The following is a 72,089-nucleotide window of genomic DNA, read 5'->3' as shown; positions in this document are numbered from 1 at the left end:
ATCACAGTACTATAATAAACAATAATCAGCAATGTGTTGATATGATACATACTTTTCATACGGGTAGGGTCCAAGGAACCTGTCTAGGTCTTGCATGTTGGATGAGAATCGCTCCATGTCATCTGCAGTCACTCCTTCGCTGGTCATGTCTGGAATAAGTTGTAGGTAAATAGCATTAGTTTTGAGACAAGTTGTAAGTAAATAGCAGTTACCTGAAGGTCTAGTGAGTGAGTGAGTGAATATGGTTTTACGCCACTTTGAGCAATATTCCAGCACTATCATGGCGGGGGACACCAGAAATGGGCTTCACACTTTGTACCCATGTGGGGAATCGAACCTGGGTCTTCGGGCTGACGAGCGAACGCTTTAACCACTAGGCTACCCCACCGCCCCCTGAAGGTCTAGTGATTACAATGGGAGAGATGACCCTTATTTACCAGAATTTGACGGTATACATCATAGTGTGGAATTCACAGACACCTGAACATGACTTCAAGACAACCTGAAATTTGACACATCCATTTTCAACACAGCAAGGTTTGAGTGTCTATCACTGTAAGCAGGGTATGAAACTCCCAACAATTTCAGCCAGGCCACAGGGCTGGTTAGATGGAAAACTTGCCAGCCAGAACAAAACTTACCTGCCCACAAACATTTTTTCATATACATGTCTAAATTTTAACCCGGCCGTTGGGCAGGTGAATTTGAGAATTTGGCAGTCTGTGTTGAAAATAACCCGTCCCGGGCGGTCAGGCCGGCCTGTATTTGCGACTGTCAGTGTTAACCTTGTTAAGGCTTGCTAAATACAATGTTTATTCCTAATGCAGGATATTAACCATCCCAAAACACACTCACATAATCACCTATATTTCTCACCAAGACCTAGTTCTAAGCATAGCAGAGTTATTCCATTCGGTGTCAAGGGAAAATGTCTCTGTTTTGAATACACAACGCCATTTAGAAAGTGGTCAGATGTAACAGACTTTATATGTGGGATTACACTTCCATAGCTGTGTTCTGTAGTCTTGTCATCACATCAATGGAAAACAAATACAGTACAGTACAGTATTTGTATATAATAACATGTAATGTAATGTCATACATCACCACACAAATCCCTATGCTACATCATTATATTGTTGAAATATACAGCAATATCTGTTTCACTCAGAGGTTATGTAAGACCTTTAAATGATTAAACATTGTTTCTCGCACAGACTACGTTAGGCTGTCAAATGTATCATTTCTATACAGGGCTCCAGATAAGGGTTGTATCGGCGTATGTACGGATAAAAAATATGCAAGATACGGTAGGAAATAGTTTAGAAAGCGTAGCAGATACGCACCACAGCAATGGTGTACGGTCTTAGAATCATTTACAGACGTATCTATCTGAAAAAGTATTGTTGTGGTGCATATATGAAACAAAACACAAGATTACAAATACGCCATTATTTTCCATTCAGTACTCTAAATTTACTCTTAATAGGGTTTTCCAGTACTCCTATATTGAATAAATAAGGAGTACGTACTCCTGATCAAGAAAAATTATCTGGAGCGCTGCTATAGCACCGCGCTTTTATTGATGTACATATAAAAATGACACAAAACGGCAGTTTTTGTTAATCATGACACAAGGCACGGTTTGCTATTCCAACAAGTTTAAGTAAACTTAGACTCAAAATTATTGGTTACACTGGTATACTGGCTCTAACAAACCCTAGTAGAAGGTTGCATCAGCTAACCTTTTGGATTGGCCAATCAGAACACAGCTTACCAAATCGCAAAAGTTCACATTTGCACATACCGTTTGAACCTTTACCTAAAAAAACTCAAACGATTCCGAATGCTATTTTCCACACGATCACTCCGGAGGATACACATGTAGGACGCAATGAGTAAACAATCACTGAAAAATAGCGTTTTTGTCAATATTCAAGGATGTCATCTTGCGGAAATATAAGCTAATAGTAACCATGTCATTAGAAACCACTAAGCGTATATATACTGCAGGTCAAATATCTGTGTTTCGTGCGGATTTTCGTTTGTTGATAGATCAGTGTCAGCAACCAGGGAAGAGAAAATCCAAAAACCGTTTTGTAAGTCCCGCCGAACCCTAACAAGTAGTCGTTGTCTGATTGGTTAAATCCATTCTCCCGTCTTGTGTTTGATTGGACGGTCATAGGTCATCAAAGGTTAGCTGACGCGATCTTCTACTAGGGTTTGTTAGACTCAGTATAGCAGTGTAACGAATAATACTGAGCCGAAGTTTCCTTAGACTGGTGTTCCAACCCGTCATGTGCAACTAATTCCACACAAGACAGGAAAAGAATATTTTCTGTGTAATTTTACATGACTGCAGTTCTTGCTTAAAGCTTTAAAAGATGTGTGTGAGTACTGAATAGTATATCCTGTATGGAGTTCAGCCATAAACACAACAAAATGAATTGAACCTACCTTCTGTCAACTTGTCCCATTTTCTGACAACAATCTCCCTTGGTTGAAAGTTATGGAAGAATCCACTTCGGGGAGCAGTCTGTCCCTCCTTGTTGCATGCACTGAAACAGCAGTGGAATCTTCCATTTATTACAGGGGGGAGACAGGATAGTAAAAATCGCAGTGAGCAAAAATGTATTTTCTGAATTGCCAAAACAACGAATGGGGTAACCTAACAATCCTGTGATAAACATCATGACTGTCGATCTACATAACTGAGTGAGTTTAGTTTTACGCCGCTTTTAGCAATATTCCAGCAATATCACGGCGAGGGACACCAGAAATGGGCTTCACACATTGTACCCATGTGGGAATAGAACCTGGGCCTTCAGCGTGACGAGCGAACGCTTTAACCACTAGGCTACCCCACCGTCCCCCTACATAACTGAGAAATGATGACATGCATCAAGCAAGTCACTACATCGTATCCTATCAGTGACCTCTTAAGACAAGCAATGGTTGCTGCAGATGACTTCTCACATGTATCTTCACAGGTTACTACTAGGATCAGTGAGTGAGGTTAGTTTTACGCCGCACTCAGCAATATTCCAGCTATATGGCGGCGGTCTGTAAATAATCGAGTCTGGACCAGACAATCCAGTGATCAACAGCCAAGCATCGATCTGCGCAATTGGGAACCGATGACATGTGTCAACCAAGTCAGCGAGCCTGACCACCCGATCCCGTTAGTCACCTCTTATGACAAGCATGGGTAACTGAAGATCAATTCTAACCCAGATCTTCACGCTGTTAAAAACGGTGTTAAACAACAAACAAATCAAGCGATTTTACAGTGCACTTTAACCAAATTTCGGACTCTAATAGATCAGTCAATAAAACAACAGTTCAATGCACCGAACATTTCACTGATATGCAACTAGTTGCTTGTAAACGTAAATGTGTCGGGCACAGACTGTACTTTGCCCTTTGAATTGAAACAAGCTGCTTTTTTTTCTCAATTGACTTTCAAATCTGCAATATTGCAACTTTACTGCAATGAGAGATATATATGGCATACTGACACCTTTCTGTTTCGACCAAAGATGTACATAGATTTACATCTTTTACAGATTGATGGAAGGGACATAACTCTAACATTGAGAACAGGAATGAAATGTTTCATTAAGTAGGCCCTTTGTTTATTTTCTACCACATATGTTTGTTATATTTGTGATACTGTTATACTGACTGACTGAGTATGGTTTTACGCCGCTTTTAGCAATATTCCAGCAACATCACGGCAGGGGACACCAGAAATGGGCTTCACACATTGTACCCATGTGGGGATTCGAACCCGGGTCTTCGGCGTGACGAGCCAACGCTTTAACCATTAGGCTACCCCACCACCCTGATACTGTTATATAATTGTGTTACTTTTTTTATAAATGTTTTTATACCCTTTTTGTACCACGTTCATTTTTGGATGGCATTGTTTACATTTATGTGGTTTTGTTTGTTTCACGCCACACTCAACAACATTCAATATGGCATGGTCTGTAAATAATATAGACTGGACTAGTTAATCCAGTGATCAACATCATGAGCATCGCTTTACGCATTTGGTTGATCACGTGTCAACAAAGTCAGTGAGCCTGACCACCATATCCCATTCATCACCTTTTACAACAAGCACGGGCGACTGACGACCATATCCCATTCATCACCTTTTACAACAAGCACGGGCGACTGACCACTCAATCCCATTCATCACCTTTTACAACAAGCACGGGCGACTGACCACTCAATGCCATTCATCACCTTTCACAACAAGCACGGGCGACTGACCACTAATCCCATTCATCACCTTTTACAACAAGCACGGGCGACTGGCGACCATATCCCATTCATCACCTTTTCACAACAAGCACAGGCGACTGACCACTCAATCCCATTCATCACCTTTCACAACAAGCGCGGGCGACTGGCCACTCAATCCCATTCATCACCTTTTACAACAAGCGCCAGGCGACTGACCACTCAATCCCATTCATCACCTTTCACAACAAGCACGCGGCTGACTGACCACTCAATCCCATTCATCACCTTTTCACAACAAGCACGGGCGACTGACCACTCAATCCCATTCATCACCTTTCACAACAAGCACGGGCGACTGACCACTCAATCCCATTCATCACCTTTCACAACAAGCACGGGCGACTGACCACCATATCCCATTCATCACCTTTCACAACAAGCACGGGCGACTGACCACTCAATCCCATTCATCACCTTTTCACAACAAGCACGGGCGACTGACCACCATATCCCATTCATCACCTTTTCACAACAAGCACAGGCTGACTGGCCACTCAATCCCATTCATCACCTTTCACAACAAGCACGGGCGACTGACGACTCGATCCCATTCATCACCTTTCACAACAAGCCACGCGGGTGACTGACCACTCAATCCCATTCATCACCTTTCACAACAAGCACGGGCGACTGACCACTCAATCCCATTCATCACCTTTCACAACAAGCACGGGCGACTGACGACTCAATCCCATTCATCACCTTTTACAACAAGCACGGGCGACTGACCACCAGATCCCATTCATCACCTTTTACAACAAGCACGGGCGACTGACCACCAGATCCCATTCATCACCTTTCACAACAAGCACGGGCGACTGACCACCCGATCCCATTCATCACCTTTTACAACAAGCACGGGCGACTGACGACAAGATCCCATTCATCACCTTTTACAACAAGCACGGGCGACTGACGACCAGGTCGAACACAAATCTTCACTGTACTCGCTATAACAAGGTTGGTTGCATGACATAGACATTGTAAATACTCAGATGAATCATGTGTAATTAGTTTGTTACACATTTTATAGTTTTTCATCCGATAATAAAGAAAACAATGGATATTCATAAGTGTCTGAAACCCATCAAACAAGGATATTTCTATTCCTGGTTTTACACCACTTGTAAAACATGGTGTTAGGGTTCAGTTTCTGGTAGTACCCAATGCTTGTCATAAAAGGCGACTAACAGGATCAGGTGGTCAGACTTGCCGACTTGCTTGACATGTCATCGTTTCCCAGTCACGTAGAACGATGCTCATGATGTTGATCACTGGATTGTCTGGTCCAGACTCATTTATTTACAATCACCACCATATTGCTGGAATATTGCTGAGTGTAGCATAAAACTAAACTCACTCTGTAGGAAGTACACGCACCTAAAGTACACAAAGTGTATTCCTGGAGGTATCATCTTGACCCCTCGGAAGTTCGGTCCCACTTGCCAAGAATTGTAGTCAATGCCGAACTCTGTATTGACCGAGACATCCAGGAAGATGAATGTGGCACCCTCCTTGAACAAAACTTGAGCTGTTTGCTGGTCCATTGGCAAATCTAGAAATTATATCATCAGATTATAGGTTTTCTAAAGTCGTAGTTTTCGGACAGCAGTGCATACTCAGGCTGTAATGAGGTGAAATTGGGTTGAACATCATGCTTGAGAATATTTCGCTCATATGACGACGTGCATGCGTGTGTATGTGTATGTGCGGCTGCTTGTACTAGCCCAGACTTAAGTTGGTTTTATAGTGCTAGCCCACTGAGATACCATGCCGCAGTGAAGCATTCGGGTTGTAATGAGGGGTGTTGTGTAACACAGAATGATGGCTTGTGTTTAGGATAAATTTATGTTTAATAAATTATAGTTAGTTATAAAATTGTTCATACAATAATGGTGACAACAATGAGAAAGACTTCCGCCCATATCCCCCCTTAAATTTCATTCTAGTCAAATCACCAGAAAATACATTCCTCATCTTATAAGGATAAGTTTTAACCTGTTTCTTTAATTGTATGTGAACAAATGAATGACATACCCAACTTCTTTTAAATTAGTAATAATGCCACCCAAAGAAATTGTTCCTCATCATCAAAATTTGGGGGGGGGAGGGTCCTTACCCAATTAATTTTCAGTTGCTTGTGAACAAACCTTATGGTAAATTCGACGACGAGAGAGCACACACTATATTCGTATCTAGGGAGAGTCCTCACTGTGCCCCTGCCTTTGTTTCAAGGTGTGAAGCACTCGCGGTTAACTAGCTAACAATCTAAACCGGATGCATTTTAATATTGTCTACGAAACTGTAATTAGAACAAGCAGTTAGATGTCACATTTGACATTCATAAGAATATGATGAAATGAAGCCGACTGGATTGTGTCTATTTTCAACATTTCCGTTAAAATTATAACATTGTCTGTGACCACGTTTTACCTTACAACACCACCAAAGGTCCTTAGATCATGTCAATCTGAGTGGAGCTTCCACGTGCTGTATGTAACACCTCTGTTTTGTACGTTTTCCAAACGATGCCAACTTCCCCAAGGGACGTTACTCTAAACCACCACACTTCGCTCATCCGTTCAAGCTTGTTTTGACAGCTCGTGTTCAAATCTCTCCAATCGAGATCGTGCGAAATGTGTAAAAAGGATTTACAAACGATCTGCCAAAATGAAAGTATATCATAAAGATTTGAGCAAGGATGAAAAGAAACTATTTAAGCATGACCATATTAATAATACTTTTTACTTCGAAAGGAATTATTTTTGCAGCAATACAGCGCTCTTGTACAAAACAAATAAAGGAGGTGCAACACACCCAGCAACCAGTGTTTGCCCTTAACCCTGAACAGCTGCATGCCCTAAGGGCATAGAACCATAAAAGTTGTGTGTCCTGATCAGAATGTGTAGGCCCTATATTTTAGCTACAATATATGTAATTCCCAGCAAACAAAAAATGTGAAAAATGTAAAATCCTCGAAAATGATAGTCGTTTCACTTACAGACAACAGCTGTTGATCGAGACAAAACTATAAATTACTGAATGGTATTTTCTGAAAAATAATACTCTTACTTATTGGGGATGAAAAAGCTGTCGGCCATGAGGACCTGCAGAAAAAAAAAGATGTGAGTTCGAGTGGTTTTTAGTCGGCTACGGGTATGAGGACCGAGGTTAATTTCGAACCCTGCCAGTAACAAGTGATGCATACAACATACCTGTATGTTTAACTGTCAGTTTAAAGACGAATGCTGAAAGGAATGAATGTATTTTGACCTCAGTTGGTTTTAGAACGCGGGAAATATCTTATTCCAGAAGGAAGTTTGACAAATTCACTATTACTTTGACTAATTGGGACTAATCTCGGTTGTATAATGCTGGCATACTTACATACAATGCGACAGTTTCACATGCATCCCTCTCACACTACCCGTGAAGATCCAGGTTAGAAATGATCTTCACCAACCCATGCTTGTCGTAAGAGACGACTAACGAGATCGGGTGGTCAGACTCGCTGATATGGTTGACTCATGTCATCGTCTGCTAACTGCGTCGGTCAATACTCGTGATGTTAATCACTGGATTGCCTGGTCGAAGCTCGGTTGCTTACAAACCACCATCAAACCGCAGGAATATTGCGTTTGCGGCATAAAACAACAAACTAACAAGGCCTCACCCACAGTACTATCTCCAAGCCGACCAGTCCTTGTTTATCCCAATAATGAGGTGCGCCAGGCAGGGTAACAAAAAATAACCTATTTTACAAGTCAAAACATTGATTACACAACAGTCTCGTTCCCTGCTGACTGGGTTCCGTCCTAGTGCGCACATTAGTACAATAACTAGTCCAGAATTATTTTGATACCAATTTCATTCAACTGGATACATAAATATTAATCAGTATTATTTGATACATCTAACCACTTGTATATTGCAACACTACGCTCCTTCTAATCCTTGCAAACACGTCGTGCAGCGGGCTCTGACAAACGGAAATCTGGAAATCGTGGAAATCTCAAAACGGGGCTCTGCCGCAAGAAAAGTGTGTCGGTCTAGTACGGACTTGATATTATATCAATCACATTGTACGTTACAGAACTACACTGAATAAGCGCAAAAACCACATAACAGGTGTAACCAGTGAGCCAGATGAGCCAGATGAATTGTGAATCATTTTACGACCTCATCAAACAGGGGCAGTCTGTGACGTTTTAGTTAAGGCCATGCGGCCTACACCTCGCCATAAAATAACAAAATACGATGTTATTAAAGTTTGAAATTAAAATAAACTTGTAAATAACATTTTCTTAGGAAACAAGGAATTGGAATTCAGTGTAACCATAGTTGTTTGCGGTGTCTCTTTTCAATTTCACACGAGAAAATTCGGATCGGCTGAAGTCAACGTCTGAATAGGTTAACGAGACTCATGTTTCGGTTTGTACCTTCGAGGGCGAACATATCGGGGTTCATATTTTTCATACGATGCCCTAGGGCAAAATATCACTTTGTCATGGTGACGTGACGTCATGAACAATGCTATGACGTCACGTTTCTTCTGTGACGTTGCGTTCTACATGCGGCGACGGCGGGTAGCCAGCCTATGTTTGAAAGTAGATTTGGGTTATTTTCCTCAATTTGACGACTTCGGTAATAAACAGAATATTATATTCGTGCCCATATCATACTATGTTTACGACACTCGTGCCTAAATATCGGTATATCCCTTGCTCTCGCTCGAGAAATACCGACATTTAGGCACTCGTGTCGTAAACATAGTATGACATGGGCACTCGTATAATATCCTCTATTTAGCGTCTCTTGGTAAGAATGCAATGTATAGTTCCAGAATGGTTTAGGTCAACATGATATCGACAAACATCATTGATGAATGCGTGTAGGAATCTGTAGGAAGTTTATATAGTTTGTCTGTCATATTTCTACTAAATGGTTTACAAAGTAATAAGGAAGTTTGTATGCAAAGATCTTTATGCACGCACAGTAAAACACAAATAAACTGTCTCTCAAAATATCAATCCCTGGCTTTTCTGACCCAGTCTGGATAACTCACACAGCTGAAATATTGCTGAGATGGGGCGTTAATCAAACAATGAAGGCAGAAGTGGATTTCGGTCAGAAAACCGCTGCCTCCTGCACCAGAATGGTGCTGTTGACTGCTACGTCGAGATCTGTTCAGCGCACGAGGGCAGGTCCGGTATAGTCTGGTGGTTAAAGCGTTCGCTCGTCACGCCGAAGACGTGGGTTCCATTGGCGGATCCAGAGGGTGGGGGTGGGGTTAGGGGTGTTCAACCCCCATCCCCTTTGAAAATGACGTAAGACCACATTGAAGATTCTCTTTGCGGAGCCAATGGCGGGTTTGAATCCCCTGACCACCACCCCCACCCACCCCTTCAAAATACCTGATCCGCCCATGGGTTCGATTCCCCACATGGTTACAGTGTGTGAAGTTTATTTCTGGTCCCCTGCGGATATATTGCTGGAATGTTGCTAAAAAACATCGTGAAACCATACTCACTCCAAAAATAAAGTTTATCTGTCAACTGGATAATGATCCCCTGGTTTCCTTTAAGGTCACATGCAACGTATAACACATTGCAGATGATACCTTTCGGTATGTTACCGAAAAAAGCATCGTTGAAATGAAAAAAAACGCATAAACTCACTAATTTTCCCCAAAAATAAATACTAGTAGGCCTATCTGTCAATACTCGGTGAAGGCTTCGGTGAATTTTCATAGTTTTGTTGATATGGTTTTTTATATGTTATGACAGTAAATAAACATATAATCTGAAAGCTTGATGCTTGTGTACTGGAGACATATAATGTCATTGACACCTAATGACAATATTCAATACACAACTGGATCACTGCTGTATAATCCGGCACAAAACTCACTGGGACCAGGAAAAATGTTGGACAGACATACAGCGTGTCGGATAATTCAATGTCTCCTTGCTTGAATACTTTTCAAGCAGTACCATACATTGTAACTGGAATATTTTCGAGGGAGGTAAACCCTAGTAGTGGTAAATATATATCTCATCATCTTTACGGGAAGTAAGTGCAAACTTCGCAGCGGATGCAGTTGCACATATATGTGTCATCCATATACAGTGGAAGCTGTATAATCCGGCACTCACTGGGACCAGGAAAAAATGTCAGATTATACAGCGTGTCGGATAATCTCAATGTCTCCTTGCTTGATTATCAAGTTTCTAATCTCAAAACCGGAATATGTGATGATGTCTTCGTAATCGATGGTGGCAAAGTCGTGAGATTGCAGTAGAATCGTGACTTCAGTTTCTTCTTTGAATTGTAAATATAACCTGTTGCGTACTTCCAGAACTGGTGAAACATGTTCAGTGCACTGAACGTGAGTGACGACCTAGGTCTGTGATCTTTGCAGTGTTGACGGTTGTGAGGCACGCCGCACTCAGCAATATTCCAGTTATATGGGTGTGATTTGAAATAATCGAGTCTGGACCAGACAATCCAGTGATCAACAGCATGAGCATCGATCTACGCTGGGATACGATGGCATGTGTCAACGAAGTCAGCGAGCCTGACCACCCTATCTCGTTAGTCGCCTCTTACAAGCATGGGCTTCTGAAGATCAAAACCCGGATCTTCAGGGTCGTTCAGTATCTAATAGGAGATGGGGTAGCCCAGTGGTTAAAGCGTTGCTCGTCACGCTGGAGATCCGGGTTCGATTCCCCACAATGTGTGAACCCCAGCCGTGATGTTGCTGTAATCCTACTAAAGCGGCGTGAAGACCTTTCACTCAGTCTTTAGTTTAAACGTTTGATGGGAAATGTGTGTATTTCTCTGTTTTTAAAGCAACACTCAGCCATTTTGTTAAAATCTTATTTCAGCGGCCTGTTAATAATGCGCATTGCAATGACTGACATTGTGAGCACCGATGCACACTGTCGGTACTACCACCCAATCAACAAGAGCACCAGGCCTGACCATCCAATACCCTTCGCTCGGCACTTGCGACCAGCACAGGTTCACGGCCTATTCTGACCCGGAATTCGCACGAGGGTCGTGTTAAGACGATTTAGTGTGACGTGTGCACATCAGAATATAGGAAGTGCATTATTTGTCGTCTGGTTCCTGCCTAACGTCTGAAGTCGACGATATTTTTCGAGGCCATTGCTGAAATCTCTTGGCTGAATACAGATCAACTGAGAGCAGGTTTGGTTAGTGGGAGCGGTGTGTATTTACATTTATGTACTCAAACCTGTACACATTTGAAGTTGATGCAACAGATAGGCACACTCGCGTTATAACGGGGTTGATTTTGTTGTTGCTTAACGCCGCATTCAGAATGTTCCAGCTATATGGTGCCGGTCTGTATATAATCGAGTCTGGACCAGACAATCCAGTGATCAACAATATGAGCATCGATCTGCGCAATTAGGATACGATGGCATGTGTAAACAAATTCAGCAAGACTGACCACCCTATCTCGTTAGTCGCCTCTTACGACAAGCATGGGTTGTTGAAAACAAATTCTAACCCGGATCTTCACAGTCGCGTAATAACGGGGAGTTGCCTCTCAGTTCCGACTACCGGGGCCCAAGGGCAATCGAAAATGTAAACCTAATAAAATAAGGTGAGTCGATTAGTGAAACCACAGGCAACCGCGCCGGGTTGAATGTTTTTCTGTCACGCTTGTATCTTAGACACACCCGCGAGACTTCCGGGTTAGAAAAGTCCCCAGGCAACACTGGTCCAAGGACCTAAATATTTAGGTTCGTTACATCTTGAGGACCTAATATTTAGGTCCGAGGCTGGTCGTGATTGGACACCAATTGGATCGTCGTCAGGTTTAGTGACTTTGTTGACAATGCGTGAAGACCCACGGGTCGGATCTGTGCTCATTATATCGATCACTGGAAATTCTGGCTTAGACCGATCATTTACAGACAGCTAACTCATAGCTAGAATACTGTGGGGAACAAAACTACTTGGAGTCATTTCAAAATGGCATCATGTACGGCTGGCTGAACCCCACACTCCGGCACAGCGATGACTTAACATAACATCACTGCCACAGGCTAATTTGCATATCACGTGACCGGACTTTTCTCTTGTTTGTAATCAAACGCGCATATTCATAATAAGAAGAGACTGGACTCACGAAAGGTTTTCGGCGCTCTCTTCATAATGTTTTACATTGTTACATATATATTCTTCCACAACTGCGACAGTAAGGTCTATGACAGTACATATTTAGATATCAAACTGGCTGCATCGTTTGCTCTCCATCAGCTTCGATGACAGCACGTGGAGCCGTACAACCTATGTAAACAAAGGATCGCTACGCAAATCGAAATAGTGTAACATGTTTTAGGATATTTTCTCAATGAAACTAAACCATTCTATCAAAGATGTTTAATTAGTTGAGTAGACTCGTCAAAAATAAAAGAGTTGAGAAATATGTAAATTATATTGAATGGGCGGTGCAAGATGTGACGAATCGTCACATTTTTCTGGCCTGTGGCAGAGATACTATGCTGGCTTGCCGCATGGAACTCTGGGTAGGAGAGTGGCTGAACCCCCGGATTGTACCCGTCACGGGTTCGAGAGTTTAGGTGATTTCGTATTCTGACAATAACGAATTTAAACCTACAAGAACATTTTTCAAATCGTGTGCGTGTTACATTCACGGTCGAAATTGTTCACAGAGGCTATTGAGTTATCATTCTGTAAAGACCGCCTCCTTGGTGTAGTGGTTAGAGCGTCCGCCCGGAGAGCGGAAGGTCGCGGGTTCGATCCCCGACCACGTCATACCAAAAGACAATATGGTACTTGTTGGTCCCTGCCTGGCGCTCGGCATTAATGGGTACAACAAGGACTGGTCGGCTCGGAGTCAGTATAATGTGTCTGAGTGGGGTATTCATGCTTCACTGTGCATGGTATCTCAGTGGGCTAGCACTATAAAACCAGCTTCAGTCTGGGCTAGTACAAGCAGCCGCACATACACATACACACGCATGCACGTCGTCATATGAGCGAAATATTCTGAAGCACGACGTTAAACCCAATTTCACCTCATTCTGTACAACATTTTTGATCAACCATGTAAAAGTGCAAATGACATGAAATATTTTCTTAAAGGTTTACTTTATTAGAGTGAGTTTAGTTTTACACCGCTTTTAGCAATATTCCAGCGATATTACGGCGGGGGACACCAGAAATGGGCTTCACACATTGTACCGGGACCCTGTAAACAGTCGAATGTTAACGAGACAGTTTAACAATAACATGGGCAAATCCTGACACCCGAATCACTGCAGTAACCGTGTGGTCATTATACGACCTTGAGAATTTCTACTAGAAATGCCATGTAAGGAAACAGTTTGTGCGACTGCAAGACGAATGAGTGAGTGAGTTTGGATCTACGCCTCGTTATAAGCAATATTCCAGTCATCATGGCGGGTACACCAGAAATGGGCCCACAAATTGTACCCATGTGGGGAATCAAACTCGGGTTCTCGGCGTGCCGAGCGAACGCTTTAACCACTAGACTACCCCACCGACAGGGCTGCAAGTCGAACAAAACAGGCATATATGCGATTATTCAACTAATGACAATTTCATTTTTTCATTTACGCTGAAGGGGGCGTTGTCGGCACAGGTACGACAGATATGTACACCAGGTACGCTTCTGTATATAGAAATGAATCCTAATTAGAGTACAGAAACGTACCCGGTAACTTAAACGGCGAACGAGTCCATATTCCGCAACCGACCGAATGTTGTTGTTCCCGTTCAACTGATTGCGAGCGGTGTTGTGCATCGCGAAATATTTGTTACTGTATATGCGCTCGTTTCTTACATAGCGCAGTCTACTGCATCTCATTCAGCACTTTAACAGTTCCGATCAAGAAAACGGCACAATGCGGAATGGATTCGTCCTAGGGTACGTCTCTGTATTCTGAATTTTGCAAGGGTATTGTGTACAGAAACGTATCTTGGGTACATATCGATCTGTAGTACCCGTACCGACAACGACCCCGATATTCGTGATCCACAGCCAAACCAAATATTTTAATAGTTATTCATGAATATCAGCTGAAAGCCTGACGATAGATTTTAAATGCAAATTTCCAAATTAGAATCTTAAATGAACTCCAGTACTAGTGTCAATATACATCTCTCTAGATCTACATGTGTCACACTCGTTTTTACCTAACAAATATCTGTCAACTATCTTGAATGTAAACGAGTATATCTCCAGGCTCAAAAGTCGTCAAGATATTATCGCCGGAATCAAATTTAATCAGAATCTGACACGAAAGTAGCTTGTTTCAATTGCATCAGCCTCAATATATCCAGTAGATCTTTATATCCAATTATCTCCGCTTGATTGAACACACCGGAAGTGTACGTGTGGTTACCCAAACCGGTTCCGGAAGTAATAATTCCACCAATCAGAAATCGCCACATTCGCAACTCCTGACAGCCCGATCAGCCGGCTGACTGTGAGAGTTAGTAAAGAGACTTAAATTTCCCGAAAACAGCTTGTATGAGGGAAGTATAAACAATAACGCTCGAGAGAACCGGTAAGTCATTTCTTTCATCCCCATACGTACATGAACCATTTTGATTCCACGTGTATATCGGCAATACCAGACTCCACGTGGGTACAACGTGTTTCGTTTGACGTTCTCGAAATATCTGTATGAATACAGACATCTGTTAATATCGATTGATTTTGAAATGTTTTTCACTCTTGTTCCAACGAAATCTATTACACTGTACCTATCGAATATTTTCTTATGTTGCGAAAAAATAACCGAACGTGCGAAATGTATTGATAGATTGGAACTAAGCTTATGGATGTACAACATAGACTGTTATCATAATTCATATTTTCAAAGTATATAACATGTGAATTATTGGTTCATTTGTATAGTTATCATTCGTCATATTACAGACTTCAGATGAAGTGATCAATTTCAAGTTGTGAATTACGTACTGATGTAATCAGACAATGTTGAAATACACAGAATTCACTGCATACAGTATAATTGATGACTAGTAATTTATTTTATATTTATGATATAAATATTTCAAATTCATTTTGATATAATTTCAGTTTCATGATGTAATGCTCATTAATGACGAGAGCAAACTCTTTGATAATAGTGATTGTTTCTGTTCCAGAACATGATGATGAGTTATACAGTACTTGGTGCTGTGCTGTGCAGCTTTCTCGGACTTACAGGTAATATTCCACCCCCACAGCAGAAAAAAAGGTTTTAACATATTGATAATGATAGTATTTATGCTTATTATGATAGTATTTATGCTTATGTAAGGGACGATCAGCTCTTCCCAAACAAGCTGAATCCGACTTCCTTTGTGTTTAGCAACAGGTTGGTTGTAAACATTCCACATCATGGCTGCCCCAAATCAATATGGGTAGCCAGATTAGTTTTCTTTGTTTGTGGTTCAACTCTGAATTCAGCAATATTCCAGCTGTAAGATGGTGGTCCTTACGTATTCAAATCATGGGCAGACAATATAGTGATGATAAGCGTGGATCTTTGCAATTAGGATAGATAGAATGTCTCACTGTCCCTGAACTACATTCATTGGTTTCAAATTACTTTTCAACTCACTGTCGCGCATGTGCAGAGCATATGAAAAATATCCACTGACATGCTTCCAGACCGCCTCCGTGGTGTAGTGGTTAGAGCGTCCGCCCATAGAGTGGAAGGTTGCGTGGTTCGATCCCTGATCGCGTCATACCAAAAGACGTTAAAATATGGTACTTGGTCCCTGCCTGTCGCTCGGCATTAATGGGTACAACAAGGACTGGTCGGCTCGGAGTCAGTATAATGTGTCTGAGTGGGGTATTCATGCTTCACTGAGGCATGGTATCTCAGTGAGCTAGCACTATGAACCAGCTTAAGTCTGGGCTAGTACAAGCAGCCACACATACACATCCACACGCTTGCACGTCGTCATATGAGCGAAATATTCTCAAGTACGACGTTAAACCCAATTTCACCTCACCTCACCTGACATGCTTTCGGTTTGATCGTTTGTTTATCGATAGTGTAAACGCTCAAAATCAAAACAAATATATAGTTTTATGTCGAATACAACTGATCCCAATTGATTTATGAAACAGAGGCACCCGATCACTGCCCGTAACTCCATTTCCGTGCAGTTCCCAGGCACCGCCAGGCGCCACATGTACAATCATCTCACAATTCTACGGGTGCTGTAGCCTCTACGATTTTGTCAAACAGCAAAGTTTGACAATTTGAAAAACTCCTGTTGTCCATAGGTGTGTGGTGTTGATACGAATGTCATGCGGTAAACACACGATTTCTTAGCTCCAAACAATCATACGGTGATCATGGGATATCCGCATGGCCATCGCACGGTGTCCACGAAATGGAACGGACATTGTGCGGTCATCCCATGGCAGCCACATGATGTCCGTGCGACAGCCTTGCGATGGACCAACCATTTTTACCCTGGGTTATACAGTAGCAATCCCTAGCAGTTCCATCATTTGTCTCAGTTCATGAAGGAGGTCCAAGTACATGGTAAACCGATCTCCGCTCAGCCTCCACACGGACGTCGCACAGGCTCTGTACGATTTTTGTGCAGCCTCCATGCAGGTTTGCCTCAGCCTGTCCCCAAGGAAATCACACTATGTCTATAGCCCCCGTCACCCATGATGCCTAAATATCGTACCGAAAATTGTAGACTACTTTTCATACAACGCCCATGGCAAATGTGATCCAGGTGTCAGTGCTTACCTGTAATTCGTGTTATTCCACATGCGTTTATTTTGTCTGGTGACGTTGCCCGTATTTTGCCTAGTGATATTTACATGTATTTTGTCAGACTTTTACCTGGAATTTCTCTGGTGACATTTCACCATATTCTGTCTGGTACCATGTACCTGTATTTCTCTGTGTTATATTTTCAGCGGGTGTGGCTGTTATGTCCATTGATCTTGGTGCTGAGTTCATGAAGATAGCCATTGTAAAGGTGAGTTGACAATCCAGTGATGAAGAGCATGAACATCGATCTACACATCAGGGATACAATGACATGTGTCAACCAAGTCTGCCATACTCAAGCCCAGTTTTTTAAGAGACAGCACATAAGTCGAGACTCCCATTGTCAGCATTTGGCCTGTCATTACTGTCACTGGAGCAATGGCTGTCGGGTTGTATAAAACACCAGGCATTCTTTAATTCTTTAACCATGTAAGCAAATATATCTCATACTGTACAGTTTTGGCGATTTATGTTTTAACCAAGTTTTCTAAATCATCTGTGTAGCAATTCTACAATACATTTCAGAAATATACATGAAGCATGAATTATCAAACTTTTCATCACAACTTAAATGCTTAAATTTCCGTCAGGTCAATTAAAATCCAAATCACGTTAGCTGCCATCATATTTTCTAGCCTGGTGTTCCCATGGAGATCGTCACAAACAGGGAATCTAGTCGCAAAACTCGTACAATGGTGGCATTCCGGGACGGAGAGAGACAGTTTGCCAACCAGGCATACACTACGGTGAGACGTTGTCACAAATCATGTCTCACATTTATGTATCAGTGCTCAGTTCAGGTCACATAGGATTTAGTTATGCAGCGTTGGTCGCTAAGTCATTGGATCCTCGTCAATTTGACTCCTGAGAATTTCGTCTGTGGCTACTTTTTTCTTGATCTTTTGAAATATTTTTTATTCCATGAACAAATAGAAAACTCAAGTTTCGGAGAGTAGTCACTGCTCCAAGTCATCATGAATAGGGGCGGTGGGGTATCCTATTGGTTGAAGCATTTGCTTGTCACGCTAAAGCCCTGGGTTCGAATTCCCACATGGGTACGATGTAGGAAGCCCATTTCTGGTGTCCCCAGTCGTGATATTGCTGGAGTATTGCTAAAAGCAGCATAAAACTAACCTCACTCACTCACCGTTTACTTTGAGAAGTTATATGTGTACATGTTGATGATGTTTCAGTCTGTCCGATTTCCCCTCAAAGCTTTCTGGTATTTGACACACGTCATTGGTCGACATTTTGACGACCCCCAGGTTCAGCTGTACAGGGAACGCTTCCCATTCTATGATTTGGTGAAAGACGAGGAGAGGGGAACAGTTCTGTTCAGAACAGAAGAGTGAGTTGAAGCCTCTTACTGATTATCTTTGGCGTAATAACGTCCTGGCTTCCGTATCCAAGATTCATTTGATCTCCCGTTCCCCAATGTTGTCTTAGTATGACTATAGTGAGATTAAATTAAAGTATGGAAATTACAATCATCTTACCGCTAAGATGGCTAAGAGAGAAAAGATACTCTCCAAGTTCCTCAAAGTTCTCTTAGGTAAGACTATCCTCAGCTTTTGTTATATTATGTATTTTGCTTTGTGGAACAAGTTCTGGGATTCAGATTTTCATATAATAGGAGAACCATGGTTGCTGTTAATATCTGACATCTGTCTACTGACCATTTTAGTTCAACTTTCATATTTAAAAGCTCAATTACTCTAACGTGATAGAAAATGAAGTTAGGTTACCTATGTTTCATTTACACAAGCCAGAAAGATATTAGAGTAGTTGAGGTCATGGTATGCTGTGTTCGTATGCTATATGCTGTGTGGTACGCTGTTTGTATGCTATATGCTGTGTGGTATGGTATGCAGTAGTGTTGGGAATTGGTTAAAATCTCATAATTGATGATTGGTTCATTACTACCGATCAATCATCGAAAATAATTGGTTAGCATCATTTATGAAATTTGTTAATGCACATAAAAATAAGGAAAAAAACCCATGTACTTCTTTTGGGTTTTTTGGGCAAAATTCATATCTTTAAAGGATGACTAGTATGTTAGGAACATAAATTTCTTGGAATCTTTAAGATAAATTCAATCGTGACTTGAAACGAGCTTGTAGTGCTTCAAAAATATAACAGACAAAACCAACCATGTGAAAAATATTGTTAATGAAAACAAGTGTTCCAGAATTGTTTGTGTTCGATTATGAGAAATTATGATCGATTTGCTTGGTCGCTTAGTGTTATTTCAATTAATCGGACCACCACTAGTATGCAGAGGTATGCTATGGTATGTCTCTAGACCCCAGCATGGCAATGGCAGTGTATTTCTTTCAGTGGTATGCTGTATGCTATGGTATGTAGACCCAGCACCATACCATGGCTGTGTATTTCAGTGGTATGAAGTGTGATATGCTATGGTATGTAGACCCAGCACTAATACCATGGCTGTGTATTTCAGTGGTATGAAGTGTGGTATGCTATGGTATGTAGACCCAGCACTAATACCATGGCTGTGTATTTCAGTGGTATGAAGTGTGGTATACTATGGTATGTAGACCCAGCACTAATACCATGGCATGTGTATTTGGTATGTGTGGTATGAATGGCTGTGTATTTCAGTGGTATGAAGTGTGGTATGCTATGGTATGTAGACCCAGCACTAATGCCATGGCTGTGTATTTCAGTGGTATGAAGTGTGGTATGCTATGGTATGTAGACCCAGCACTAATACCATGGCTGTGTATTTCAGTGGGGAGACGACATATACTCCAGAAGAGCTGCTAGCTATGATCCTGGAATCTGCTCGGGAATATGCTGAGGAGTTCGGAGGTAAGTGGGGGTGGGGTCAGGATATCTATTGCAGCAGTATTCATTTGTTTTTAAATATTTGGACAACCACACCCTGCTAAGTTCAGGTACACCACCGACTGACTGAGCTTTATTGGTCAGATAGCTACGGATGTTGCTCACTACTCAGATTTGATGTTACACAAACATTTTCCCCCCATATATATCAACAAGCAGCTAATTTAGATTCTGAAGTGGTGATCATTTGTGTGCATTTTGTGCACATTCACAGCCAATCTGGTAGCCATGTTTTGAAATTGAACATTTTTCTCCCAAATTTGTACATGAGCAACTCAGTACAAATTAGAAGTGGTGATCAATTTTGTGCATATTCGCAGCCGATCTGGGAGTCATGTTTCTAATTAATTTCTCCCCTGCAGACCACCCTATCAAGGATGCCGTCATCACCGTGCCGGCATACTTCAACCAGGCCGAGAGACGCGCCATCAAGAGCTCGGCTGAGATGATCGGACTCAACGTTCTGCAGTTGATGAGTGACAATGCAGCTGGTATGTTGGTGCTTCTTTCTAGCTTTCCCTTAATTGACCGCCCCCGTGGTGTAGTGGTTAGAGCGTCCGCCCGGAGAGCGGAAGGTCGCGGGTTCGATCCCCGACCGCGTCATACCAAAAGACATTAAAATATGGTACTTGTTGGTCCCTGCCTGGCGCTTGGCATTAATGGGTACATCAAGGACTGGTCGGCTTGGAGTCAGTATAATGTGTCTGAGTGGGGTATTCATGCTTCACTGCGGCATGGTATCTCAGTGGGCTAGCACTATAAAACCAGCTTAAGTCTGGGCTAGTACAAGCAGCCGCACATACACATACACACGCATGCACATCGTCATATGAGCGAAATATTCTCAAGCACGATGTTAAACCCAGTTTCACCTCACCTTTCCCTTAATTTGATCTGTCTATTGATTCCAGTGAAATGTCCTGGGTTTGAATGCCACATCCGACCTGATTTCTCCCTTGTCCAACAAGATAAAACTAAAATGCTGTCCAATGCAGCGTTAAGCCTTGGAAGCCTCTATTATGTTTGTCAACATCATGAAACGTAACCTAAACATCAATGTTTGTCTCCACAGTGGCTTTGAACTACGGTGTGTTCAGGAGGAAGAACTTCAACTCCACCATGCAGTACTACATCTTCTACGACATGGGCGCCACCAGTACCGTTGCCACCGTTGTAGGTGAGTCACTCTACACTGTAGACAAAACCAAAGATTGTGTGTACCGCCTCCGTGGTCCGGAGAGCGGAAGGTCCCGGGTTCGATCCCCGACCGCATCATACCAAAAGACGTTAAAATATGGTACTTGTTGGTCCCTGCCTGGCGCTCGGCATTAATGGGTACAAGAAGGACTGGTCGGCACGGAGTCAGTAAAATGTGTCTGAGTGGGGTATTCATGCTTCACTGCGGCATGGTATCTCAGTGGGCTAGCACTATAAAACCAGCTTAAGTCTGGGCTAGTACAAGCAGCCGCACATACACATCCACACGCATGCACGTCGTCATATGAGCGAAATATTCTCACGCACGACTTTAAACCCAATTTCACCTCACCTCACCTCACCAAAGATTGTAACCATATATACCACTCACACTTTGCTAAGGATCACGAAAAATCACAACTTTACTTAAATGTAGATATATAATTTGAATTGTATCCATTTATAACTGGATAGATAATAATATGGAAACCCTCTTTAGACAAACAGTCACTTTAATCTAACCACTTGATACATGAGTAGCCATAAAAATGGTTTTCATGGCACCAATGAACCATTTTGCAAATCATTGAACAAGTCATTGACAAGTACACAACACCTGTCAATAGCAGGTATGGGATCCACAAGATGAAATGACATACTGAAACCTAGGATCCATTCTTACAATAAGCTTAGATATTTAAACCAAATTTGACCCCACATCATAGGTTTCTGTTGAATCCATGATTTGACCCTTAGCAAAGTGTGAATAGTATAGTTGGAATATTGCTAAGTGCAGCATTAAACAACGACAAAGAAAGACTTGTTCTTGAAGGACCTATTGTTGATGTCTCCAGGCTACCAAGTTGTCAAGAAGAAGGAAGGTACCAGAGTGGAGACGAACCCTCAAGTTGTCATCAAGGGTGTTGGGTAAGAAATACTTTCAGATAATTACAGCATCGAGGCAGTGTATGAAATAAGCCAAAAATCCAGCCAGACATCAGGGCTGGTAACTTCAAAATGTTACCAGCCCAAAAATGGATTTTACCAGACCAAATATGGTGAATTTACTCAGATGTATGGAACATCTAAAAAAAATTACCAGACAATTGGGCTGGCTAGCTGTAAATTTAGACCGTCCGTCAGAAATCTGGACCATTTCCAGGCGTCGGATGGGCCTTATTTCATACACTGATTAAGGTGTGGTCGGGTAGGCAAGTGGTTTAATCATTGCTCATCACGCTGAAGACCTAGGTTTGATTCCCCACATGCTTGCAATGTGTGAAGCACATTTCTAATGTCCCCCACTGGGATATAAGTGAAATATTGATGAAGGTGATGTAAAACGGTATCCACTTATTAGCTTTGTCACAAGGCCGGCTCTTCCCTAATGAGTGTTAGGGTAGAAGAGGTCCCAACACTCTGGTTCTTGTCACGTAATGTGACTCTGAGTAAGTCTCTCTACTGGTTGTCAGATAAATGAAGTCACATTGGAGGAGGTCCAACCACTCCACTGATTGTCACCCATTGGGACTTGAATCAGAAAAGTCCCCCAAACTTCATTGTTAGACTTTTATTGGGACTGGGGTTAGAACTGGTCCAAACATTCTATTGTTAGACACATTCATTGAGACTGGGGTTAGAATTGGTCCAAACATTCTATTGTTAGACACATTAATTGAGACTGGGGTTAGAATTGGTCCAAACATTCTATTGTTAGACACATTAATTGGGTGGGACTGGGGTTAGAACTGGTCCAAACATTCTATTGTTAGACACATTAATTGGGTGGGACTGGGGTTAGACCTGGTCCAAACATTCTATTGTTAGACACATTAATTGGGTGGGACTGGGGTTAGACCTGGTCCAAACATTCTATTGTTAGACACATTAATTGGGTGGGACTGGGGTTAGAAACCTGAGACTCACTGGGGGTGTAGAACCAAACATTCTATTGTTAGACACATTAATTGGGTGGGACTGGGGTTAGAACTGGTCCAAACATTCTATTGTTAAACACATTAATTGGGACTGGGGTTAGAACTGGTCCAAACATTCTATTGTTAGACACATTAATTGGGACTGGGGTTAGAACTGGTCCAAACATTCTATTGTTAGACACATTAATTGAGACTGGGGTTAGACCTGGTCCAAACATTCTATTGTTAGACACATTAATTGGGACTGGGGTTAGAACTGGTCCAAACATTCTATTGTTAGACACATTAATTGAGACTGGGGTTAGAATTGGTCCAAACATTCTATTGTTAGACAGATTCATTGAGACTGGGGTTAGAATAGTTCCCATCAGCTGTTTTCAGGGTATCAATTACACCATTTCTTCAGGTTTGACCGGACTCTGGGTGGCCTGGATGTGACACTGAGACTGCGGAACCATCTCGCCAAGTTGTTCAATGAGCAGAAGAAGACAAAGAATGATGTCTTCAAGAACGAAAGATCCATGGCCAAACTGCTGAAAGAAGCTGATCGTGTGAAGCAAGTCCTGAGTGCTAACCAAGATCACTTTTGCCCAGGTTGGTTGACATTGTTGTCACAGTCTACTGACATTGTTTTTCATCATCTACTGACACTGTTTACATGGTCTACTGACACTGTTTACATCGTCAACTGACATTGTTTACATCATCTACTGACAATGTTTACATGGTCTACTGACACTGTTTACATCATCTACCGACACTGTTTACTTCATCTACTGACACTGTTTACATGGTCTACTGACACTGTTTACTTTGTCTACTGACACTGTTTACATCATCTACTGACAGTGTTTACATCATCTACTGAAACTGTTTACATCATCTACTGACACTGTTTACATCATCTACCGACACTGTTTACATCATCTACCGACACTGTTTACATCATCTACCGACACTGTTTACATCATCTACTGACACTGTTTACTTCATCTACTGACACTGTTTACATCGTCTACTGACACTGTTTACATCATCTACTGACACTGTTTACTTCATCTACTGAGACTGTTTACTTCATCTACTGACAGTTTACATCGTCTACTGACACTGTTTACATCATCTACTGACACTGTTTACTTCATCTACCGACACTGTTTACTTCATCTACTGACACTGTTTACATCGTCTGCTGACACTGTTTACATCGTCTACTGACACTGTTTACATCATCACTGACACTGTTTTACACATCATCTACTGAGACTGTTTACTTCATCTACTGACACCGTTTACATCGTCTTTACTGACACTGTTTACATCATCTACCGACACTGTTTTACATCATCTACCGACACTGTTTACATCATCTACTGACACTGTTTACATCATCTCCACCGACACTGTTTACATCGTCTACTGACACTGTTTACATCGTCTACGGACACTGTTTACATCATCTACCGACACTGTTTACATCATCTACCGACACTGTTTACTTCATCTACTGACACTGTTTACATCATCTACCGACACTGTTTACATCGTCTACTGACACTGTTTACATCGTCTACTGACACTGTTTACATCATCTACTGACACTGTTTACTTCATCTACTGACACTGTTTACTTCATCTACTGACAGGTTACATCGTCTACTGACACTGTTTACATCATCTACTGACACTGTTTACTTCATCTACTGACACTGTTTACTTCATCTACTGAGACTGTTTACATCGTCTGCTGACACTGTTTACATCGTCTACTGACACTGTTTACATCATCTACTGACACTGTTTACTTCATCTACAGAGACTGTTTACTTCATCTACTGACAGTTTACATCGTCTACGGACACTGTTTACATCATCTACCGACACTGTTTACATCATCTACCGACACTGTTTACTTCATCTACTGACACTGTTTACTTCATCTACCGACACTGTTTACACCGTCTACTGACACTGTTTACATTGTCTACAGACACTGTTTACATCATCTACCGACACTGTTTACATCATCTACCGACACTGTTTACTTCATCTACTGACACTGTTTACTTCATCTACCGACACTGTTTACATCGTCTGCTGACACTGTTTACATCGTCTGCTGAGACTGTTTACATCATCTACTGACACTGTTTACTTCATCTACTGACACTGTTTACATCATCTACTGACACTGTATACATCGTCTACTGACACTGTTTACTTCATCTCCTGACACTGTTTACTTCATCTACTGAGACTGTTTACTTCATCTACTGACAGTTTACATCGTCTACTGACACTGTTTACATCATCTACTGACACTGTTTACATCATCTACTGACACTGTTTACATTGATCTACTGACACTGTTTACTTCATCTACTGACACTGTTTACATCATCTACTGACACTGTTTACATCATCTACTGACACTGTTTACATCATCTACTGACACTGTTTACATCGATCTACTGACACTGTTTACATCATCTACTGACACTGTTTACATCATCTACTGACACTGTTTACATCATCTACTGACACCATGTTTACTCGACACTGACTGTTTACTCGACACTGTTTACTTGGTCTACCACACACTGCTTTACTTCGCCTACTGACACTGTTTACATCATCTACTGACACTGTTTACATCGTCTACTGACACTGGTTACATCGTCTACTGACACTGTTTACATCGTCTACTGACACTGTTTACATCGTCTACTGACACTGTTTACATCGTCTACTGACACTGTTTACATAGTCTACTGACACTGTTTACATCGTCTACTGACACTGTTACATCGTCTACTGACACTGTTTACATCGTCTACTGACACTGTTTACATCGTCTACTGACACTGTTTACATCGTCTACTGACACTGTTTACATCGTCTACTGACACTGTTTACATCGTCTACTGACACTGTTAACATCGTCTTCCAATGTTTCCAGATCGAGGGTCTGCTGGATGAGCAAGACTTCAGGGCCAAGGTGACGAGAGAAGAACTGGAGGAGCTGTGTAAGGATGTCTTCCCTCGAGTCATCAAACCAATAGAGGACGCCCTCCATGCCTCTGAGATAACTCTGGTATGTCAAAAGTTTTTTCATGCCGTACTTAGTCACACAACTGATGGTCGCATGTTATCATTACCACAGGTTCCAGTGGTTGTGAGTGTAGGAATTGAATGTTATGATTACACAATGCCATTCGAACCCACACCCTCAGAGTCGGGCACCTAATCGCCAGCACACAAAGTCAGCTGTCTAACCCACTCAGCCACCACAACTTCCACAAGAATAAAGTCGGACAACTGGTAGTCTAGACTGCGGACTTTGTGTACCCCTCTGATAAGTGTAAATTGGCACTCTGAAAGTGTGGGTTCGAATCCCAAGTGGGACTCAACCCAACAAAAGTACTAGAATCTTTACTTTACTAAGAAAGTGTAATCCCAAATATAACATATGTTAGAATTGAATGTTCCAGCACATTTGGGTCCTTGTGTTAAAAATTTAGGAGACATCAAAACTCTGGGAAACAACAAATGCTTGTTTTTATTTATGAAATTCTTTCTAGCCTGGCCGTAAGAATAGTGAGGAAGAAACAAATGGCTGTAACACCAACACTGACATATTAGGGAAAAACAAAAATAATCTTAGAGAATATTAAAGAACAAATAGATGCGGCAGTGAAAGGCTGAATTCTTCAACACTGAAATGTTGCACAATTCGTCACACTTAGAGATCAGTTGTTGCATTTTGAAGGCTGTTGTCAATGAGGGAAAGTTTTGCAAACAGAAAAGTTAGATTCCCCACATGGGAACAATATGTGAAGCCCATATCTGGTGTCCCTTGCCATGATATTGCTGACCGCCTCCGTGGTGTAGTGGTTAGAAGCGTCCGCCTGGAGTGCGGAAGGTCGCGGGTTCGATCCCTGACCGCGTCATACCAAAAGACGTTAAAATATGGTACTTGTTGGTCCCTGTCTGGCGCTCGGCATTAATGGGTACAACAAGGACTGGTCAGCTCGGAGTCAGTATAATGTGTCTGAGTGGGGAATTCATGCTTCACTGCGGCATGGTATCTCAGTGGGCTAGCACTATAAAACCAGCTTAAGTCTGGGCTAGTACAAGCAGCCGCACATACACATACACACGCATGCACGTCGTCATATGAGCGAAATATTCTCAAGCACGACGTTAAACCCAATTCCACCACCACCATGATATTGCTGGAATATAGCTAAAAGCGGCATAACACTAAACTCACTCACTCACTCCAAATTGCTCACTTTAGAGCAAAATACAACACTATGATCCTTGTTGCAGGGTGAGATCAGCGAGGTTATCCTCATGGGAGCAGCGACCAGGATGCCGAAGGTGCAGGAGGGGCTGATGACGTTCCTGAAGAGGTGCGTCCTTTTTCTACATGGCTTAGAGCTGGTCTCCTGTCCTGGTTGTAACAAGTTCAGTCATCCTGCCGAAGATCTGGGCTCTATTCTCTATATGTGTATATTGTGTCCCCTGTCGTGATATAGCTAGGATATTGCCAAAAGCAGCGTAAAACCTCACTTACTCACTAGCTGACTCACCCAATCACTGTAGTAGTTAAGTGGTTTAAGCATTCGTTCTTGCCTTGCCGAGGACCCTGGATAGAATCCCCACATGGGCACAGTGTGTGAAGCCGATTTCTGGTGTCACCCTGCCATGATGTTAATGATAGGGAAAAAGTGGCATAAAATCACTCTCACTCACTCATTCGGTACATGTTCCAGTTCGGAGCTAGGAAAAGAGCATCAACACTGACGAGTCTGCAGCCATGGGAGCTGTATACCAAGCTGCCTACCTTGGCAAGGGCTTCAAGGTCAAGACCTTCACCGTAAAGGAGGGCAACATCTACCCAATTGTGGTGAGTGTCGTCAGACGGAACAACAGGCTGTCAGTATCTCACTTTCTGTAATATCCTGGTAAGGCCAGACCAATTTTATTTCTTGTTTTACAGATTTTTGTCCTCAGAAAACCTGAAGGCAGGAGGGAAAGAAAATAAAAATAAAATCACCAGTCAAAGTAATATTCCTTCTAAATACTCAAAGTATTTTACTTTTGGCAATTTATGAAGTGTATATGGGGCAAAAAACATTTAAAAACATTTATCTTGTAAGTTTACATTTTTGGCCTATAAAACCATTAGGATTTTATTTTTTGAGCGGGGAAAATTAATTTTATTTTTTTTTTAATCTTGAAAAAAATACAACAGGCGGATCCGTGAAACAAGAAATAAAATTGGTTGGCCTAAAGAGGGTTGACATGTGACCATTGTGAATGTCATTCTATCCAAACTGTGTAGATCGATGTTCATGATGTCGATCATTGGTTGGTCTTGTCAAGACACCACATTAATTAGGGTCACCTGTGGTCAATCTGGAATATTCTTGAGTGCTTTCCTACCAAGTAAAGCCTTTTCATAAGACCTAACACTCACTCACGCAGTCAACCCGTGAAGATCCGGGTTAGAATTGATCTCCAGTAACCCTTGCTTGTCGTAAGAGGCGACTAACGGTATCGGGTGGTCAGGCTCGCCGATTTAGTTGACACATGTCATCGGTTCCAATTACGCAGATTGATGCTCATGCTGTTGATCACTGGATTGTCTGGTCCAGACTCGATTATTTGCAGACCGCCGCCATTTAGCTGGAATATTGCTGAGTGCGGCATAAAACTAAACTCACTCACTCACTCACTCACGCAGTCACTCATGCACTCAACAAGTCATCGTATCCCGACTGCGTAGATCAGTGCTCATGATCTTGATCACTGGATTGTCTGGCCCAGACTCGATTATTTACAGATCTGCCTATAGCTTGAATATTGGTGAGTGTAGCATTAAACAAGTCACTCACTCACTGCATATATTTACTGCAATTATGTTACGGACAAAATGGACAATTAATTTTGAAATTGTACATTCAGTGTTGAATTTCAATTAATTGCTTCAGGTTGAATTCGAAAAGCATCAAACTTCTGAAGATGGGAGTGAGACATCCAAGACTGTCAAGCGTACTCTCTTTGGCCGGATGAATCCCTACCCCCAGAAGAAGGTGATGACTTTCAACAAGCACTTCTCCGACTTCTCCTTCAGTGTGGGATATGGAGATATGAGCTTCCTGTCAGACTTGGACAAAAAGTGAGGTTTTGACCACATTTCACCATATTTTAGGCTGTCAACTTTCTCTGTAATTGTAGTCAGGGGTTTTATGTTGGAATTGCTTTGCTATAAGGAATAATGAATGAAACAATTAGAAAGAGAATTTGGACCAAACAAATCAAAAAGGGTCTTAATATTTAAACTTTTAGACCACTGCCATAGGTGTTCAGTAATATAATGTTGTGTAGGCCATTACTAGAATATGTTCCTGTTGTGTAGGCCAGTACTAGAATATGTTCCTGTTGTGTAGGCCGCTACAGAAATATTTCCTGCATTGCCAGCTACAGAATATGTTCCTGTTGTGTAGGCAGCTACTAGAATATGTTCCTGTTATGTAGGCACTAAAAAGAATATGTTCCTGTTGTGTAGGCTAAAGAAATATGTTCCTGTTGTGTAGGCACCAAAAAATATGTTCCTGTATGTGGTGGTGCTAAAGAAATATGTTCCTGTTGTGTAGGCACTAAAAGAAATATGTTCCTGTTGTGTAGGCACTAAAGAAATATGTTCCTGTTATTGCAGGCCAGTACTAGAAATATGTTCCTGTTGTGTAGGCCAGCACTAGAATATGTTCCTGTTTTGTAGGCCAGTACTAGAAATATGTTCCTGTTTGTTTGTAGGCCAGTACTAAAGAAATATGTTCCTGTTTTGTGTAGGCCAGCACTAGAATATGTTCCTGTTTGTGCAGGCCAGAAATAAAATCCTGTTGTGTAGGCCCTGAAATCTGTAGGGCCACTACATAAATATGTTCCTGTTATTGTAGGCCACTACAGAAATATGTTCCTGTTTGTAGGCACTAAAAGAAATATGTTCCTGTTGTGTAGGCACTGTTGAAATATGTTCCTGTTGTGTAGGCACTAAAGAATATGTTTTTGTTGTGTAGGCTTTAAAGAAATATGTTCCTGTTGTAGGCACTAAAGAAATATGTTCCTGTTGTGTAGGCACTAAAGAAATATGTTCCTGTTGTGTAGGCACTAAAGAAATATGTTCCTGTTGTGTAGGCTGCTACAGAAATATGTTCCTGTTGTGTAGGCACTAAAGAAATATGTTCCTGTTGTGTAGGCACTAAAGAAATATGTTCCTGTTGTGTAGGCACTAAAGAAATATGTTCCTGTTGTGTAGGCACTAAAGAAATATGTTCCTGTTGTGTAGGCACTAAAGAAATATGTTCCTGTTGTGCAGGCACTAAAGAAATATGTTCCTGTTGTGTAGGCACTAAAGAAATATGTTCCTGTTGTGTAGGCACTAAAGAGAATATGTTCCTGTTATGTAGGCTAAAGAAATATGTTCCTGTTGTGTAGGCTTCTAAAGAAATATGTTCCTATTTGTTGTAGGCACTAAAGAAATATGTTCCTGTTGTGTAGGCGCTAAAGAAATATGTTCCTGTTGTGCAGGCGCTAAAGAAATATGTTCATAGTGGAGGGCGCTACAGAAATATGTTCATAGTGGAGGGCGCTACAGAAATATGTTCCTGACGTGTAGGCCGCTACAGAAATCTGTTCCTGTTTTGTAGGCGCTACATAAATATGTTCCTGTTATGTAGGCGCTACATAAATATGTTCCTGTTGTGTAGGTCGTTCCCCCAGCTGCTGCTGTCTAACGTGTCACTCCTCGGGATTGAGGAGGCATATCAGAAACACAAGGAGGGGGCAGAGAGCAAGGGCATCAAAGCTCACTTCAGAATGGATGAAAGTGGCATTCTCCACTTAGATAAGGTGAGGCAAAGCAGCATTGTCCCCATCCTCGATAATCTCCAGCGTATATGTTATGACAAATCTCCACATGTACCCTGGATGCATCCATGGTTCCGCCCGATAATTATATTACCTCCCTTTGCTGGCTCCGCATTCTCACAGTAGCCAATCAGCTAAGCCGCCGTTACAACCGAGCTTGCCAGTGTCAACAAACATAGCGGTCGCAGCCACGAAGGTTTGTTAGCAGTCCCACTCAGATTTTGGGGGAAATCATACAGACAAATTGACAGGTCTGAAACTTGGTCTGAAATATGCAAGAACTCCTTCTACCTCTTTCAGAGTACCTCTGCATAAATAGTGTTGCCAAGTTTAATCATTTAGATAATTTAAGAAGCGAAAGTGAGTTGTGATTGGTACGCTCATCTTCCCAGCGTAGACACCTGATTGGATATAAAGCCCTCCAAGGATGCATCCAGGGTATAGTGGAGATTTATCAGAACATATACCCTGGAGATTATTGAGGATGCATTGTCCCTATCACAATGCACATCTATACTTTCTCCAAAAAATCTCTTAAAAAGGATCATCAGATTTATCATATTGACATTTGCTCTTGACATAATATGAGGATCGGTTCTGTGTGTCATGGATAGGTTAACATATCCCTTTTAACATGGAGTAGAAAATATTTCTGGACAATGACTTTCAAAGGGGAGGCAATCCTGACTTCAGAACTTCTGGTAATGTTTTAATCAAACAAATGTACAGACATTAAATAAAGTGGCTTCATATGAGTTGGTCTGGAAGCCATTTTGCTTCATTTTAAAGCTCTATGGACACCGAAGTCTGTTGTATTTACAAGGAGAAGGAATGTTGAGTTTGGTCCCGGTTTTGATCAGGATGTACTTCTTGGCTTCAGGTCGAGTCCGTGTTTGAGACAGTTGGTGAAGTTGCTGAGGAGAAAGACGAGTCTGCCTGGTCCAGTAAGTTACTTGTCCTACATGGACCAAACACTCCATGCTGTTGTACACCAATATACTCCACAACACTTAGCACCGTTATACGCCAGGCCACACCGCGCCATGCTGGTACTCCACCCAATATTCTCCACAACACTTAGCACCGTTATACTCCACTCCACGCCATGCCACGCCACGCCGGTCTTTCACGGACCAAACACTCCTAGCACTCTACACCAATATATTCCACAACACATAGCACTGTTATACGCCACGCCATGCCACGCCACGCCAGGCCACACATCGCACAACAGTGCTGAACAGCACATGCACTATTTTCTGGTCCACACGATACCCGTGAAGGTCCGGGTTAGAATATTGACCTTCAGTAACCCATGCTTGTCGTAAGAGGCGACTAATGGGATCGGGTGGTCAGGCTTGCTGACTTGGTTGACACATATCATCGGTTCCCAATTGCGCAACTCGATGCTCATCCTGTTGATCACTGGATTGCCTGACCCAGACTCGATTATTTACAGACCGCCGTCATATAGATGGAATATTGCTGAGTGCGGCATAAAATTAAACTCACTCACTCCACACGTGATTTACAGATCAAACAACCCGAAACACCCATCACAACGAAACCCATAACAACCACCACGCCTAAAGACTACACGGCACCACAACACCCAGAATTCACTGCACACCCAACACAATTTACCCAGTATCTTGGTATCTCGGCACTTTTCCCTGCTCGTAATGCACAATGACAACCCGTGAAGATCCAGGTTAGAATGAACCTTCAGTAACCCATGCTTGTCGTAAGTGGCGACTAACGGGATCAGGTGGTCAGGCTCACTGACTTGTTTGACGCATGTCATTGTATCCCAATTGCGTAGATCGATGCTCATGATATAAATCACATGATTGTCTGGTCCAGAGTCAATTAATTACGGACCGCCGCCATATACAGTGGAAACCTGATAAGTAAAATTTCAAGGGACTTGCCAAAATTGTTTACTTATCAGGTATTTTACTTATCCAAACTAATAAAAACCTGCAATGACAACCATATGCATGTATATGTATACAGCAGAATAACAGACAACATTTGTAAGTAATATGGCCTCCAGTTGTCAGTGTCTTGTCAACTGCATGATGCCAGTAAGTAGGATGTTTGTTTAGCTGGAGAGTGACACGTGCCCCTCATGTCGGATCATGTGGTGATCGCTAATTTAGTTATCCGGTCTCTTTTGTTAAGTAATTTCCTTCCAGGGACCGTGAGAGACGTTTTGTTAAGCGGTATTGTTTACTTATCTGAGTTTCGTTAACCAGACTCTAATAGTGATAATTAATGAAGAAATTTGCCGGGACCAAAGAAAAGTGTTTACTTATCAGGTCTATTTAGTTAAGCGGTCTTTACTTAGGCGGTTTCCACTGTAGCTGGACTATTGCTAAGTGCGGCATGAAACTAAACTCACTCACTCTGACAAACAAAGAGTCAAGTCAGATGTGGCATTCGAACCCAGGACCAGCATTTCATTGGTATCGATGGACAGAGCAGCATTAAACAACATTCCAACAAAACACAAACTACATTACTATAACATAATCACCGTGCTTCTTGCAGAAATAGGGAGCGCCATTGGAGGTCTATTTGGGGGATCTGATAGCAAGGACAAGGAAGCTAAAGTAGAGGATTCCAATGAGGTACGTTACCATGGTTTTCAAGCAATACCATATTCTCAAAATGCATGTGTTGTCATGCACTTAGTTCTGTTTGTGGCAATATTGTAGTCTAGCTCAGTGTTGTGATGTTATTTAAACACGAGCCTCATCATGAAGGCTTTGTTTGACCATTTGTGTTCTGACAAGACTAAACCTCGTCATTTTTCTAAAGCCATCAGTTTAAACTGATTATTTCAGATATTAAGGAACACCCCATTTTTCATGTTTTTATAGTTATGTCAAGGCCACAGTTCTTTCGTATTAGTTAATTGGATTGATCACTGGATATTCTGGTCCAGGCTCCATTATTTACAGACCACCGCCATATAGCTGGAATATTGCTGAGTGCGGGGTCACACAACAAACCTACCAACCAACCAACCAACCAACCAACCAGAGTTCTTTCATATTAGTAGAGGTGCGGTGGATAGCCTAGTGGTTAAAGCGTTCGCCCGTCACGCTGAAGACCCGGGTTTGATTCCCCACATGGGTACAATGTGTGAAGCCCAATTGTGGGGCCCCGTGCTGTGATATTGCTGGAATATTGCAAAAAAAAAATGGTGTAAAACTAAACTCACTCAATTCATATTTGTATAGTTATTGAATGCCATGAGAGATGAATTATGGCAATACCAAAGAAACGGGTAGCTTCACCTTTTCTTGTAGTATATATTTCGTGTCACAGTGATAATGAAGAGATTGCTTGAGTTTCATCATTTTTTCTTTGCATCTCAACAGCCGTGAAAATTGGTCCTTGAATGTGTTATACACCCGCTGACAAACTCACTTTTCTGTTATCTTGTTGAAACTGCACTGCACAAAACAAATTTCTTGCAGCTTGAATGAATGGCTTTGGATATTTTCGACATTTGCTCTAAGTTGTCACCTTACTATATAATTATCTGATATCCTCAGCACTGTTTTCTTGATGACTAGCTCCAATGCTTATCAATTTGTCCGTCCAAATTTTAAACACTGCCTGTGTCATACTTGTCAGGTGCCAAATGGGATCCTTTATTCTTAATAATAATTCTTCTTACTAACACAACTAATATTAATAAAAAAAAATGCGGACATTTAAATGTGGAATTTGGTTTGAATTTTGAATATTTTTGTGATATGCTCTCCCAATGAAAACAGCAAAATGTTTCAAATCAAATTCAATTCATCACTATTGTGACTGTTTTTACGTTTGGGTTTTAAGGCAAAATTACCTGGTCAAAAACTATAAAAATTTCAATTTATGGTTGAATTAAATTGTCCCACCCACAAAAAACCTGTTTTGTTGAATTTTTTAAAAGCATAAGTAGGTAGTCATCAGGAAAATACTATCAAAGTTGTACTGACTGGTGTCTGGTGACTGTCACGGATGTTGTTGTGGTCTAGGATCCATCGTCAGCAGCAGCGGGGGATGCTAGCAAGGGTGACCAGGATTCCGCTAAGGGGCAGAGTACTAACAAAAGCGAGTCGCCAAAGTCTGATTCCGAGACTGAACCCAAGAAAACCGAGGAGAAATCCTCCGGAAAACAGGAAGATAAAAAGGTTTTGAAATTTCTAGATATGATAAATGTAGACAAAATATGAAGCCTGGCTAACCCCTCGATCTCATTAGTCGCCTCTTACAACAAGCATGGGTTGCTGAAGACCAATTTTAACCCAGATGTTCACAGCTCTGGACTTAGAGACAACTTTACAAGTGCGGTCATCTTGGGATACATCAGCATATCATCCCTCAGCAGGGGCCTAGCGGCTAAATCGTTTGCGCGTTACGCCAAAGACCAGGGTTTCCATTGCCCATTTTTGGTGTCCCCGCTGTGATATTGCTGGAATATTGCTAAAAGCGGCGTAAAACTAAATTCACTCGCTCGTTCCTCAGCAACCTGTCCTTGAAGTAGGAGACAACTAAATGCGTTTGGGTTTGGGAGTCAGGCCTTAAAACTTGGTTGATGGTTTGCTTGAACAGATCAATTTCTGAGAGCATGTACATATCATTTTTGGTGATGAACATGTGTCAAAGATATTCTTGGATATATAGAGGGGTGAGAATTGCTCTACGGATCCACGGATTACGTTGAAATTGATTGTGCTGGGGTCATTCTTGTGAATCGTCGAAACCTGCTGCCACGAAGACCCCCCAGCTCATTTTCCTCTTTTTTTTCACTCGTACCGATTCTCACTCCTGTATATATCTTTATTTCTTTTACACATGAAGTTGATATCCAAAAAATCTTTGACATATATGTCCTAGTGTATTTTAGTGTAGTGTTTGGTGGTGGCTAGTTCCGTATATTATTATTTATTTTGAATGTTTGTAAGTTCTGCTTATGTGTCACTTTTTGCAAGCTTTGAAATGTCATTGTGTCGCATGATTTAACTCCTTTGGGCTATTATTATAAGCTTTTTGTAATTTTCCTGCTCTGATGTATCAATACATTTTCATTTTCTGCACTCCATGTGAAAATATTCATTTCTTGATGAAGTTGTCCACACTACATCAACATAACATTTTCTAGGTTTAGCTCTGGATTCTGACCTGTGTGTATGTTTAAAGTTTAGCTGACATGGGTGTACTGGCAAACAGGGATAAGTTGATAAGTTGAGCACCGACCTGACAATTGACCCATATGAGTGCTTGCCATTGTTAGCGAAGGGGCTCGAGGTTGTCCGCGATCAAGTGTAGTGCAATGGGTGAAGCGTGTGGCCTGTCTCAGCAAACACCAAGTTCGACAGCTACGCGCGTAATCAATTTCATTGCCATGCAATGCATGTGCACTAGGCTAAATCTGCTCTATCTTTCACAAACCAATTGGGTTTGTTCATTGCCGTCAATCGCCTACTTCTCATAAACATTTGTTGTTTTTTTCATCGCCTACTTCTCGTAAACATGTTCTCTGCGCCGGTCCAACTTATCCTTGTTTGCCAGTAGTTGTCTAAGCTGCCGTGATTTGCTCTGCAGAGTTGCATTCTGCCCGTGAAGATCGGGTTGGAACTGGTCTTCAGTAAACCATGCTTGTCGTAAGGGACGACTAACGGGATTGGGTCAAGCTCGCTGACTTGGTTCACACATGTCATCGTATCCCAATTGCGTAGATCGATGCTCATGCTGTTGATCACTGGATTGTTTGGTCCAGACTCGATTATTTACACACCACCACCATATAGCTGGAATATTGCTGAATGCGGCGTTAAACTGAACTCACTCACCAGAGTTGCATCCCTTGAGCGTGCCTCAATCCTGTGATTCTGGGTTTGAATCCCAGTTTACCCAAATATCGTTTCTGGGTTTGTCGGCACCATAATTGTGCTCATGTGTTTCACAAAAGTGGGAACTTCTCACTTCAGACCTTCCTCCTAAATAAACCTAATATGCTGGGATATAACTGGAATTCCTTTAAACCAAACCATCTTAGATTAATTATCTTATTTTTGTTGTTGACATGTTTGGTCATTCCCAAAAAAATATATCACATTTTGAATTGTCTTACTTTCTATCAGGTGGTAGGGTAGCCTAGTGGTTAAAGTATTCTCTCATCACGCTGAAGACCCGGGTTCCATTCCCCACACGGCTACAATGTGTGAAGCCCATTCTTTGTGTCCACTGCCATATCTTTGCTGGAATATTGCTAAAAGCAGTGTCAAACTGGACTAACTCACTTACTGACGATTCACTGTTCAGAGTTACCTCCCTTAGATGTCCAAAATTTGAAGTCTTCATCTGTTGGGGTTTTCCAACCACATCACTATGTTGAGCTAACATGCTGTGATATGAGTCCATGTTGTTTACAATTATTATTTGGTCCTCCAGCCATCAGAGTCGACAGAAGAGGGAACCGAAGCGTCATCGGAACAGGAACCAAAACAAGAGGAGAAGACAGATGACAAAACCGAAGAGAAAACAGAAAAGAAAACAAAAGACAAGAAAGAAAAAGAAAGTGACAAGAAGGAGAAGAAGGAAGACAAGAAAAGCAAGGATGGAGAGAAGGACAAAGAGGAGAAGAAGAAGGAAGAAGAGCCAAAGAAGCCAAAAATTACAACCATTAAGGAGGTAATCAACTCGACCTTGGGCTCTCTGGACCTCCCCAATTTCACCAAGGAACGAATGAAGGAGGCCAAGAAGGTGTACGTGAGATTTGGACTTAGATTATATTTCAGTTTGTAATACGTTTTGAGATATATAGCTGATTACTCTGGCCATAGATCTTATTGATCTCGATTGTCAGCTGAATGATTGCAGTGTTCAACAAAATCCTTACCCTTGCTCACTCTTAACAACTCGTTCTCTCAACAACTCGTCCCCTTCACTCAACAACTCAATCAACAACTCATTCTCTCAACAACTCAATCTCTCAACAACTCATTCTCTCAACAACTCGTTCTCTCACTCAACAACTCAATCTCTCAACAACTCGTTCTCTCACTCAACAACTCAATCTCTCAACAACTCAATCTCTCAACAACTCGTTCTCTCACTCTCAACAACTCAATCTCTCAACAACTCGTTCTCTCACTCAACAACTCAATCTCTCAACAACTCGTTCTCTCACTCTCAACAACTCAATCTCTCAACAACTCGTTCTCTCACTCAACAACTCAATTTCTTAACTCGTTCTCTCACTCTCAACAACTCAGTTTCTTAACAACTGCTTACTCACTCACTCCAACTTACTGCCAAGTCATTCTCTCACTTTCTCTCACTATCACCAGTTAATCTCTCTCTCTCTCTCTCTCTCACTCACTCACCGACCAACTGACTGTTGCAGCCTGGCGGCACTGAAGGCCAAGGACAAGGAGAAGATGGAGCTGGAGAAGGCCAAGAACGAGCTTGAGGCGTACATCTTCGACTCCCAGGACAAGCTCTCCCAGGACTCCTACGTCAAGTGCTCCACTGAAGCAGAGAGAGAGGAGCTCAACAAAGTCATGTCCGAGGCTTCTGATTGGCTGTACGAACAACCGGACGATGCCAAGAAAGACGTGAGTCATTAGCAGACATTCAAATTTTCATAATTCAGATGAATGAAAATACACAACGCCATTTTAGAAAGTGGTCAGATGTAACACATGTTATATTTGGGATTACACTGTCTTATTAAAGTACAAATTCTAGTACTTTTTGGGGTTGATTCGAACCCACTCCCTCAGAGTCAGGCACCTTACCAGCTCAGCCACCGCGTTTTCCAACGAACCCATAGTTTACATCGTTGAAGCATGTTGTGTGGCTGGCATGATATTCAGATCAATATTGATCCCCACATCACTCCCTTCGTCAATGAAAATCTGAGTTCTGATTGGTCTTCCACAAACCCATCCTTGTTGTAAGGGCGACTAACGAGATCAGGTGTTTAAACTCTCATATCTTGCTGGAATGTTGCTGACTGTGGCAAGACTTCACCTCCAGGGGAGAAATGCTCCTATTTTCCCCAATTATAATCTTTACAGTATTTCATGACAGCCAGATTGTTTGGTTTTTTTATGGAAATAGTACACTCATACTAATCACGTCGTGAAATAGCTGTGTTCTTGCAGGTGTTTGTCTTATAGTATGCTGGGCATCTAGTATAAGAACTTTGTTTTTTAGGCGCTCGTCAAAAAGTATATTCAAACCGAGCGTCTTATATAACAAGCCATGCTCTCCCAGTTGTTCATCAAATAGAAGGGGTGACTATTGAGGGGGAAACAACTATTGCGATAGTCTATGGCAACCAACTATTGCAACAGGTTTTTTTTCAATCCTTGAATTGTGTCGTTTGAAGTCATTTCCCAAATGAATGTATAGTTTATAAAATAAAAACAAATTGAAGTAGTTTCAGTCTCTTTTAATAACTGACAAGAAACTTGAAACCCAGATCAAGTAAACAGTTAAAACATAAACTCAGTGAAGCTGCAAGTCTGCACCCAAACAATTAAAAATACAAAACAACATAAATATTTAGTAAAAATACATATAGCAAGCTATCAACAAACTTGGCATCATGTATAACAAACTCTGTTCTTCCAGGTGTTTGTCAAGAAGCTGAAGTCCCTCAAGGACGGCCTGAAGGATGTAGCACGTCGTGTGTTTGAGCTGGAGGAAAGACCAAGGGCTCTAGATGCTCTCAAGTCCATGTTGAACCACTCTGTGCACTTCCTCAAGTCCGTGAAGAACCTGTCGAACACTGACGACCCCATCTTCACCGAGGTGGAGGTCACTACACTGGACACCCTCATCAATGAAACCTTGGTAGGTTGTCCTCAAGTCCTTCATAGCAGTAGCTTGGGTAGTAGGGTAGCCTAGTGGTTTAAGTGTTCGCTCATCAAGCCAAAGACCTGGTTTCAATTCTCCACATGGATATCATTGTGAAGCATAACTAAAAAATCACTCAATATCTATCAATAAAACCTGGCAGATATATGAGGCAGATCCCAAAAGGTGCATATTGCTATTTGCAGAGTTTGGGCATTTCTTTTTTCTCGTTATCCATGGAAACGATTTGGACTTAGTCTCACAAGAGAGGGGTCGGCTTCATTTCTGGAAAACTGTTCGATATCTTTCTACAAGACTTGGCAGATATATCAAACAGATTTTGAAGTATTGCCTTTTGCTATTTGCATATTTTTGGCATTTTCATTTTTCATGATTTACCATCTGGGCTTAGTCTGAGAAATCAAGTTGGACTTTAAGTACCTGTCAGATGATTTGTTCTTTCAAATATGTGGGGTGCGGGAGGATTTGTCGTCTTCTTCTTGGTTTCTAAAGCAGACAAATAATCAGTTGTGTATTTGTTTTCTGCATGTACGATAAGACAGTGTCACATGACGGATAATCCCTGATGCAGTAAGTTTTCGAAAAATGTGCAAATTGTTTTGATATGAGTCATAAGCAACAGTCAGTTTGCTAAGGAAGTCTAAATTCAGACAATGTATTTAGAAAATGTTAAATCATTTGATTATGTCATTTTGTGGTATGTAGAATAACATTTAATGTGACTTCCAGGAATGGCGCAACACCAACGTGAAAGAGCAGAAAAAGTTGAAGGATCACGAGAACCCAAAGATGCTCGTGGAGGACGTAGCTCTGAAGATACAGGCCCTGGACCGCGAGGTCAAGTACCTCATCAACAAGGCCAAGTACTGGAAGCCCAAGACTAAGCCCAAGACAGACGACAAGAAGAAGACAAACAGCACAGAAAAACCCAGCAATGAGACTAAGACAGAAGAGGCGGAGTCTAAAACTGAGGAGGCGGAGTCTAAACCCGAGCAGGCAGAGCCTAAGGTTGATGACGCAACAACCCAGTCTCCAGAATCTCAAGGTATTGTTATGTGGTCCAAGTAATTAAGGGTAAGGTAGTCTAGTGGTTAAAGTGTTTGCTTGTGACACCAAATACTGGGTTCGATTCCCCACATGGGTACAATATGTGAAGCCCATTTCTGGTGTCCTCTGCTTTGATATTGCTGGAATGTTGCTAAAAGCGGCATAAAACTCACTCCAAAAAATAAATAGGCATATCTGTCAACTTGATAATGATCCAAGTGACTGGTTTCCTTAACAGAAAATCATACTCTGAAAGCATGATGCTTGTGTACTTGAAGAATACATGTCATCCATATACAGTGGAAGCTGTATAATCTGACACTCACTGGGACCAGGAAAAAATGTTGGACTATGCAGCGTGTCGGATAATTCAATGTCTCCTTGCTTGAATACTTTTTAAACAGTACCATACATTGTAACTGGAATTTTTACCTCAGTCCGAGATGTAAGTCAATGAAGACATGGCTGCATCACACCAATAGATGTTACATAAAAAATGGTACTTGTTGTCACCCTGCCTCGTGCTTGACATACAGGGTTAGAACACACCTGTGAAGATCTGGGTTAGAAATGATCTTCAGCAACCGATGCTTGTCGTAAGAGGTAACTAACGGGGTTGAGTGGTCAGGGTTGCACATTTCATCGTATCCCAATTGGGTACATTGATGCTCATGCTGTTGATCACTGGATCACAGACCGTTGACATATAGCTGGAATACTTCTGAGCTCTGTGTTAAACAACAATCAATTGATGGTTAGAACTAGCTCTAGTTAGTACGCTGGTTCTGACTGGGATATCTGGAAGACTGCGGCAGGTTATCTCAGTAGACAGTCAGTGTAATCTGTGATGGTAAACCCCCATTGTATTTCCCAAAGTTATTATCTTATTTCATATTTCAGAAGAAGCTCCTACAGAAGCAGAATCGGATAAAAGCACCAAAAATGAAGATATAAAAGACACAGACACAAAAGATAAAGAAGAGGAAACATTAAAAATTGGTAAGCAGAGGCCCAGATAAACTGCGTGTCCGGGTAAAACACGCATATAAAATTTCCAATTACGCATTGAAAAATAATTGTTGCGTACCAATTACGCATTTAATATGTAATGATACGCAAAAAGTTTAAAACAAATGCGTACGGAATATATACTGAACCGCAAAAGAAACGCAAGTTGATGTAGAAATGTCAATATTTCTGAATCCATGGAACAAACAATCTTAATTCTACGAAAAAACAACAGACAAGTGATTGTTGAAGAAATGAGTCGTGGTCTCTGGTGAAAACAACACTCAAGTTTACTGTAAAAGCATATGTTATCACTCCACCCTCACACACCAAAAATGTCACGAAACAGTGTGTCAATCAGTAGCGCGTGTGACCACCATTGGCTGCAATGCAGGCTGCACAACGACGTCTCATCGAGTCAACAAGTGTCTGAAAGAAGGCTTGGGGAATTTGATTCCATTCCCTGACCAATCTGGCTTCCAAATCTCTAAGGTTTTGAGGTTGAGCAGCTGTCTGTATCCGTCTACCAATTTCATCCCACACATGCTCGACACACGTGCAGTGTGAGGACGAGCATTGTCCTGCTGGAACGTCTGGAGCTGAGGTTGGGCCTGGAATAGCGGTACAACGTGGTGTTGAAGGACCTGGTCTCTGTAGACTACAGCAGTCACACGTTGACGAAACACGTGTTAACGTGTTCTGTGGTGGTAACTGAAGCCACCCCATACCATGAGACTCCCACCTCCCCAGCGGTCAGCTTCCAACACAACGTTCATTACATCGCCTCCATACACGCAATCGTCCATCGGTGGGACAAGTTGAATCTGGACTCATCAGAAAACAACACTTGTTGCCATTGTTGGCGTCGCCAACGCTGGTGTTGTCGCCCACTGTAAACGATTTTGGCGGTGACGTTTACGTCAGAATCGGTCCGGCGTAAGGAGAGGCGACATCTGATCCCTGCTGCCCTCAGACGGCGGCGAACAGTGTCTGCAGAGATGTGACGTTGTGGCCCTTGAATGGTTGCAGCTGTCTGTGTTGCTCGTTGCTGTCAGTTACGCAGATGAGTAACCCGGATGTGACGATCTTTGCGCTGGCGTTGTTACCCTGGGGCGTCCCTGAACGTGGTCGGGTCTCCGAATATTACGGTTTGACGATACCTTGCGGATAGTCTTGTGATTGTTGTCACGCGTGACATCTGAAGTGCCTGGCCACTGCAGTTGGTGTGGATCCGGTCTGCAACATTCCAACGGCGATTCCTCGTTGCTGTTCAGTTAGACGTGGCATGTTTTCTCCGCGTTGTCACAGTCAATTTTGTGTTCTATGGTGTTTTTTGAATGACCTGCCTTATAAAGCTTCAAATTGGAGTGCAATGAACGCATTTTTGTGTGAAACACAAAAAACACGAAAAACATGAAAATGATTGCGTTTGGGCGATATGGTCAAGAATAAGCGGCAACAACGGCAAAACCATCTTCGAATGCTTGGTTCTATAATGGTATACTTTGTTGTCCTAATAGGAATGCATTTGGAACGTATGTTTTGAAAATAGTAACTTGCGTTTCTTTTGCAGTTAAGTTTATTTATAAAAATCGCTTGCGTAATGAAAAAGACATCGATTACTGTCAAGTTGTACTGTTAGTATAGGACAAGTGTTGTACTGTCAGTATAGGATGAGTGATTTTTTATGAAATCATTTCCATTGTATTTAAGTTGGTTTTGATTAGGTATGACATAAGGCAGAACATACCTGCTTAGTAAACTTACTCAATGACATAATACTTGTGTGCGTATTTCAGTCATTTTACTCACCTATTTGAAAGCAGTGGGTAACGGAAAATGAAATACCTACTCAACATTCATAATACCCACTCCAAAAAAATACAGTGGGTACAGTACCCACATGAGCTAAATCTTATCTGGAGCTCTGGGTAAGTGATAAACAGATGACGTGGCTTGGGGGACAATGTGGCAGCGTTGTAGATAGTAGATAAAGTGTTTGCTTGGCACCCCAAAGATATGGGTTTGATTCCTTATAGGTGCATGTGATGTCATTGTAGCCCAACTGTGTAGTTGATACTGGGATGTCAATCACTGGATTGTCTGGTCCAGACATAATTATTTACAGACTGCTGCCATATAGCTGGAATATTGTTGAGTGCGGTGTAAAACTAAAATCACTCACTTACTGTTAAAATCGAGTGCGCAGATCCAATATCACTACTTTATGGCTTTAAACTACAAACAAGCAAAAAACACTTATTGATTATTTTTTAACCATCTATTCTTTCTTTGCAGGTGGTTCAGAACCTATAAAAGAGGAACACACTGAGTTATAACAACGGCAAAACCAGTAGGGAAATGACCACTATATATATCTCCATTGTTCTCACACGATTATATGTCTATTTTTGATGCTGGTTTGAAAGTTCCGAGGAGTGTGTCTGACAGTTACGGTAATGAACGACGACGTGAATGTGAGTCTGTATTTTCAGGATGAGACCTTCAAGTGGAATCATGTGCATGGTGAATTGACGAGGAAATTCATTTTGTCTGAATCTGTACTTATTTATTGACTTTGTTTTGAATTTTCAACATGTTGAAGTAAATCATTGTTTGAGTTCTGGTGAAGCAGTGTGTAAAAAAATCATTATTGTGACGGTGAAAGGTTTTAGGGATGAAGCATATTGAGATGTGTGAGCGAGTCCACCCAGAAATATTTGTCTTCTTGTTGCATGCTTACCCAATGCCATTTAGAAAGTGGTCCAATGTAACATATGTTACATCTGGGATTACACTGCCAGCAATTAGGTGCCTGACTCTGAGGGTGTGGGTTCGAATCCCGGATGGGACTCAACTAAAGTACTAGAATCTGTACTACACTAAGAAACTTTAATCCCAAATATAACATATGTTCATGTTGCAGTATTATAGAAATATTTCAAAGAGAAGTGATCGTGGCGACTGCAACAGTGGTGGTCTGTAATGTTAGCCGCTAGTCTGATTACCAAGTCTAGTAAGTTTACCTGCCCATATCTAACACTAAATATGCTGAGGTCTGCGTTTGTAGAGGAGAGACGAACATTTTTCCCAGACTTTTAAGGATGATAGACCGTATTAATACAGAGCCAACCAGTAAGGGGATTGGGTGGTAAAACCATCTGTGTAATCATTATGTCAACCACTGGTTTCACGTGTCTAATATCGATGATTGAATTTCTGCTGTGAGGGATTTCTTTCAAATCTGCTCAGAAGAGGCCGAAGCAGCCGTCAAAACAAAAAATAAAATAAAAAATCCCAGGTGAACGGGTTTGTTGAATTACTTGCTATAGGGATGGCCACACTTTTTGTGATACAAAGTTGCTTTAATGTATACGTCAAATGCCTGCTACACTTAAATGTCTTTTTTTTTTAATGTTTAAGATAGGGTGTGTTTTTTAATTTTCTTTATATTAATTTGAGGTGGGTTTTTTTGCTAATTGTGACAGGTGGAATTTGTGAAATGAAAATGGGAAAAGTGACCTTGTTGGTGGGATTAACAGTGAATTATGAGAATTTTAAAGACTGTAATTATTTGTTATTTTTGAGACATTGTCACTGACATGTTGATTGTACAGTTTGTCGTCTGTTTTGGAATTTGCATTGCTTTCTGTCATTCTTGCAAATGTGTATGAACTATTAGATTTTCACCCACACCCACCTATTTGGTTGACATGCCAAATTATTTCTCTCCTCTTAATTATTAAAATTTATATTATAAGTAATTAACCTTTAACATTTTTTTTAAAATAGTTCTCCAATTATCATCCATAACCATTTAAATTCTGAGGGATAACTGTCATTAGAAATCGTTTTATGTATATTGAATTAAAATACTTATTCATGGGCAGTTTCCAAATTTTGTTAGCACTATGCTTGGCATAATGTTGATTCTTTTGGACCTTTATGCTCAAAAGCTGCTAAATATTTATACAAACCTGTAGAGGTTATGAATTCTTTGAAGAAAGTCCTCCTTGGGGTACATATAAGCATTAAAATGTCCATTTTAAATCCTACACTCATCGTATCGGTAGGAGAGCAAACTCGAAACGAACACCACGCATGTCTATTCAACAGAACGACAGCATGAAAAAGTGAGCTGGGAGGTAGACGGCAAGAGTTACCTGCTCTTGGCTGTAGGGAGTCCGGTGTTTTTTGTTTTGTAAATATTTTATTGAAAAATATAGTTACAACTGTTGTAGGATTTGAAATGGACATTTTAATGCTTATATGTACCCCAAGGAGGACTTCTTCTGAAAAAGAATATCTCCGGTGTTTTGTAAGTTATCAATTGGCGATATGTCGATAGCCAGCTATTGTTCTGCTGTAATCCCTATACTGTTGATACTTTTAACATGTTATGTGCTCATCTTGTGTTTGGACCAAAAGTGCACATGTACTCATTACAACACAGAAAGCGTCACCCAGTGTGCGAAATAGTTTCTAAATTTTGATAGCCAGTCAGGCTAGCTACCCAAATAATTCACTAGCCCGAAATTTGAATGTGGAAGCTTAGCAAAGATTTCAAAAATAAATGAGAATAAGATATTGTCGGCATGACACAGGTTTCATCATTAAGCTGCTAATATGATGAATATTTTTATCAGGCATTATGCATGATTTAAAAGTGTATTATAACTTAAGTCGGAGAGAGTGATATATTTACAAAATGACCACATGAAAATTCACTAGCCTGTTGGGAGATTGCATGGCCCCACTGGAGTTTTATTAGCCACGTACTAGCGGGCCAGTGGCTATTTCACACACTGGTGTCACCAATATTCTTTTAGTCATGGAATGGTATTCTTCGGAAATGCAATACTCGGCAACGTGTTAAGGTGCTATATGGGAATCTGATCCTGGGTTCCGACCCAGATATACTCTGCCACATTGGTATGTGTGTTCAAGTAAAATTTAGAGCATATTAGCTCACGGATGGGTGCCCAAGTCAGGTTTGTCGAGTAGGTAACAAAGGGGAGATAACCCATTTGCCAACATGGTGTATTCATAATCCATTTATGCTTAAAAACACGTAAAGGTGATCAATGCAATTGACATTTCAGTCTAAATGTTAATCAGTCCAAAATATGGATTTGAAAAAGACCCCTTTGAGGAATTGGGCTCGGCATTAACATGGAATGAAATATTCTTTTTTCATTTATCTGCAGTCCCCATGTCAGTTTGTATATCTAGGATCATGCTCATCCATACATTCCTTGTAAATATCCCACTGTCCAAGGTAACGGTGCAGAGTTGCCTTCCTTTCCATGGAATTTTTAATTCGTATGCGCCCGAGTTTGTATGAAAAAAGTCACTTCAGGATTCGTAGAAGAAACGGAATTAATGAGGGGATGTGTAAGATGTCAACCATAATTGCTACTATCTGAACCCAAAGATGGTCAAAGGCCAAACTAACCATTCTGTGAGAAGGAAAGTTCTCATGTCTAGTACTGAAAGCAAATAAGGTTTGTTTTTGTGGAGGGAACTGAGGTCCGTGGATGGCCGTAATACAAGTGCTATTATCTATATACAAGTGTACAAAGCACTGTCTGCCCTTTCATGGCTCACATCCACAACATTGTTTGAAACTGGATGTTCATAATTATCTGAATTACTGTTAAGTTTATCCGTATTTATTCTTTGTGTCAAATTAGTTATTGTGTGGAAGTGTGTTGCGACTAACAGCGGCGCGAATGTTATTTAGCAATTGGTGGTCAGGGACATTCTAGCATTTATGTGTAACACATTGGTTGATTCTGTGACGAAAATATTTTACGTAGTGTTGAACAGGTAGGTTACTGCTTCACACATTAACAATGTTTGGTTGATCCAAGGTATGGAAGTTCGTGTACATATCGTACCCTGCGTCATCTGTCATCCTCATCAGATCAATAAACTCATCCAAAGTATGTCTTGTGCATGTTGTCAGTGACCTGAGCTAAATTTTAGTCAGAACTTTACTGGTTGGTCTTGGGTGTTATCCGCATTATAGTGAAAACGTACCGATGAATTTCACTTTAAACAAGAAAGTAAATCGAATAAAGTGAAATTAAGATATCAGAATTTTATTCAACTTAGGATAAAACTTATTTAACAAACGATCATAGTTTCAAATCGTTATTATTCGTTTGTATTCACATTAAATAAAACACCGAGAACAAGTAGGGTTGGTCTAAGTTAACGCTCATCACGTACATTTGTTTCAGTGTTCCAACTACTGTGCTTACCCCCTTGTAATACAAACCAATAATAGCGATTTGAATCTATGATCGTTTGTTAAACAACTTTTATTCTATGATGAATAAAATTCTGAGATTTAAATGTTCAACTGGCAAGGTAAATTATGAGGATTCGCAATCTTAATTTCACTTTATTTGATTTACTTTGTTTAAAGTGAAATTCATCGGTACGTTTTCACTGCAAACAGACTATAGAACTGGTTTTCAGCCACCCATGCTTGCCGTTAGGGACGGATGGTCAGGCTTGCGGACTTGGAATACAATGTGTCAACATAATGACACTCGATCTACTCAATTGGTTATGTCCAGTCAGGACTCTTATTTACAGGTCACTGTCGTACAGCTGGAATATTGTCAAGTGCAGTGGTAAACATGTCTCTATTAATATTGACAGACGTCTGCTTGACGATACAATTATGTCTCTCTCCCTCCCTTCTTTCAATTTTATTTTTATCTGTTTCAATGGCAACAAATTTGGTCTTTTTGAAGGGTAGGGTTTGTGTTCGGAGCATAACTCTAAAACTACTTCACACAACTGTGGAGTTGTTGATAAGCAGTTAAGTTCAATTGAATATAAAAATATTAAATGAAGACTTTACAAACATAACATACTATCAATACTTAAAGATTTTGAAAATGAAGGAATCAAATGAGTTGAGGTGTCAACGGTGAATTGGGGGAAGGAGGAGACATCTGTTTTGCTGGTGAAAACCTTGTACTCCACTGGCAAAGTGGATGCTAAATTCATGATATATGCTGACTCATCACCAGACATTGCTCTCAATGGAAGACAGTAAATAGTTACTTGTCACTCGACCCGACTCCTTTAGACCTAGTCTTCAGCAGCCCATGCTTGTCGTAAGAGGCAACTAACGGGATCGGGTGGTCAGGCTCGCTGGCTTGGTTGACACATGTCATCATATCCCAGTTATGTGGATTGATGCTCATGCTGTTGATCACTGGATTGTCTGTTCCAGACTCGACTATTTACAGACCGTCACCATATGGCTGGAATATTGCTGAGTGTGGCGTAAAACTAAACTCACTCGCTTCCTTCCTTGTCACCCAGCTACACTCATTCACTGACAACACTTGGAGTTTCTTGAAATTTAAACACTGTGCTGAGGTGACCTTTTAAATAAGTGACCCACAGCCAGACAAGGATAAGTTTTGCAAAAGATCACAAGGTATCAGTAAACACAACAGAGCCACCATTGTTGACGTGTTTATCAGTAAACAGACAGTAAATGTTTACATGGGGACTGCATGGCAAGAATGTTTACATGGTTTCCCTGTCACGGGACTGGTTCCATAAGACAGCGTCTGAATATATTCTTCATGGGCTTCTTACCCCATAGCAGCCCATTGCTCTCCTATACTTTTATATTTGTCTTCAGCGTCCTTACAATTATCATCCACAGAACTTCTGTGTTTCCTTGTTAATCATTTCTATTTTCTATTCACTTTTATTGTTTTCATCACAATCTTTATCATCTAGACTGTCATCGGTGGCACTTCTGTTTCTCTTGTTATCACTCCTGTCATCACCTTTGTCGTCTTTATCATCAGTTGCACTTCTTTTGACCCTGTCATCTTGACAATCTTCATCATCTCGACTCTTACCATCATCAGCAGTTCTCTTTTTTTGTTCATTTTTGTCATCACTTTTATCGTCTTCATCTTTATCATCAGCAGCACTCCTCTTTCTCCTTTTACCATCTTTATCCTCTGGACCATTGTCATCTTTATCGTCTGGACCATTGTCATCTTTATCCTCTGGACCATTGTCATCTTTATCCTCTGGACCATTGTCATCTTTATCGTCTGGACCATTGTCATCTTTATCGTCTGGACCATTGTCATCTTTATCGTCTGGACCATTGTCATCTTTATCCTCTGGACCATTGTCATCTTTATCGTCTGGACCATTGTCATCTTTATCGTCTGGACCATTGTCATCTTTATCGTCTGGACCATTGTCATCTTTATCCTCTGGACCATTGTCATCTTTATCCTCTGGACCATTGTCATCTTTATCCTCTGGACCATTGTCATCTTTATCGTCTGGACCATTGTCATCTTTATCCTCTGGACCATTGTCATCTTTATCCTCTGGACCATTGTCATCTTTATCATCTGGACCATTGTCATCCTTATCATCTGGACCATTGTCATCTTTATCATCTGGACCATTGTCATCCTTATCATCTGGACCATTGTCATCCTTATCATCTGGACCATTGTCATCCTTATCAACATTTCTCTTTCTCCTTTTACCATTTCGGTCATCATCTTTATCTTGATTTTGGTCATCCTTATCGTCTTGGCCATTGTCATCTTTATCGTTTTGGCCATTGTCATCTTTATCGTCATCATCACTTCTTTTTACACGATTTTTCCAATCACTTTTATCATCTTCATCACAATCTTTATCATCTGAAGCTTTGTCATCATTATAATCACGACCATTTTCATCCTTATTATCAGTTGCACTATCATTTGTGTCATCTACTTTATCGTCTTCCTCACCATCTTTATCGTCTGGACCATTGTCATCTTTATCAGCAGCACTTCTCCTTACCCTGTGACCATTCCTGTTATCACCTTTCCCTCCCTTGTTCCAATCTTTGTCCCTTCTTTCACTCCTGACATAATTGTGTTCGACTTCCTTGTCGGCATCACCTTCATCGACACGACTCCTCCGTCTCCTGTTAACATCATTCCTGATGCCCTTCCCATCATCTTCCTGTCCACATCCACTCTCGGTTGTCTCCCCCCGAAGCAGAATGGATATGGGCGAGAATTTCATCACAGAACCCAGATTGAATATTCCACCGTCCATGTGGAACAAAACATCTTTGGTGGGAAGCATCTGGTAATCACTTACATCATAATCCCCCTGACACCGTCAAAGTCACGTCTCTGTTGGCGTGTGACAACGGGGACGTCTTGCCTGTCGGTGTAGTGGCGTCTGATCAGATCCATCGGTGCATACATGTCGTTGGTGTCTCGAGCGAACGACCCTCTGAACTTGATCAGGAGCATCTCCATGAGACTGTCCTTGACCGGATCTTCATCAGCCCGAAAGAGGGTGTTGCGTCTCAGGATGACACGGCCACAGACAAGCTGACAGAAAACACCTGGAAGCAATATTTGGGAGGCGAGTGAGTGAGTGAGTTTAGTTTTACGCTGCACTGAACAATATTCTAGCTATAAGGCGGCGGTCTGTAAATAATTGAGTCCAGACAATCCAGTGATCAACAGCAATCGGGTGACAATGGCATGTGTCAAGTTAGTGAGCCTGACCACCCAATCTCGCCCAAACCTCTTACGACAAGCATGGGTTTGCTGAAGATCAATTTTAACCCGGATCTTCACGGGTGAGCAATATTTAGGGGTGTTACATAGGAAAAAACCTACGCTTTCAAGAAGATGTATACCTGTCTCTGACAAAAGAACATTTATTTTTTAAAAAGAAAATGGAACTTGTTAGTTAATGTTATGTGAAGTATGTGTTCATTTACTCGTAAACCAAAAGAAAAATCTGAAACATTCAAAATCAAATACATTTCGTGTTCCACACACGCTATTCACGAACCTTAGAAAACGAACGTTAAATATCTCTGGGTGGCGTACAGAAATATATTCAAACAAGACATGGTGATCAATATCCCCCGCCAGTGTTTTGTTCCAATTTAGTTCCTGTTTTTTAACTACATATCAGAGTGAGTATGGTTTTACGACGCTTTTAGCAACATTTCAGCGATATCACGGCGGGAGGCACTAGAAACAGGCTTCACACATTGTACCCATGTGGGGAATCGAACCCGGGGCTTCGGCGTGACGAGCAAACGCTTTAACCACTTGGCTACCCCACCGCCCCGCTATATATTAGAGTGAGTGAGTAAGTTCGATCTCTTGAATTTTGAAGTATCGCGTGTGTAAAGTTGTTGGATAACGACAGCAGACAAGATGTGTGAGTGAGTTTAGTTTTACGCCGCTTTTAGCAATATCACACCGGAAATGGGCTTCACACATTGTACCCAGACAAGGTGGCAGCAGAAACCGACCGCTTCCCCCATTCCCCCCCTCTGGTGAACCCAAGAACAGGCGTAAAGGACCCTTTACAGTAACTCAGCCTTTACAGCTACCAATACCGGTAGCTGTGGACAAATTCATTATCCCCAATGTCCAAGGCGTCATCGTTAAAGACTCAAAATGTGGTAACAGTTCAAAGACTGCTGAAGGCGATATGAAATAGAAAACTACTCACATATAAGGAAGAAAGCGCAGCTAGAAGCATCTCCCAGGCTCACCCCTCCCATAGTGACTTTAAGATGTTCAGAAATAATTGACAACCAGACGTTTTAACTTATATACCTTTCAAATTATATACTTAAAAATGCACAGCAAAGTCAAAAAGCCATTTACCATCAGTGACGTATTTCTATTGTAATTTTCTGAATAACTTGGATTTTTCTCTGGCTGATGTTCCATCGCGATCTGCCCGGATTGGACAAGGGGTGGGCCTAGATTCTTGATACATGGCGTCTACTGACGGTTTTGAGGAACTCATTATCCCGTAATGGTTACACGTGCTTGCCGTTTTCCTCCTTCACTGACCCTTAGTAACCCGAAGACACACGTGTGGTTTTGCGACTGTGATCAGCATGAAGAATTCAAATAACACGTATTAGGATCCGTATTCAAAAAGTGCTGTGAAGTCGTAAATGTATGTTTTACAATTCACGTCCTGTACAAATCCGCGATGGAGCGTGTGACGAGTGGCCTTACTCATTCGTGTCGTGCGTGATCGAAACGTGCTTCCTCGTCAGGTTCACCGTTAGAATATATCCAGCAACCTGTGCTCATTGTTGCATAGCTCTCCCGTGATTGAATTTACTTTTATGCCGCTTTAGCAACATTCCAGCAATATGGCGGTGGGCAATACCAGAAATGGAGTTCACGCACTGTACCCATGTGGGGACTCGAACCCGGGTCTTCGGCGTCACAAGCGAATGCTTTAACCACTAGTCTACCCCACCGCCCTCAACAAACATATGTGAGTGAGTATGGTTTTACGCCACTTTTAGCAATATTCCAGCAATACCACGGCGGGGGACACCAGAAATGTGAACCGGGTCTGAGCGCACGCTTTATCCACAATGCTAGCCCGCACCCTCTTTCGCGAAAATTCGGATTAGAATCGATCTTCAGCAACCCATGCTTGTCCGAAAAGGCGCCTGTCAAAAATGAAGTTGTCAAGCGCGCTCGATACCACTCGCTGGATTGTCTGGTCCAGATTCGATTATTCACTGTCATGGCTCTAAAACATGATTGTAGGGTTGTACCTTGAAGATCAAACAAATTACATAACTGAACTTGAACAATTAACAGTATATGTATTAGTGTGTTTGGTCTTTCTTGACACTACGCACATGGGAGTGAGTGAGTGAGTGAGTTAAAATTTAAAGTCACATTGGCAATATTTCAGCCATATCGTGACTAAAACTAGTTCTAAATTCATAATGCATACATATAATATATAAAACCCTGTCAACGAAGGACAGTAAAATTACTAGATTATCACAAAATGAGTTAAAACTAGCTAGCATATATCTTTAAAAGTTGAAAACTATTTTTGGACAATACAATGTAAAATGGGCTATATATCGCGTCACCATGTTGGGGAACTACGCACAATGCGGGTTAACATACGCGGGTTAATTACGTCAAGCTATATTAGGATGAAAAAAAAAACAGTGAGTGAGTGAGTGAGGTTAGTTTTACGCTGCACTCGGCAATATTCCATCTATATGGCGGCGGTCTGTAAATAATCGAGTCTGGCCAGACAATCCAGTGATCAACAACATGAGCATCGATCTGCGCAATTGGGGACAAGAAACAGACAACACAAAGCATGATGGCATGAGTGAGTGAGTTCAGTTTTACGCCGCACTCAGCAATATTCCCATTATATGGCGGCGGTCTGTAAATAATCGAGTCTTGACCAGACAATTCAGTGGTCAACAACATGAGCATCGATCTGCGCAATTGGGGACAAGAAACAGACAACACAAAGCATGATGGCATGAGTGAGTGAGTTCAGTTTTACGCCGCACTCAGCAATATTCCAGATATATGGCGGCGGTCTGTAAATAATCGAGTCTTGACCAGACAATTCAGTGGTCAACAACATGAGCATCGATCTGCGCAATTGGGGACAAGAAACAAACAACACAAAGCATGATGTTTTTGGATCATGTGGGAGTATTTTCGAAGGGATTTCTACTTCGACACAACTGTGCTTGAATTGACTGACTCCGAGCCGACCAGTCTTCGTACTATCCACCAAATGCCACGACACAGACAGGGCAATAACAAACACCAGTATTTAACGTAAAAAAATACGTATACGAGACCATGGACCGAACCACAGACCTTCCGCTCTGTACACATCGCGACAATATGGGTGTAATAATATACGCATCGCAACAATATGGGTGTAATGATATACGCATCGCAACAAAATGGGTGTAATAATATACGCATCGCAACAACATGGGTGTAATGATATACGCATCCCGACAATATGGGTGTAATAATATACGCATCGCGACAATATATGTGTAATAATATACGCATCGCGACAATATGGGTGTAATGATATACGCATCGCAACAATATGGGTGTAATGATATACGCATCGCAACAACATGGGTGTAATTATATACGCATTGCGACAACATGGGTGTAATAATATACGCATCGCAACAACATGGGTGTAATTATATACGCATCGCAACAACATGGGTGTAATTATATACGCATCGCGACAACATGGGTGTAATAATATACGCATCGCAACAACATGGGTGTAATAATATACGCATCGCAACAATATGGGTGTAATAATATACGCATCCCGACAACATGGGTGTAATTATATACGCATCCCGACAATATGGGTGTAATGATATACGCATCCCGTAAATATGGGTGTAATTATATACGCATCGCGACAATATATGTGTAATAATATACGCATCGCGACAATATGGGTGTAATAATATACGCATCGCGACAACATGGGTGTAATGATATACGCATCGCGACAATATATATGTAATAATATACGTATTCCGATAATACGAGTGTGATAGGATACGAATTCCGATAATATGGATGTGATAGTTTAACTGAATATTACAACTTGAAAATCGACGCTTAACAAGCAATATTCTATACGTGACCAACTTGTGTTATTCCGGGACAAGCAGAATAGCGACACCATTCGTGATCCACTCGTGTTCCTCCGGGACAAGTTAAAGGTGCGAGTGTTGAATGAAGCGACTCGTGCCTTTCGTCACCAGTCGTCACCAGTCGCCCCTATCCGTAACCCCCAAGAAGACTTCTCCCGGAATAACACGACAGCCGCAAAACAATCACTCGTGTTATTCCGGGAGAAGTCTTCTTGGGGGTTACGGATAGGGGCGAGAAACGGGCGTACCAAAACAAATGTTCGGGACTACTTCCAACGTATATTTAACCTGCTTATGATGTATATTTCAGATCAGGTTTCGAATACTTCTGACGGAGGTTGGTAAACAGTATGACTGAACACTATATCGGTATCTTGGGTACGTTTTGATACAAGATGTTTGTAAAACACAAATATTAATCCTGGCGGGCTGTTTGACTGAAGTACTGGAAGTAGGGGTGGGTATTGCAGAGAATGTTCATATTGCGATATATTGCGATGCCAAAGCATGTATTGCGATATGTATTGCAATATATATTGCATGAAGTATTTTTAAACAAAAAACTACATATAATCGAGTTACTGCTTGATTTATAGCGCAAAAACACAACAAATTCACTATGCTTGATTAAGCATTAATAACAAATTTTAATCATGATAGAATAAAAATGTGAATAATATTTGGCACAAACAAAACAAGGAAATATCCGAAGATTTCCGAGTGTTACGTCGTTTTCCAAATACAAGTCAAAATACCGGTTTTCGATCAGCGTATCGCAATACGTATCGTTTTCATGTCTGAACCGGTAAATGGAAAGAGTTCCTTCCGTTCCCCCATATTCTTTCTTCCGCAGATTAACAGAGGTAACGCTAAGAGGTTCGACCCTATATATTGTAATTAATTTGGGGGATTTTAGTTATTTTGGGGAGTTCTCTAGTAATTATTGTGCTAGGTTTTGTTGATAATTTTAGTATATATTAATTTATAAATATTATTTGGGATGGGGGAACGGGAGGAAATCTTACCACGGTCGGAATAGCAGACACTGGGTCAGACAGTCAGCTGATTGAGCGTCGATCTACGTACGTGTCAACCAAGTCAGCGCGTCTAACTACTTGAACGCATGGATTGTTGAAGACCAGTTCTAACGCGGATCTTCACGGGGAGACAAGCATGGGTTATTGAAGACCAGGGCCTAGATTTTCGAAGTTCTCTTAGCGCTAAGATAGTCGTAAGTGCTATTCATTAACACTAACTTACGACTGTCTTAGCGCTAAGTGAACTTCAAAAATCTAGGCCCCGGTATCGTGAGTGAGTGAGTATGGTTTAACGCCGCTTCTAGCAATATTCCAGCAACGTCACGGCGGGGGACAACAGTCACGGGGATCAAGAGAGTGTCTTAAGTCTGATAATTGCTCAAATTTGGTTTTAGACTTTAGATTTCTCAAAGATCGAGCTTCGTGATCCCCGATTTAAGACATAATTTAGTCTTAAGAGTTAAGACAAAATATGGACACTTTAAGGATCCCGGGGGCAGTTCTAACCCGGATCTTCACGTAGAAAAGAAACAGGATGTTGAAGATCAATCTTTACCCGGATCTTCCGGGTTCAGAAACGATGTACAGGTAGCCCAAGACATATTCACGACATTGGGTATTAGTATTGTTAAGTCATATAAGAGGATTCTAGAAAGTATTTGGTTGTATTTAAGCAAGCAGAGTAACCACAATTTCACCACGCCGTTCTATCACCAGCAGCGGCAACTGAGAAAAAGCATCTTCTTTTGTGAGATGGGGTTAGTTGAAACCGTATCGTCTTTAGGATCTTTGCCCGTACATACCCAGTGCTTACAGGTTTGTTTGTTTGTTTGTTTGTTTGTTGTTTAACGCCGCACTCAATATTCCAGCTATATGACGGCGGTCTGTAAATCAGGTTGGGGAAACCTACCGATCGGCCTATAAAAGGCAGAACGGGATATTATAGGCCGTTCTGCCTATTTTGCTATAGGCCGATCAGGCTATATTTGACCATTATTATTAACATTTCACAAACTATCAATTTCCGCATGAAATAGTTTTATTAGATCATAGAGATGAATACTTAATGGACCTGCTCAGCTTGAAAAAAATAAGTTTTGGGGCAAAATGGAAATTTATATAATGTTCAGGAAAAGATGTTTCATTTAAGAACACAATTTTGCCAAGATTTTCATTTTGACAACTAAAACTAAATATCTATGTCATTAATTTTCAGTGAAAATTTTCAAAAATATTATAGTCTTATATTTATTTATCAATTTCCAAACTCCTTTATTATGTGATGAAAATGCTCAAAATGGTTTGAATGAAAACCTTAGGACATCAACACTTGAATGATGTTAATATCCTCATGCGGAAATGCACCACTTCAAATTTATTTGATAAATATCATAATTATAGGCGGAACGGCCTATAGCAAAATAGGCGGAACGGCCTATTATATCCCGTTTGGCCTATTGTAGGCCGATCGGTAGGTTTCCCCAACCTGTAAATGATCGAGTCTCGAGCAGACATTCAGCTGTCCTGGCTACAAAGGCTGTCTTCACATTGAAGAAGAAAAACGAAACCTCAACACTTACATCCTCCTGTGCACTTTCAACTTCTTCTGTTCCGATGAACATAGGAGACAGTTAGCTCCACCAGCCTGCAGTGTCTCCCGGTGAATCCTGACCAGACAACATGGTCTCTGCCGCCATCACGTTTGAAGACCAGATATCACGTGACCTAAAAGCATGCACTACATGAAGTCGGACGCGCGAAAATAGTCATGTGACAATCATCCATACTTGGACACGTTTAATGCCCCAAACAAAGGTTGTATAAATCACTTTCAACCAGTCTTACTAGCCCGAAACAAACAATTCTAAACATACTTTTAATTTATTGGTTAGGCCACATAAAAATAAGTTCTTATTTCTCATTACCGCCCGACCCTAAATTCTTTTTTATATATGTTTTGCTCTGGTAAATTTGCGTGTAATAAGCCGGCAGACTTCCGAAATCCGTGTCAGCTGCCGGCATTCGATCCAAGTTTTCGACTAACATTGTATAGAAAATCAGATAATAAAATGCGCCCTACCTACTAATTTTTTTAATAAAAAAGTGATGAGAAACAAGAAATTTATTTTATGTGGCCTTACGTGACCAATGGCGGGTGCTTATCAAACTCATTGCAACGGGTACTAAATTCTTGGAAAGTTACATGATACAACACAAAGTTTGACTGGGATGATGAAATAAGGCAGTTTATCTTATTAATATTATGAGAATCAGGCCTTATCAAAAGTTGAGCAATATATATGTGACATTGTCGTAACTGCGTACTCGATTATTTACAGTAAGTGAGTGATTTTAGTTTACACCTACTCAGCAATATTCCAGCTATGGCGTCGGTCTGTAAATAATCGAATCTGGACCAGACAATCCAGTGATCAACAGCATGAGCATCGATCATCAGCCGCCATATAGCTGGATTATTGCTGAGTGCGGCGTTAAACAGCGAACCAACCAACCGAACTGCAACTTCGATAAGACAGGATAGGCTCCCCCGAGAACGGGAACACTGAGCGACGGCGATTCGTCCCCAGTCACAATAAAATCACGTACCTCTCTACTAGTGTTAAAGGTATCTGTGTACACGGTTCGAGTCTGACCAGACATTGATTATATGTGCTATGGTTTTGATTCACTAAAAACTCTATAAACTCACGTGAATCGTTTCATAAACAACACGGGACAGCGTTGATGGGTGGCACATACCTCTACTACTCTTCCTGATTGTTAGCTTAACCTGTTCCGACTCTCATGATTACTAAGTAATTAAATGGCCACGAAACAATCACCAAATCAAATATTACTATCAATCTCCTTTGAAACTCGCGAATTTCTGTCTTCATCGCTTTCCACAAACATCCAGAACATTGATGCAAACATGAGAATACCCGCAAATGTAATAATGAATTTGTTGTAATTTTCTAATGTTTAGTGAATGTGAGGCAGTGCATGAATGTGAATGTGACCAAAATAAACTGTGTGTAACCAGAGACAAAACCAAAATTATCGTCTTTAAGAAAGGTGGAAAACCTTCTGAAGTAGAAAAATGGTATTATAAAGGGCAACAACTCCAAACTACCAGTGTTTATAAGTACCTTGGCGTATATTTCTCTAATAGCCTTTCCTGGCCCAAACACACAAAACAAGCGCCAGTACAAGCCTTGAAAATCTTAATCAGTGTTTGTAAAAATATGAGATCTTTTGGTGAAATATCCTTTAACACATTCTTTAAAATATTCGATATGAAGATAAGTCCAATACTTCTATATAGCTCTGAAATATGAGGATTACAGCAATATGATAGTATTGAAAGTTCATTTATTTGCGTGCAAAACGTTTCTTGGTGTAAAACCGAACACATATATTTTTTAATTTTCTATTTTAGCGCAAACGTTTTTCTATGACTTTTAGTAGCTTGTATATATTTTAGATTTAGTCTCTCATAATTCCATAAAGAATGGTATTTTGTCTATTTTTGTATATATTGTACATGCAGTGAGACGTTAGTAAATTACCTGTCTGTCTGTCTGTAATATTATATAGTTCATGGAGAATTAGGTAGATTTCCATTGTTTATATATTCCTCCATTAAAGCCATAAAGTATTGGGTAAGATTACTGCATATGCCATGCCACAGGTTTCCGAAGAAAATGTTATGACATTGTATGACGAAAATTGGAAAAGAAATTGGGTGACTGATTTTAGAGATTTGGCTATGGTTATGTGTCAGTCCCACGAAAATTTTATCATATCATTTACACAAAGAATGAAATATATGTATTTTCAATCTTGGTCGGAATCAATACTTCTATCCACAAAATGTTTATACTATAATCACTGGAAATCGGACATACGTTTTGAAGACTATTTTGCAAAAATCGACGTAAAGAAGTTTTGTATAGCTCTCTCTCGTTTTCGCTGCTCTTCCAATGAATTATTTATTGAAACTGGCAGGTATGCAGGTATTCAAAGAGAAAACAGAATGTGTCAATTATGTAATATGAATACGGTTGAGGATGAACTACATTTCCTTCTAATCTGTCCTGTTTATACGACTCTACGAACGAAATACCTAAAGCCATAGTATTATATAGGCATCGAAGTGTAAGAAAATTAATTCAACTGTTAACAGATACTACCACATCAATATTACAGAATCTGGCAATGTACATCTATTTCGCTATGAGTTTAAGAAAAAGGATTGTTACAGAAAAGAATTTATAAATGACTTCTATCTACTCATGTAAACTTTAAATGTACTACAGGCCTGTGGCGTTAAAGTAGTGAATAAAGATTGATTGATTCATTGATTGAATGTGAAGTTGTCAGTTGGGAGTCACGATCGTCCGACTCAGCGGCCCTCGACGGACCAGGCGAGTGCTGAGTGCGGGCTTGTATGGAATATCGTTGACCTATGTGGAGATTCGAACCTTGGACATGACAAGCAACCGCATTAACCACATCGCACCCCTGTGTAGAATCAAACCGGATATTCGGCGTGGCGAGGAAACGTAATAACCACAACGCCACCAAACCGCCCACTTAAAGATGTGCGTGATCGTGGGTGTCACCAAACTGGTAATTCTCGTTGATCGATGCTCCTGCTGTTGATCACTGGATTGTCTGGTCCAGACTCGATTATTTACACACCGCCGCCATATAGCTGGAATATTGCTGGGTGCGGCGTAAAACAACAAACGAGCGAAACAAACTATAAACCTCTGAAATTACGCTCATACGTATCTTTGAATACGTACATAACTGGAATACGCTTCAATACGGCTTAAAACCCAACACACTCACTCATCCTAATGGATGAACTGTGCATCATCTAAATACATACAGAATACCTTCTGATTTCGATGTGATCAGACAAAAGACTGTTTTACTATTTAACGGCAAATCTTTATTTTATCATTGGTGCGCCTTGAGTTGGCCGAAACTCAAAAACAACATAGCAATACCAGACTTTCAAAACATTTACTCAAACCACCACATTATAATACATTTAAGTGGAAGTTTCCCTACCACGTGTTTGGCAGCAATGTAGGTTTTTTTCTTCTTGCCATGTAAAAAAACGGGTTGTTTTACTGTTGAATAACATTCCCCGTTTTAACGACATCGTTAAATCCTTGCAGCTTTGTATATCCATCTCAGTTTTATTACGTACGATTGTTATTATATCAAGAAAAATGACGAAGCTCCAGGAAGAGTTCTTATTTCTTTGCGATCTCGCCAGGTATAACTATTCAATGCGATTTGCAAGTGTGAGTGAGTGTGATTTTATGCCGCTTTTGGCAATATTCCAGGAAATATCACAGCGAGGGACACCAGAAATGGGTTCCACACATTGTACACATACTGGGAATCGATCCCGGGTTTTCGGCGTGACGGGCGAAGACGTTAATCGTTCGGCTACCCCGCCGCCAAACCTGTGTATATTTCTCCAAGAATAAACATAGACACACGAAATACTTACATGTCACTCAGAGTAACGTTTGTGGATACACTTTTGTTTAACGCCGCGCTCAGCAACATTCCAGCTGTATAACCACTGTCTGCATACAACTGAGTTGGTATTTTGGTTTGGTGCATTGATTATCACCGCCTCCGTGGTGTAGTGGTTAGAGCGTCCGCCCGGAGAGCGGAAGGTCGCGGGTTCGATCCCGGCCGCGTCATACCAAAAGGCGCTCGGCATTAATGGGTACAACAAGGACTGGTCGGCTCGGAGTCCGTATAATGTGTGAGTGGGGTATTCATGCTTCACTGCGGCATGGTATCTCAGTGAGCTAGCACTATAAAACCAACTTAAGTCTGGGCTAGTACAAGCAGCCACACATACACACGAATGCACTTCGTCATATGAGTGAAACGACCTCAAACCCCATTTCACCTCATCACTGGTTTGGTGTGCGTCGGTGCTCTTTATATCAACCACCGGTTTGGTGTGCACATGTGCTCTTTATATTAACCATTAGTTTTTGTTTGCATTACTGCTCTTAGTATCAACCACAAGGATGTGTTTTATGCCTATTTGTTAAATCAAAAATAATAAAACACTGTCAAAGCAATAACAAGCACAATGTAAGATATTCACATTTTTATTCTTCTTTCTTGTGTATAAAATAAAAGTTTTTGATATAGAACATAAAAATAAAAGCCACCATTACTGGACATACTGACTGCTCAACATAAAGGTCAAGGACAGCTAAAACCAAGCCGGACATCAGACACACTTACACAATCAGTAATATGGGGTTACCATGGTTTATACTTAGTTGTCCATAGTCAGGGCTCTGCTATTTCTCTGATGTGCCCTGACCATGTGTATATTGTAGAACTGGTGTGTACAGATGACTGTCAAGGGTGGGACATAATGGCACACTTAATGTCATAACGGTATGATCTTGGATCTTTGAGATGACGTAGGTTTCATAACTTGGCTCCGATCCATATTTTTTAAAATAATTCCTAGTAAGGGCCCTACTATTGTACCCCAGGGCCCTGACTTCCTATATCACATTTTTCTTCCTTGACAGTGATTTCCTCTTTTTCTTTAAATTGACAACTCTGGAAATGAGCAAAAATGAAGGTTTATGCCAATAATTTTACATCAGCTTGCAATTTAGTTACAAATGTTTGTAATCAGAGTCTCTTGCACTGTGTAATGCCATCAATGTAACCAATACAATCCGGACTTCTTTGCTTTTTAAATAAGTAGTAAAAATGGATTGTGACTTGAGATTTGGTCATAGGGTGAACAAACACATTGCCATGCTTATAGACTTAACACTTTAAAACGCATATCAAAAGTACCAGAAGTAACTTCTGAAAATGTGTCAATTGAACATTCCCAGTTATTTTGAACATTCCTATTGTTTTACTTTAATTTTCATCTAATTGTTTCACTTGAACATTCTACTTAGTTCATTTTTACACATTCCTGTTGTTACACGAACATTCCTATCATTTTCCTTCAACACATTTATGTTTTATGAACATTCTAAATGTTCAGCTGTTACACATTCCTATGTTACATGTATATTTATACAGTTTCACTTAGAATATCTTCTTATTTAATTTGAACATTCTACTTATTTCATTTTTACACATTTCTATTATAAACAAACAGTAATTTTTCTGTAACACTTTCATATTGTGTTACTTGAATATTCCAGTTTCACTGTGACTCTCCCCGTGTTTACATATTCCTATTGTGTTACATTACATTGCTACTGTTTCTCATTGTTACTTGAACAATACAATAATTTCCCTGAAACATTCCTGTTGTTTTCTTAACATTCTTTGTTTCAAATGAACATTCCAGTTTTAACATGCCTTGTTCCATATCAGCATTCCTGTTGTTTTAACATTCCTCGTTCCATATGAACATTCCTGTTGCTTTCTTAACACTGTTTCATATGAACATTTCAGTTGTTTTCTTAACACTGTTTCATATGAACATTCTTGTTGTTTGCTTGAATCTCTATAATTTTTTGGAATATGACACCTCTTCCTGAAACAGAACATGCCTGAACCGTTTACTTACAAATACATGTTTTCTCTGACATTTCTGTTGTTTGACTCAACGACTCAAAACCATGAAAACATTTCAAACACAAAATAAGACTCATTTGAACTTTCAAAATTTCATTCCATAGATAACTGTTTTTAATTTCTGCCTTTTATCTTCATGTAATCATCTCCTGAAGTAGATCAATACTCTCTGCAATTTAATACTTTGGCAATAACTTAGATCTTTGAACATGTTTTCAATCCCATTTAATTTCACAAAGCAAGTCACAAACTGAAACCGGAGCCTGACAAACAGTCCACCAAATGCATTACGAAAATCATCAAAAAACAGTTGGTGAAACAATTTAATTCAAACAAGTAGCCAGTTTGTGTTGTTTGCAGAGATTATATAAGATTGAAATAGTCTAACCTTTGCTAATAGCCGTTTGCAAAATGGAAATGATTTGTTGAAGAAATGTATTTCCAGTGGTATTCGTTTACAGTATGAACAAGAGATGTTATTGCCAGTGTGTCCTGGAAACTGTGTCACAGATTAATGCTCATGCATTACCCAGCCATAGAAACAGTGAGTGAGGGAGTTTTTGGTGAAATGGTGAAACGCTGTTTTCAACATCACTTAGATCACATCACAGCCTGTGAGACTGATGTGGATGTCTTGTCTTGTCTGTTTGCTGTTTCAAGCCGCACTCAGCAATATTCCAGCTATATGGTGGCGGTCTGTAAATATTCGAATCTGGACCTGACAATCCAGTGAGTGAGTGAGTTTAGTTTCAAGACGCACTCAGCAATATTCCAGCTATATGGTGGCGGTCTGTAAATATTCGAGTCTGGACCTGACAATCAAGTGAATGAGTGAGTTTAGTTTCACGCAGCTTTTAGCAATATTCCAGCAATATCACGGCGGGGACACCAGAAATGGACTTCACACATTGTACCCATGTGGGGAATCGAACCCAGGTCATCGGTGTGACGAGTGGACGCTTTAACTACTAGGCTACACCACCACCCTGGATGCGTAGACAAATATGCCATCATTGCTCCTTGGAATTTTGATAAATACATAGCAGAAAAGATGTCTCAATACATTTTCAGACTGTATTTCGGGATCTTGAAAAGTTCAGTTCAGACACCTGTGTTTCCCATTCACCCCCATTAATCAGCAGGTAGTATGTTGAACTGCAGGATATAGCCACAGCTGTTTCTCTACAGCATGTCATTCCATTCACAGCATGATATGTCGTACTTCACGACCCCAATCATTAGACAAATTGTACAATGTCGTATTGGTACAAATTCATTTTGTTGATTATCGATTGGTTTTTTTTGTTTTCAACATGGGAATCATGAAACCTGTATTTAAATATTTATGAAAGTTCACTTTAATGAACATGTTGGGATGATAATTAGTATTAGGAATTAAAAAACACAAAAGTCTGTTACAGATGAGGTTTCGGGGCTGCTTGTTTCATGGAGGTGGTTGTGGCACAGAATCAAGAGTTACTTCCCTTACTTTTTTGTTTCCAACCTGGTTAGGGCTTTTTGATTGGCTGACAGTTTGTTTTGCACATGAGTACATTACACATTAGTTTTAAGTGTTAATATACCAAATATCTTTCAGAAGATTCTATATTTATAATTACTATCGAAAATGCCCTTTTTATTCTTAAAACAAACTTTGTTAGATAGTAATTCTTAGATTCTCTTTGTATATTCTGATCACCTGGTTCAAAAGACACAAGATTCAGAAAGATTACACAAAATGTGCTCGTTTTGTTCAGTTTGGTTACCATGACAACAGTGATGAAACTTTCAACAGAAGCTGATACAGTGATGATTCCGAAGAACAATCCACAACATAACCCTTAACCTTTGCTCTAACCCAGGTCAAAGTTCACCCCATGACCAAAATATCACATATTAGAAATTTAACAAAACTGACTTAAAACCAAAGTTTCCAACAAGTACAACCTGGGATGGCAACAGGGAAATCTATTTTCAGCTGAAAACTTAATATTGTGTCATCGAGTTGAGGGTTTCTCAATGGATTTAGATGATTCACAATTGAACAATTTGAAATAAAATCAGCGGAAATCTGCGGATCAGCGGAAAATTGCCATCCCTGTACAACACAAAAGTATCAACTGAAAAATCTCATCTGCCAGACATGATGCTCGAGTGTTGTAATGACATGTGATCTGAGGCCAACTAAAGTGTAAAACAAAATTATCGAATAACACCTGACCCCAGATGTTAAGTTTCATTAAATCTTTGTCAATCCTAAAATACCTGAAATCACCTTGACATGGTGCAAGTGTTAAACCAGGGAATCGATTCAAATTCCATTTTGTCTTCAACACTTCATCGTCACGCAGATGTAAAATACCAATTATGAATTAATTTGAATCATATTTGAAAATGAATCATTTTACATTGACATTTCATTCTTATGTCAAAGTAAGAACATTCACTTTATGTACGGTATAACAAACTATTGTATATTATTTTACAAAAACTTAAATAACAATGGTTATAATAAATTCAATAATATTAAAAAAACGTTAAACATTGTTTTACAAGAAATGTTATCGGGGGAATATTATATCAAACAAATTAACCTTGAATTACACTTGCTTGATATTTTTAGCTTCTATTTCGCTATCTCAATTTGGGCATATTGTCCAAGAAATCTATAATAAGAGAAAATTAAATTGGTGAATCCTGATGTTTGAAACAAATATATCACCAATTAACTCAAGTTTCTTAAATGCAAGACATAAAGACGCATGGATATCTCCAACGCCGAATATCAGGATTCTGTAGAGGTAATACACGACAGTCAGTCAGTGAACACAGGCACGTATACTAATAGGAACATTTAGTTTAATAAAAGCAAATTTTCACTTACTTTTCATGACCAACAAAATTTGAGGATATTTGCCCTATGAAATCACCTTGTTTGATAAATATTTCATGAATATGGAAAATTTACATTCGTTTTGTTCTGAACAATATATATTACAATTTTGCATGAAGAATCTTTACAAAATTATTGAATTAAATGTACATACTATTGACATTATTTTGTGTCATGTTTGTGTGATACACAATACACTTGTGATTTACACCCAGTATTGTTTCAAGGCTTCGACATTAATTCGTTAGCAGATTAAACACAACAAATAAAAACCGAATATTCACAAATACAATGAACCCATAAAATCACACAGAGACAAAACAAAAATTCATGAAAAAACTAAAAGTGAAATCAGATCGTATGCATTAAAATATGACTAAAATAAAACCATTAAAATTTAATCATGCTTTGAGCAGCCAGCAGACAGGAAGTGATGTCATCAGGCAGGAAGTGACATCGCAAATCCCATAAAAAATCACATCCTTCACAGGAAGTGACATCATCCCGAAAAGTAAGTGACATCATTTCAGAACAGGCACATCCTGGGAACCAAACTTTGGTTCAATCACAAATAGAAACTCATATGGTCACATTGTAAGTAGCACTGTATCGACAGGTTGCTATACAAGCAAATATGGTCCATCAGCACTGTGATATCAGTCGATATCATGAACATAATGATATCATAGAAACTGTTGATACCCTTCAGCACCTGTGAAAACGACATCAATCCAAATCCTCATCGCCTCCGGAGTAGGCGCCACGAGGTAATACGTCCTATCATAGGTTTTTACACAGAATGTCAGTTTAGGGTTCGGACTTTTCACCGTCCGGAGATGATCGACGTAAACTTCCTCGATTGCTTGAAAATATATCCCTCCCCGTGCTTTGGTCTCGCCTTTGTCCACGTAGTACAACAATGATCGCTTCACTCGATCAAACACGAACCATCGTTTATGCCACGTTTTGAACTTGTTCCCCATCTTGTGTAGGAAACCACGGCAACTAGTGGGAGTGACGTTCACCTGGGGACACGAGTCGATGCTGTGACCCGCGGTCTCTATGTGTTGTCGGAGATCAAAATCCTTGTTTCTGATTGGTAGATACCGTGTCAATGGCCGTGCCTAGGAAAGAGAGCATCAATATTAACACAAGGCAAAGAATTGTGTCAGTGCAAAGCCAAATTCCAAAAGAAAACACAATATTAGTGTTGGGAATTGGATAAAATCTCATAATTGATGATTGGTTCATTACAACCAATCAATCATCGAAAATAATTGGTCAGCATCATTTATCAAATTTTTCTGGTTATCTTTGTTACTGCACGAAAAACAAAGAAAAAACATGTAGTTCTTATGAGTATTTTTGCAAATTCCACAAAATGCATGTGCAAAATTAACATCTTTAAAGGATGACTATTATGTTAGGAACATAAATTTCCTGGAGTCTTTAAGAAAAATTCAATCCTGACTTGGAAAGAGCTTGTAATGTTTATGAAATGTAACAGACAAAACCGACCTTGTGAAAAATATTGTTAATGCAAACAAGTGTTCCAGAATTGTTTGTGTTCGATTATGAGAAAAAATGATCGATTACTTGGTTGTTTAGTCATTGCGACCAATCTTCGATTATTTCAATTAATCGGACCACCACTACACAATATAACTGAATATTTGCTACTATCATCAAGATCTGCTCCAGAAGTGGTTGTACTGAGGCTTGCACCCCGAGATTCCAAGATCAACTTGGCTGACTCTCCTACTTTTTGAGGCATGACTCCCCCTGAGGGGTATTTCAACAAGCACCTGTTGGATCTATTTCAACAAGCACCTGTTGGATCTATTTCACCAAGTACCTGTTGGATCTATTTCAACAAGCACCTGTTGGATCTATTTCACCAAGTACCTGTTCGATCTATTTCGACAAACACCTGTAGGATCTATTTCAACAAGCACCTGTATGATGTATTTCAACAAGCACCTGATGGATCCATTTCGACAAGCACCTGTAGTATGTATTTCAACAAGCACCTGTAGGTGTAGGATCTATTTCAACAAGCACCTGTAGGATCTATTTCAACAAGCACCTGTAGGATCTATTTCAACAAGAACCTTTAGGATCTATTTCAACAACAACTTGTAGGATCTATTTCTACAAGAGCCTGTAGGATCTATTTCAACAAGCACCTGTAGGATCTATTTCAACAAGCACCTTTAGGATCTATTTCTACAAGAGCCTGTAGGATCTATTTCAGCAAACACCTGTAGGATCTATTTCAACAAGCACCTGTAGGATCTATTTCAACAAGCACCTTTAGGATCTATTTCAACAAGAGCCTGTAGGATCTATTTCAGCAAACACCTGTAGGATCTATTTCAACAAGCACCTGTAGGTTCTATTTCAACAAGCACCTGTAGGTTCTATTTCAACAAGCACCTTTAGGATCTATTTCAACAAGCACCTGTAGGATCTATTTCAGCAAACACCTGTAGGATTTCTACACACCTGCTGTATCTGTTTTTCCCTCATCTTGACCTGTTGCTGCACCAGTTCCTCACGGAGCAGTGTCTCCTCCTGTAACTTCCTCTCCAGTACTTCTCTCTTCTGTCTCTCTTCGTGGAGAGCCATCATCTCAGCTTCACGAAAATGTACCTGAAATAGTCAGCCTGCTATAGGAAACACACAAACACTCCGTTGTTATTCAACATCACACTCTGCAGTATTCCAGCGATATGACAGTAGTTTGTAAATACTGGAGCCTTGGTCAGACAATTGACATCACAAAGGTCATTCTACAATGATCGACAGTGTTGCAGCTACATGACAACAACTTCCTTAAGTGGCATATAGAAGCTGGTATGATGAAGAGGAACACATTTTACGGACTGACAACTCCTTTATAGCAATATATGTGACGTTTCCGTGTAGATTTGGTTTCGGCAAATGACTGGCTTGATGACGGTGTTAGGATCTACACCGAAACGTTGCATATATGGCAGTAAAGAAGTTGTCTATCCATAAAAAGTGTTCCTCTTTATATGACAGCAGTCTGTAAATAAACTGGACAGTCCAGTGACTGACATAATGAGCATCGATCTATTAGACCAGGCCAGATTCTGGAAAAAGGCTCAAATAGAAGATGTTGCAGGGGTGGAAATAACTTTAAAATTGCTAGTGTACTCCGGTACAGTGGCACATATAAAATCACTTGCCCTGATAATTTTTTCACTATACTGGCAGATTTTCTTGTTGATTTTTTAAATAAACAACATAATTAACATTGGAAAGTCAACTGGACACCGGTACAGTGTGATATACAAATTTGCTTGCCCGACAGAAAAAAACACTGGACTGGGGCGTCGGGCAATGGGTTATTTCCACCCCTGTGTTGAGGAATTGCTTTAGTTGGATTTGGTAAATCAGTTGTATATGTGCACAGTATTATGCCTATGACTGTATCTCTAATTCTTAAATTTTGGAAACTTGACATTTTAAAACATTTATAGAGTGCTGATCATGAATAATTAGGATTCCAAGCTGAAAAATGTTTTTGGACCCTCAAAATTAAAAACAAAATGGCCACGATTGTCACCTCAAGTAGAGGTAGGTGTGTATGGCATATTATCACCTGTAACTGTTTATTTATTTTCAAATGTTGTGAACCGTGACTCTTTTTGACATTTAAAGGTTGCTGATCACGGAAAAATTGGATACCAACTGAAAAAATTGTTTATGAACCTCAAAACTGAAAAACAAAATGGTCACCAAATCACCTTTTGTGTGGAAAAATACTGAATGCTTACATCGGTATATTATGAAATATAAATGACCACTTTAGAAAATAGATATAGTCACAGGGGATGACATACCGTGCACACCTACCACTACTTGGCCTGACCATGCAAGGGGCGGTGGGGTAGCCTAGTGGTTAAAGCGTTGGCTCGTCACGCCGAAGACCCGGGTTCGATTCCCCACATGGGTACAATGTGTGAAGCCCATTTCTTGTGTCCCCCGCCGTGATGTTGCTGGAATATTTGCTAAAAGCGGCGTAAAACCAAACTCAGTCAGTCAGTCAGTCTGACCATCCGATCCCGTTAGTTGCCTCTTATGACAAGCATCGGTTGCTGAAGACCAATTCTAACCCAGATCTTCACAGGATGTTGCAAGAAGAAATTCAATCTGTTCAGTAAGAGTTATCTAACCTGTTCTTCCACCAGATGGAGCTTGTCTGCCTGTGCCTGTGCTAGAAGCAGCTCCAGTTCTGCAAGTTTCTCCAGCTGCCCCTCTCCACTGCTTAAACTGAAACAGAAACACAACACTCAATATGGATCAAAACACACTAACAAAACACATTACTCCCTTTGACAAGCTATGTAACATTTCAATATAATAATAATTGCTGGTTATGCACCTATCCAACCACCTGTGCATGCTCCAGGCACCAAGACATTATAACCCTTGTTAAGCCAAGCTGCCTGTGAGATGCCATCAGGTTAACAGTCAAATGACTTATCCCACCAGGTACCCATTCACTGCTGGGTCAACAGAGGCAAACATGCAGCAAACAGTATTTCAGACACTAGACATAATAAACTTCATCCCAGCCCTGTATATAATGTAAAAGCCCTAAATGAAGCAAGTCTAGATTTCCTCTGGTTTAGGTTCGGAATATCACTTGAGTTCTTTTAATATCATGAAAATATTGAGTTCTTCACATTTTAAAAGTAATAAAATCCTTGAGTTGGATTTGTTTCTATGAAAAAAAGAAAGGTTTTTTTGACACTGAGATTTCAGACTTTCCAAATATGTGTTGTAATCAACAGATCATAAAAATGTTCAAATGCCAAAATCATAAAACTAGATTTCAACATGGAAAAACACTGTTGAGCTGGTGGAAAATGCATACAGATCCAGTAGCAATGTTAAAGGGCAAGAGAAAAATTGACTTCACCTGGAAGCATGAAAGGCTTG

General features: G+C 40.6%; 4 protein-coding genes across 6 annotated transcripts in view; 1 reads left to right on the top strand and 3 right to left on the bottom strand.

The window, feature by feature from the left end:
* The window catches only part of LOC124280261 (protein AAR2 homolog), an 8,521-nt gene extending 1,639 nt beyond the window's left edge, over positions 1-6,882 (bottom strand). Inside the window, exons 1-4 of the mRNA XM_046716160.1 lie at positions 6,748-6,882; positions 5,695-5,869; positions 2,458-2,558; positions 53-149 (exon numbers count right to left, since the gene is read on the bottom strand). Coding sequence (XP_046572116.1) covers positions 53-149; positions 2,458-2,558; positions 5,695-5,861 — 365 coding nt within the window. The 5' untranslated portion in view covers positions 5,862-5,869; positions 6,748-6,882. The remainder of the gene's footprint in view (positions 1-52; positions 150-2,457; positions 2,559-5,694; positions 5,870-6,747) is intronic.
* A 7,901-nt stretch (positions 6,883-14,783) lies between these two features.
* On the top strand, positions 14,784-45,881 carry LOC124280260 (hypoxia up-regulated protein 1-like). Its single transcript, XM_046716159.1, is given in 24 exon segments — positions 14,784-14,903; positions 15,508-15,568; positions 17,294-17,355; positions 17,783-17,893; positions 18,341-18,495; positions 19,903-19,982; positions 20,381-20,509; positions 21,091-21,195; positions 22,070-22,142; positions 23,559-23,741; positions 26,108-26,246; positions 27,485-27,567; positions 27,938-28,064; positions 29,152-29,339; positions 30,931-31,072; positions 31,971-32,034; positions 33,644-33,723; positions 35,128-35,283; positions 37,547-37,860; positions 38,502-38,712; positions 39,737-39,958; positions 40,712-41,027; positions 41,930-42,028; positions 44,336-45,881. Coding segments are annotated over 23 exon segments (3,138 nt in total). The 5' UTR covers positions 14,784-14,903; positions 15,508-15,510; the 3' UTR covers positions 44,377-45,881.
* Positions 45,882-49,527: 3,646 nt separating this feature from the next.
* LOC124280259 (S-antigen protein-like) lies at positions 49,528-58,326 on the bottom strand. 3 transcript variants are annotated; one of them, XM_046716157.1, is made up of 3 exons: positions 58,195-58,326; positions 50,050-51,455; positions 49,528-49,995 (listed from the first exon to the last, which is right to left on the bottom strand). In XM_046716157.1, exons 2-3 carry the CDS (start codon positions 51,185-51,187, stop codon positions 49,772-49,774), a joined length of 1,362 nt encoding a protein of 453 aa, XP_046572113.1. In that variant the 5' UTR covers positions 51,188-51,455; positions 58,195-58,326; the 3' UTR covers positions 49,528-49,771. The 3 variants fall into 3 exon arrangements, with proteins under 3 accessions (XP_046572113.1, XP_046572114.1, XP_046572112.1); XM_046716158.1 differs by having other exon boundaries at positions 50,098-51,455; XM_046716156.1 differs by having other exon boundaries at positions 49,528-51,455.
* A 7,442-nt stretch (positions 58,327-65,768) lies between these two features.
* The window catches only part of LOC124280258 (pleckstrin homology-like domain family B member 1), a 73,140-nt gene continuing 66,819 nt past the window's right edge, over positions 65,769-72,089 (bottom strand). The window contains 3 exon segments of the mRNA XM_046716155.1: positions 65,769-68,242; positions 69,624-69,770; positions 71,321-71,417. Of these exon segments, the coding sequence (XP_046572111.1) occupies positions 67,802-68,242; positions 69,624-69,770; positions 71,321-71,417 (685 nt within the window). The 3' untranslated portion in view covers positions 65,769-67,801.

Source organism: Haliotis rubra, unplaced genomic scaffold, assembly GCF_003918875.1.
Source record: "Haliotis rubra isolate DU_JTF1 unplaced genomic scaffold, ASM391887v1 Scf263, whole genome shotgun sequence".
Taxonomy (NCBI): domain Eukaryota; kingdom Metazoa; phylum Mollusca; class Gastropoda; order Lepetellida; family Haliotidae; genus Haliotis; species Haliotis rubra.
This window is presented reverse-complemented; position numbering and strand designations above follow the sequence as displayed.

Coding starts and splice junctions, on each gene's coding strand:
- LOC124280259 (XM_046716156.1), bottom strand. CDS start 51,187: ATGCTTCCCACCAAAGATGTTTTGTTCCACATGGACGGTGGAATATTC.